Source organism: Megalops cyprinoides, chromosome 16, assembly GCF_013368585.1.
Source record: "Megalops cyprinoides isolate fMegCyp1 chromosome 16, fMegCyp1.pri, whole genome shotgun sequence".
Classification (NCBI taxonomy): domain Eukaryota; kingdom Metazoa; phylum Chordata; class Actinopteri; order Elopiformes; family Megalopidae; genus Megalops; species Megalops cyprinoides.
Genome location: NC_050598.1, coordinates 898,972 through 959,919, shown reverse-complemented (window position 1 = coordinate 959,919; position 60,948 = coordinate 898,972). Strand labels below are relative to the sequence as shown.

The window sequence follows — 60,948 nt, the reverse complement described above, 5'->3', positions numbered from 1 at the left end:
GTAGGCTATAACAATTTTAACCCCCTGCTCTCCGAAGTGCTCCTAAGCCTCCCAAGTGTTGGTTATCCTAATATGAATGCAAATTAAAAGGTTAATAAAGTTAGCATCATGATAATAGTCCTACATTCGTGTCTCAGCACCAACTGTCAAAGCACCTGTCAAAAGTTAGCGCAGGCTACTGAGGGGGGAGAGGACACGGGAACGAGGTTTTGCAACAAAGTTTTGCGTTATTAACATTATTAACAGGGGGCATGGAAGAATTATACTTTCCACATAGGAATTATAAATGTATTTGTGTATTTGTTCAGTACAAATGATTGCACAGTCAGTTGTAACCGGATAGCTATGATCCCTCCGGTCATTGAGTGGTATCATCCTGATGTTCGGCTAAAAGGACACTGTCCACCAATACCGCGAAGTTTATCTAAATACCGGCACCTGTCATCAGCCGCCAAAGTACTAATGTAACTCTCCTGATATGCCATTGCAACTATACTTTTACCGTTTTTTAAATTTTCATGTAGCCTATTTCCTTGTCAAACACCTGCGAACTCCATTAGCCGCCATTCAAATTCAAAGGCTTGTTTTCCCCCCAAGAAGGGGCGGTAACCACATCGCGGAATGAAAGTTCCCGGATGATTGCTCTGGTCCATTGTGCTATTAACCGTTTCGTACGTAACTTGTTACGTTACGTGGTTCGTTGTGTTTTCATTAGCGTTATTAGGCTTCTCATAGTTTTCAGTCAGTATTTGCTATGCTATATTTTTAGCGTTAAATTGCTGTTTCCGCAGAGCTAAAATTAGCTAGAATTTTTCCAATCGAGTGTTCTAATCGCAACAGTTTTAGCATAAGCGCTAAACGGCAAATACGTGCGAAAGGATTAATGGAGTAATGTTTTGTTTTATTTTAGGCCTGTTTATTTTATTTCAGTATGTTACTGTTTATGATGCCGCACTATGTCGAACAAATTCTTGCTCCGATGCAATTCAATGCATTTTTAATAAATTATATGAATGCATGTCTCATTTAACTATCTGTTTGATAATTATTTGGCAGTCTGCTGTACTGCAATATGGGTCAAATTTCGCTAATGACATTATAGCCTATCATAATGTGTGTGACATTCGTCATAATCGATAACCAACTTTAAGTTGGTGTGCCTTGATGTTCTGATTTGATTTTTGATGTGCCTTAACCCTAAAAATGTTGAAAACCTCTGCTCTAAAGCACCCTGCTGGCAGATGACCTCACCACAACACTTTCTTTAGTTCCCTTCAAAAACTGTCAGAACAGAAAAGTCAGTTGACATGATCCTCAAACCACACATCCTTTACCGCAAGTTATGTCAGCATGTAGTGGGAGAGGTCTGGGAGTACCCCATGGTCTTACTCCCAGGTCACATGGTCACCTGTTAGTGGTGAAATGAGAGCGGTCAAGCAGGTCAGGGGTCATAGCAAGGCGGGCTTTGCTATACATCTAAGAAGATAGTCTTGAGAGTGGGCGGGATTCACAGTTACCCCTGCCCCTGACTGTACCACTGTAATTCACTGTGAATCGATGGTCACTGTCTCAGGCTACAACCGTGACTGTGCCAATGACTTACCCACACATAGATTTAACACAATGCGGTCTCGCACTAGGGGAACATCATTTTACGGAGTCTGTGGATTTGGCTGGTTTACTGACAACCTGGGACAGATTATGGTGAGTATGGTGTAGGGATCTACAGAGATCTATCCCCCCCATCCCCCTTAGTATCTACTGTAGTCTTACACACTGCCTCACAGGCCATTCTTGAATGGTTTAGATAGAGCACATAGTCCTCATGGTAGTCAGTTGACATTATCATCTCAAATGAGCCAATGCTACAATAGCTCTGTCTTCAGTCTACACACACATTGTGTTTGTCAAAAGAGTGTCTGCAACACATTTATATTCAATTATGCACAGTTCGAATTCAATGTGAATGAAACTTGTGTTGAAATGAATCATAAATGAATGACAGATACAGAAACAGAAGACAGAAACTAGTTGCACTTGTGCAGAAATCATTTGAGATTTAAACTGAACAGAAAGATGGTTCATTGTAATGGCAAAAAGAGCAATGTTTGGGTTGGTGTTTTTCTCTCAGTGTTGCCTCTGACTGGCACACAGCTGCAGGCACTGTGCCCCTTGGCACCTTTGACATACTTTGGACCCCCCCACCACCACCACTCTCCAACAGAGCACCTTCCCTAATATCTGGGTGGATTCTATTTAGTCTGAACATGTGAGTCTTTCCAGTTCATTTTGGCTGGGATTTTTAAATGAAAGTCCCTGTGAGTATGTGCGTGTGTGTGTGTGTGTGTGTGTGCATGAGTGTTTGTATGTAGATGTGTTCTGAGAACAGGAAATTGGTGACACAAGAATTAAATGTCCTTCCTTTTTTCATTTTGCTTCCATTCTAAAATTAAATGCTTTTCTGGTTGCAGCCTCACTCTCACCAATCCATACAATCACATTCCAGCACTCTTCCTCTAGCTCATACAATCATGTTCCAGGGTCCTTCATCTAATTCACACAATCATGTTTCATGTCTCTTTGTGTGATATATACATTCATATTGCAGGAATTTTGTCCTCATGTGAACCTTGTGTGGTTAAATATGGACACTAGTCAGGACAACATGGAACCTAAGTTTCATGATGCTACACCGGCTTCCATAATTAGGTCAAAATTATGTCAATTTCAATATTTCCATTTTTCAGCTAGACCCATGGGTTTGGTCTTAGGTTAGGTTTGGTTAGAAATGGTGATCTACTCTTTGAGTATATATTCACAACAAACTGACAGACAGGATTGTGGGATAGAAGATGAATCAGTGAGTGTACAAAGTGGCAGAAGCACAGAAAAACAGGTCAGAGGTTTTGAGAAGTGTAGTTTTGGTATTGAAAATCAGCTACCAGCAGCTACAAATTCAAAAAGCTAAAAGCACAATCAAAGATTTACATTCTAATTTGAAGCCTTTTCTTTAAAAGGGAGAGGGATTAGTACCCCATAATTTCCTTTCTCCACAACCATTCCATTTTGCCTCTGTTGCCGGCACACTCAAATGATCACTTTCTTTCTCACACACACAAGCACACAAACAAGTATACACACACACACACCCAGATTATATTTCCCACCGAATCTCCTTCACCCTATTTCTTGTCCAAGGTGACAATTGCACACAAAATAAAGGTGAAACATTAAATCAACAATGACAAAAAATACAGAAAATATAAAAGAATGCAACTCTTAAATGAATATGGACACAAGAACAAACAGTATTGAGTACTGTTAGGAGGTGGGCAGGTTCCTTTGGTCCCACCCCCCAGACCCCCCTGCACTTTCCAAAACGAATAATATTGCTAAAATAACTTTTTTCTGTCTTTTCTTCCAAGAATATGAATAGACTAGAATAAGTCATTCTCACATCAATATTTTAGCCTAGCAGCATACATCTGCTTCGATAATGGACTACACTAAGATAACCCCCAACAACATTAGAGTCATATATATATATATATATATATATATATATCAGTACTAAGAGAATAAGTAGAAGTAGGAATGGTCATAGCATTAATTTCATTCATTTCAATATTATAATCCTAATTCCTCTTCTTATGGAACAGTAAAATCCTCTTGGTCGATCTGGGTGGAGACTTATGTTGAACCCAGGAGAACAGAGCAAGTTCTTAAGGGCATCGGTGATGTTTGGGTGTGTGTTTGTGAATGCAAGTGTGTATATAAATGCAGGTTTGAGTGTGCGGTTTCTACAAAAGTGTGTACATATGAGTACGTGTTTGTATGTGAGAGAGTATACATATATATGAATGTATGTGTATTGTAGGGGTGTGTGTATTTGACTTTATGTATGTGTATTGTTCTGGTATGGGCTGTGTATCCGGGCTCTGGATGTAGTGTATGAGGACATGTTTCCAGGTGGAGCCCTGTGTTATCTAGGTGGCGTTGGTGCTGCTGGTTTCTAGGTCAGGCTGAGGCAGGCTGAGGCAGTGGTTCCGCTGGTTCCGAATGGCCTCCTCCAGCATCTGCAGCCTCCTCTCCTGCAGCTCCTCCAACCCCCTCCACAGTTCCACTCGCTCACGCTCCCTCTTCAGCTCTCTGCAGGAGAGAAAGTGTTCATACTCACAGTCATACTCACATAGACACACTCATACTCACATATACACACACTCATACTCATACAGACACACTTATACTCACACTCATACTCACAAACACACACATGCTCACATACACACACATGCTCACACGCACGCTCACACACACACTCACTTCTGCTTCTCCACTTTGTAAGAGGTGGTGAGGTCATCAAAGAGCTTGCTGTTCATCTCCATGAAAGTTTTCAGCACGTTGTAGATGAGAGATACGATGGTCCTGATGGCAGGGAGAGCAGATTCTCAATGAAATGGCACATTTTCAGAACTAAACCACAAGACATGCCAGAATAACCACCGTAACATGGAGTACAGACATAAGGAACACTAAAGGGCAGTGTCCACACTTCCAGTGGCAGCCTTTTGGGTACGTTCACTCCGCTGGAGAGAGGAGCAGGCCTTAAATGTACTATAGGGTACGTTCACTCTGCTGGAATGAGGAGCAGGCCTAAATGTAGTATAGGGTGGGTTCATACTGCTGGAGTGAGGAGAACGAACAAATATAGTTTAGGGTGTGTTCATTCTGCTGGAGAGAAGAGCAGGCCTAAATGTAGTATAGGGTATGTTCGCTCTGCTGGAGAGAGGAGCAGGCCTAAATGCAGTATAGGGTATGTTCGCTCTGCTGGAGAGAGGAGCAGGCCTAAATGTAGTATAGGGTATGTTCACTCTGCTGGAGAGAGGAGCAGGCCTAAATGTAGTATAGGGTATGTTCGCTCTGCTGGAGAGAGGAGCAGGCCTAAATATAGTATAGGGTGGCTTCATACTGCTGGAGTGAGGAGCAGGCTTAAATGTAGTATAGGGTGGGTTCACACTGCTGGAGTGAGGAGCAGGCCTAAATGTAGTATAGGGTGGGTTCACACTGCTGGAGTGAGGAGAACGAACAAATATAGTTTAGGGTGTGTTCACACTGCTGGAGTTAGGGGCAGCACTGAATGTAGTTTAGTGTTCACACTGCTGGAATGAGTATAATGACTAACTGGTTCCAGTGCTCTTTGGACACTCTGTAGAGCGTGGCAAAGACCAGGGGCAGGATGACCTGGCAGTTCTCCTCAATCAGACTTAGGATGTACTCATTGTTCCAGAAGTACAGAGCCCGCTCTGCAACCTGGGGGAGAGAAACAGAGAGAGGGGATCAAAATTATAAGTATAATCACCATGGCTTGCTATGAATATTACTTGGCAATACAAACATTGATTTTGTCATAACAATAAAGCAAAGCAAATGAAACAGAGGCACACAGGGAAAGAGAGAGTTCTGTTCATTTTTTATACTACTTATTTATGTGTGTATGTTGGTTTTGCTATGCTAACAAAGCTCACTAAATTGAACTGAATTGAGAGTGAGTAAGGAAGAAGGAAAGAAGAGGCAAGAGGGCAAGAGAGAGACTTTGTGTGTGTGAGGGGAGTAAGTGAGTGTGTCATGGAGCTGACTGAGTCTTGCCTGGAAGTGTGGGCTGGAGATGCAGGCAGTGATTTGTTTGAAGAGCGCCTCCTGGATCCGGATGAACTGTGAGGGTTCGATCACATCCAGGATTTCCTCCATCTCCCCCAGAAACATCACCTGAGCAGGGAAAGAGCTGCTCAGATCTGCACACACATCTGACCAGGAGAAGGGCTGTTCAGATCTGTTTAGTAGTTCAGGAACTGGGTTCAGCATCAAAGATCTAACATTCTGACAGCTCTGTTCCAGGTGAGTCACAGCATCGTAGCTTTCAGCAATATAATTATCATCTGCTTCAGTAAACACATCTGCCAACACAAATGTAGGTTACCCTGGAAACAGGCACCTGTGGAGCAAATAAAGATGTCATTTCTATCCAGATACACCTGAATTCAGGTGTGGCCCTATATCTAAATGTCATTCTGATGTTAGAGAAATGTAAGAATAAATCCTCAAGGCAAACTGACAAATGCTGACAAGTCCAGCAAATGGACCTTTCAGAAAAAGCCCTATACAGCTGTGCCCAGCTCACCAGTGGATGTCATGTCAAGTCTTATATCACAGCATTGCCACCTCAAGCCACTTTATACAGACATATGCTGATAAAGTATCACACAACTACATGGCTCTATCCAAACTGTATCTGTCAAATTACAAGGGAAACTATGATTGTCTGATGACCATCATCAGTATGTTCCTTTACTGTTATTATTAACTGTGCTGCTTGGAGACTGAAATCTATGAGCAATTGTCTTTGGAAAAAGCTGGTACAGCGGCATGCAAAAGTTTGGGCACCCCTGGTCAAAATTCCTGTTACTGTGAATAGTTAAGTGAGTAGAAGATGAACTGATCTCCAAAAGACATAAAGTTAATGATGAAACATTCTTTTCAACATTTTAAGCAAGATTAGTGTATTATTTTTGTTTTGTATAATTTAAGAGTGTAAAAAAGGAAAGGAGCACCATGCAAATGTTTGCGCACCCCAAGAGATTTGAGCTCTCAGATAACTTTTACCAAGGTCTCAGACCTTAATTAGCTTGTTAGGGCTATGGCTTGTTCACAATCATCGCTAAGAAAGGTCAGGTGATGCAAATTTCAAAGCTTTATAAATACTCTGACTCCTCAAACCTTGTCCCAACAATCAGCAGCCATGGGCCCCTCTAAGCAGCTCCCTAGCACTCTGAAAATTAAAATAATTGATACCCACAAAGCAGGAGAAGGCTATGAGAAAATAGCAGAGCATATTTGCTAGAAAGGCAAATCAAACGTTTGACTGCAAAAGACCTTCAGGAAGATTTAGTAGACTCTGGAGTGGTTGTGCACTGTTCTACTGTGCAGTGACATCTGCACAAAAATGACCTTCATGGAAGAGTCATCAGAAGAAAACCTTTCCTGTGACCTCACCACAAAATTCATTGACAGAAGTTTGCAAAGGAACATCTTAACAAGCCTGATGCATTTTGGAAACAAGTCCTGTGAACTGACGAAGTTAAAATAGAACTTTTTGGCCGCAATGAGCTAAGGTATGTTTGGAGAAAAAAGGGTGCAGAATTTCATGAAAAGAACACCTCTCCAGCTGTTAAGCACGGGGGTGGATTGATCATGCTTTGGGCTTGTGTTGCAGCCAGTGGCACAGGGAACATTTCACTGGTAGAGGGAAGAATGGATTCAGCTAAATACCAGCAAATTCTGGAAGCAAACATCACACCATCTGTAAAAAAGCTGAAGATGAAAAGAGGATGGCTTCTGCAACAGGATCCTAAACACACCTTAAAATCTGCAATGGACTACCTCAAGATGTGCAAGCTGAAGGTTTTGCCATGGCTCTCACAGTCCCCCGACCTAAACATCATCAAAAATCTGTGGATAGACCTCAAAAGAGCAGTGCATGGAAGACAGAATCTCACAGAACTAGAGGCCCTTTGCAAGGAAGAATGGGCAAAAATCCCCCAAACAAGAAGCTACAAAAAGCGTTTACAAGCTGTGATACTTGCCAAAGGGGGTGTTACTAAGTACTGACCATGCAGGGTGCCCAAACTTTTGCTTCGGGCCCTTTTCCTTTTTTGTTATTTTGAGACTGTAAAAGATGGAAATAAAAAGTAATCTTGCTTAAAATATTAAAGAAATGTGTCATCTTTAACTTTATGTCTTTTGGAAATCTGGTCATCTTTTACTCGCTTAGCTATTCACAGTAACAGAAATTTTGACCAGGGGTGCCCAAACTTTTGCATGCCACTGTAACTCCCAGTCGTCGAGCATCTTGGTGATTAAGGTGCTTGTTCTGAGTGCAAACTGAGCTCTGTGGCCTGGGTCTAATCCCAGCCGTGTCATTGATCTGATTGGCTTTGGTCCACTGGGTGCAAGGGGGCAGAGGTTGGCTGTGGTCCACTCATCATTCAGCACCCTGGGCATCTATGAGTTACCCAGATAGCAGGAAGATGAGCCTACCCTCTGACAGTATTTGCCTTCTGGTGCACTGTGGGACTTGTATTGTGGAAAATAGTCCCAGCTGGCTTGCATGTGTATGTAGGTTAAATGCATAATCAGCTACTACAAACTGAGTGTGAGACAGAGGAAAGCATGAAGAAAAGCTTGTAACTCCTGCAGTCAGAACAGACCCAGTGGAAATGCATGTACAGCACTCAGAGCCACCTGCTCTCACAGGAGTATACCTGGCTCACCTGCATGCAGGTAACCACACCAGGCTCACCTCTTTTTGGGTACAAGTCTTGGGCCAGTACTTCAACAAGCCTCGAATGATCTGTGGGAGAAAGAAGAGGCCCATAGTCAGTACTAATTGTTCCCATCATTCAGTTCAGTTCATGTCAGTTCAGTTAAATTTGAATCAATTAAATTCATTCCAAGACATTTCAAGTGTATCCAGGGGCAGAGCCGATGGCTCATTGCAGAGGGGGCGAGGACTTGTAGTGGGCCCTTATACAGCCAATTATAGGCTAGATGCAAGACAGATCCAAGGGGAAACTTATGGAGACGGAAGGGTGGAACGGAGAGAAATGCAGATTACAATTCTCTCATTGCGTGAGACCATTTTTAAATACCGCGGCTCCGTCAACAGTGACGGTGATGAGAAATAAAACAAAACAGCCAGAGATCACCTAGTTGCTACTTTGAGACTCGAACAGAGGGCATAATTTTTCTGTTTGTACACTTACACAAGGATACTGGACAGCGAATAAAGTTTTCTGTAACTCTATTGTGTCTCTGCTCATTCAAAATAAATATCGCGGCGAGAAATTTAGTTAATCTATTTTATCAGTAGTCTAATCTATTTTATCAGTAGTAACATAGTTAGATCTAGACATATATGCATAATTTATATTTTCATTTTCAATTGCCTCAGCCTCCTACTATAGGAGACAATGGTCAGAATACAGCTGTTATTATTGGACCTCTAGGCCTTCAAACCAGCCAAACAACACTCTTTTATAATGAAGATAGATTTTAGGATTAAGAAGTTACAGTGTATTTTAAGAAAATCTCCAAAGATAATGGGAGAGAATTCAAGTTCAAGTGCACTTTCTCTCTAAGAGTAAACAAATGGTGCTTGTTTAAATTATGAAAAGCAGAGCAATGAGGAGGTTCATTGAATAAACCTCACAAATCAATAGTCCCTGTTTCTTTTCTGTGATCAACAGTGACCATGAAGGCGAAAAGATAAAGCAGTTGCCTCATCATTTTCATTAGATTTCCATGTACATCATGAGGAGGTCAGACGTCATGTCAAATGACACAGAGACGCAGCAGCACAATAGTGAAATTGAGAGCTGGAACTAGGGCAATGATAATTACAGAACTAAAGAATCTGACTTAATGTTAATTCAATATACTTTTAGTAAATAATATGTATTGCATGCTTAAGGGGCATATTATGTCACTTCATCTGCAGTTAAGGATATTTTGCCAACCCACTGCATTTTTTGAAATCCTGAAACGCATCCCTATGTATGAAATGCTATTCTTGCTTCTACTTAGAGCAAGATGTTAGATGAGGATGTGGTCTTTTTGAGTTCGTCTGCACAGTTAATCGAGTGTCAGGCTTCATGGGCATCAGATTGGAGGCCAGAGTGAGGACTTACATATTCCGTAACAGTGGCATCCTTCTCCATAAACTGCACCACACAATACGCCAGCTGAGGACAAAAACAAAAGACAGGAGTTTCAGGGAGAGCATGCTCACAAGATCATCTTTCTGCTTGCTCTTTCTGTTTCAACTAGCTGTCCCATTTGAGGATCTCAGCCCCTTAGCTTGACTCACACACTGGAGAGCTTTTGGAGATAAGGGAGATGTATACTGTAGCCAGGCCAGCTAAGACACCCAGACATTTCATACTCTTATCCTTCTGACAGCAAGAATCAGGGGGTTTCACTGTTGCTTAGGGCTTTAATGATGATAATGATGGATTCTGTTTCTATACAGGATTTCATAGTGCTTTACAGTAAATGAGGAGAATTGGGGGACAGCTCACTTGCTGTCAACTGGGCTTAGTTATTGTTTCTACTGTTATACCCTCTGTCCATGTGCTTGAGCCTGTCAGATCGTTTTGGATTTGGAGTAGGAAACATCGCCAGAGGCTGCTTTCTTTTCTTGTGAAGGAACAAACCCAGGGAAAAGCCTTGGTTGGGCATATCAAGCACTGCAAGGATCTCTATGACACTTGTTGTGTTACATTGTGGTTTTTAACAGCTCACTAGTGTGTTTGATCCAAAAAGGCACTAATCTCTATGGCAATATAACGTGTCAAAGCTGATACTGAACTCTTCAGTTAAATCTGTACTTCAAAAATGCAAAGAATCAATTAAATCAAGACATAATCCATGAGAACTCAAATCTAAAAACATTTCAAAAACAGGCAGAAATGCCTAAGTCAAAGTATTCTTGGATGGAAAGCGTGTGTGTGTGTGTGGGAGATAGCTGTCAGGGTTTTTCTTCTCTTTGGAATTGTTTCTGAACACCAGTCACAGAGAACTCCTGAGCCATTGATCCAGTGGGATTATGGGATTGGAAAAAAGGAAGTTTTGAGGGAGGTTACTGCGTGTTGTGCTCGGCAGTTGGCCCCCCGCACCTGTTGCCATGGCAAGCAGGCACCGTGGCGACACTGTGTGTTTGTTTACATCGGAAGGGCTGATGTCACCTCTTCTCATTCTCCCCTACGGGAACTTTGGAATGCTGCGCACCTCTTAATTCCCTCTCGCCTCTTTCCACTCCTCCATGTGATTGGATAAGGGGGCCAGGGGGAGAGGGCAAGGCGTGACATGTGGAGGGTTGCAAGTGTTTTCATAAAAGAAGAGCAAACGTCACATGCTAAAAATAAAAGATTTAAGTCTAAAAGCTTAGGGCATTGCAGCAAGATGAAAGTCGGGCTTCAAAAGTTCAGCATCAAAACATGGTCCAAATGCCTGCTCATGAAACCAATGGCTCATTGGCTATACAGCAAAAGAGAATGGACTTTCACTAAAACTCATTCACACACACACACACATGAACACAGACATGCGCAGACACACACACGCAGACCCATGAAAAAACACATACATACACACACACCTGTACTCAGAAGGCTGTATTAGCAAACTGCCTGGGATTATGAAATACATGTCACTGCACTACAGAAGGGAACCATTAATCCCTCCTGACCCTGAGGAGTCTGATGAAGAGGGCATTATGTACTGGGCCCTGATATAGTCATACAAAATGCACTGGCCTCTGATACAGTTATGTAAAATGTACTGGACTCTCATATAGGTATATAAAATGTGCTGGTCTCTGAGATATACACTATATGGACAAAAGTATTTGGATGCCTGACCATTACATTGTAATGACATTGTATTAAAATACATATACTTTAATATGGAGTTGGTCCCCCTTTTGCAGCTATAACAGCTTCCACTCTTCTTGGAAGGCTTTGGAGATTTGGAGATTTTGGAGTGTTTTGGAGTGTTTCTCCAAATATAAATATTAATATTAATATAAAAATATATACATTCCTATACAAATCAGCTACCTATCACCTGGTAGCGTGATTCATAAGTCCCGTAACACCCCTCTCCCCTCGCTTTTTTCCCCTTCAGATCTACACTTATCTCATACATGGCCTCTCTGGAATCCAACTGATGGAAATCCGTCGTAGTGACGGAGAACTTTCATCTCTGAGTCAGTTTTTATTTTCATTTTGTGCAGCTTGATTTTATGTAACCTATTTCATGAAAAAATGTTTTTCAGAGATGGAAGTTACCTGAGAAAAGGTTTTGTATTTTTTTCTATTTATTATTGCAGTTTTTCACAATAAATGTTCTTAAAATACCTCTGTACTATGTGAAATATGTAAACACATGCACACACACACACACACACACACACACACACACACACAAAGAGGCACATATGCACAAACACACAAACAGGTGCAAACACACACACACACAGGTGCAAATACACAAATTAAAACATACGTCCACACATACATAGGGACAAACACACATAAACACACAAATGCATGCACACACACATCAGTATTGGGAAGGCTGTGGTAGCCAGGGGCCTGAAATGTACTGGGATTACAGTATATGGCACAGAGGAAAAACATAAATCCTATATTATTACTGCAGTGCATCAATCACAGTGCAGTCTGAGCAGCCCTTTGGAGCAAGAGCAGAGCAAGGGTAGGGAGGACACCCTTATAAGCAGAGCACTTTCAGGAGGGAGGCCACAGGTCAGAACTCACTCCCTTTCTGAATGCTAGCTGACATCATTTCAGGCACTCAGACAAGCTTAAACATGGGTTGTCCTTATAAACAGTGAAATTTGCCCAGAAAAATCCCTGACAAAAGATTCAATCACTTATAATCAAACCCTCTGAGCCAAACTGGGACACATATACTCTTATGCTGCTTATAGGAGAGGACTGTATATAAGAATTACATTCAACAAGGTAATATCTGAGAGAGGTGCAATGCATTAAACATACAGTAGCTTTCCTCATTAATAAATCACAAATGGCTTTTTAAAAATCAAATGAAACCCACCTTTGTTAGTATGACTGTTTTTCAAGAGAGGGATAAGCCTCTGTTCACTACCACCAATCTGGTACCTTATTGGCATCCTTATTGGCTGATTCTGTTTAAATGCCTGCCCACTCTCCAACCCTCCCACTCACAATTACCCAAAGCAGGGATGCATGTTAAAATGTTGCTGAGCAGTGTTCAATACTTTCTTAAACCAGCGCTGTCCTTCTGCCATACCACAACAGCCTGTTTGATACTGGAATTCAAGCTGTTCTTTGAAAATATGGCATCAGTGCCCCAATGCTGTGGATTCACCCTCTATAATGAAGGTGTAAAATCCACCTTTTTCTGACCTCTGACATAGCCCCAATCCTCATCCAGGCATTGACGCTCTCTCCAATATTACCCATAATGCCGTACTCTACAACATACCAAAATATTCACATTTCACCTCCATTTCAATCCTGCCATTGGCTGCTAGTCACAGCTTGCATTGTGTTAATAACTAAAGCTACTACTACTACTATTTCCTCTATGTTGGTTGTCACTTTTAATAAAATGTGTAAATTAATACAATAATAAATAAAATAAAATGCCAGTCAAAGCACATGTAGCAATGGTATAAAATCAGTGGCATTAAAAACACATATTCAGAAAGACATGACTCATACATGCCCTCTAGCGGTCATATATATGCATGGCAGCCATGCTGAATCTATGTAACATGAATAATTTTACACATTAACTCAAAATACCAAATATTGACTGATTGAATTATGAATGCTTAAAACAAATTACATATGATCACTGGTAATGTGCCATGAAACCTGTAATGATAAATACATTCAGATATTCAGATTAGGATGTGATTTTTATTCACAGTATGAAGCACCAGGTGAAGTTTCTGAGTGGGTTACAAGGAAAATTTGAAAATCAAAATGATAGAAAGGAGGAATTGCTATAGTTGCCATGTTCCTTTCAGTGATCAGATTCTGTTGATGAGAGACCAACGGCTTTGATTTTGGGCGCAGACTCTCTGGTTGGTTCCCAGAAACTTATGACCATAGTTGCCTCACTTCTTTTGTGACTGCCCTCTTTCTAAGCCCCCATTAGCTCCACTGCAGTCCCCAGCTGACGGGACACAGCATTATCTTGGTGACCACGTGACCACGTAGTTGTGTCTGTGTCGTTGTGTGTCTGTTCCTAATATTAAAAATCATTTTCACAGATCCTATCAGGCTAGTTGGATCATTATGCAGTCCTGACCCTAGGCATCAACACCAGGCACTGACATTTGTGCTGTATCTATCCCCTGTATCCATACTGTGATTGGACTTGGCTTTCCCTCACTATGTCCTGCAGGATGCTGAGCACAAGAGCAAGGAAGATGCTAATTTATGGTACTTCTCTTAATATATTGCATTATATACAGAATCATGAGGTTGGCAGCAGTGACTATAGTAGCTGCAGCTCATGTTGTGCAGTGTACCTATGTGGGCCGAGGATAACAGCCAGGAGTGGTGGGAGAACACTGCCTTGTCAAATAATCAAGATGAGTTTGACAATTCTCATTCAAGAGACACACCTTTGAGCCTGTTTGCCAGCAACTGTGACCTTACCTCCTGCAGAAACACACACATTTGTAACCCTACAAGGCTACAACACAGACCAAATGTGTCCTTGTACCCCTCTGGATAAATATAGGGTGTAAGTTACTGTAGAAATTCATGTCTTGATTCCTGTGAGTTTGTGTCCCTGTGTCTTCATTCCTCTATGTCTCTGTGCTTCAGTGTGTCAATATATTTGTGTCCCTGTGCTTTCGTTCCTCTTTGTCTGTGTGCTTCAGTGTGTCTGTGTCCTTGTGTCTTCGTTCCTCTATGTTTCTGTGCTTCAGCATGTCTGTGCCCCTCTGTGTGTGCGCCTGAGTGTGTCTGTGTTCCTGTGTGTCTGTGTCTAAGCGTGTCCGTCTTCCTGTGTCTCTGTCTGTATGTGTCTAAGAGTGTCTTTGTCCCTGTGTTTCTGTGTGTCTGTTTCTAAGAGTGTCTTTGTCCCTGTGTCTCTGTATGCGTGTGCCTAAGCATGTCTGTCTCTCTGTGTGAGGCACCAACCTGTGCATGGAAGATGGACAGGGACTTGGCAGTGTGGAGGGGGATCAGCACTCGCACCAGGAACTGCTTGTGCTCTGACTTCAAAGGCAGGGCGAAGCCGTTGATGATGCTGCAAGAGAGGAGGAGTTATAGAGGAGGAGGAGGACCCTGTGAGCATTTCCATATTTCCACTCATCAGTCCAGCCCCTGCTATCCCAATCAATCATCTTTCACTTCCTCCCTTTTATTTCTACATCTTAACTCTCACTCCTCCATAAAGAGATTGAAAGGCTGTATCAACACTGTTCTGGTGGGTCCCATCTCCATGCATTGACCACTTGTCACTTTTCCTCTCCTCCTCCCCTCCTTTGTCTCAGCTTCTTTTTTTTCAATCTTGCACTCTCCTCCCCAGATCCTCCTCCCTGCATCTCACCCTATCTTCTCCCACTTCTCGCCACTGTCCCTAAACCCACCCACTCTTCCTCTTTCTCCCCATCCCTAAACCCGCCCCCTCTCTCCCTTCTCTTCTGAGCGGATGTGCACCTCTCCCTGAAGGAGCATGTGGGTGGCTCTATAAATACCTCCACTGGAATGAGACCCCAGTCTAAGCCCTCTCACACAGTGACTCACTCCATCCCTCTGAAATGAAAGTGCAGAGCACACAGTGCATTGGTTTCCTCTTTTTCAGGATGCTCTCTCTGCTCTGGACTCAATGAGACTCACAGCAGAATCCATGTGGAAAGGGGTGGAATGGCTTTGTGTTCATGTACCAGGTGTGGGACTGTGAATAGTGCAGCCCTGGGCTTCACTTTGGGACCTTCTCATAATGGCTTAGACTTCCTAAGCTTCATGGCTCTGTGGGAAGGCATCCCTCAGCTCATTTGAGGCATTGTTGGTTCATAGTTGGCATTTATGTTTCTACAGGGGCACCTCGAATGGTGAGAGGTAAATGCAGTCCACAATCATTCAAAATTTTACATATAATTGGCATGATATGCTGTGGAATTGAAAATTATTAGCATTAGCTAACACGTTGTCCACTTACAGAAGTGAACTACTGTGACGTTCAGTGGAGGGATGGCCTTGCTTGTCTGCTGTAGTGCTCTGGGTATGGCTGGGTTCAGGGTTCAGGGTTCAAGGTCACGTCATGCCTGTGTATCTGTATGTCTGCCTCTCTGTGTTAGTCACAGCTCCATGCCTACCTGCCCAAGATCTCCAGCAGCTCTGCTATGCCATTGAAGTGCTCAGTTTCATAGATGAACCTGCAACAGCAGAGAGACACTTTCTGAAGAACAGACAGGCAAGCGGGAGAGGAGGGCAATGCAGCTCAAAAAGCCCATGTGAAATCATAAAAAATTATTATTAGTAGTAATAGTAGTAGTAGTAATAGTAGTAGTAGCCATAATAATAATAAAAATATGTGAAGCATAAAATGCAGCAGTATGGCATAGTGGTAAGGAGCAGTATTTGAAACTGCAAGGTTGCTGGTCCAATTCCCCACTGGGGCACTGCTGCTGTACGTTTGGGTAAGGTTCTAAACCCAGAATTGCCTCAGTAAAAATCCACCTGTATAAATGCATAAAATTGTAACCTCTATAAGTTGCTTTAGATAAAAGCATCTGCTAAAATGACAATAATAATAAGCATCATCAGCGTTTATCAGAGATATGCAGGCCCTGAAAACACTGCAGGTCAGAGCTCCAAACTGGGAGAGGAGCCAGTGTAACTGCATAGCCCTTGCTGGTGATAAGCCAACGCTGCAGCTTCATTAAGCGCCATTCCCAATGCAGACGGTGTCCCCTAAGGCCGCTCACAGAGTCTCTCATATCAACTCCCATATGAACACTGCAAAAGCCTTCTGACTCTCTGTTTCTCAGTGCAACAGTGGAAGAGGCTGCAAGCCTGAGGCATAATCTGGGCCAAAGAGGAGAGAGTAGGGGAGTATTCTGCATCCTGGAATCCTGACGGATCAAGACACTTTTGGAACTGAGGCAGGTGAGTGTCTTTACAAACTGATGCAGGTTAGCATCTTTAGGCACTGATGCAAATGTGTGTCTTAAGGGATTGATTCAAAGAACATCTTTGCGGATTCATCCAGGTGAGCATCTTAAGGCATTCATGCAGGTGAGCGTCTTTAGGACCGACTGAACCAACTACTTGACAGCTGGAGTCACATCACACCACTGCTTCTTCATTTTGATGTACTTTTTTATATTAGCTGATCATTCCACTCCCAAAATCAAGTGTGCAAATAGTCAACACAGATTTACTGCTTGTACAGATGGTGAGACATATTTTACGGGCCTGCAGGGTCTAGGGCATGATATGGAAACATCTCAATCGAGATCCGTAGATGATCTAAAAGGATGCTGTGTTCCTCTACACTCAGAACATTTTGTAAGCATGGACAAATATGACACTGAAGAGGTTGCTGTATACAGTGGACGTACAAATTCTACATATTGCATTGAGGCCTGAAATAAAAACCTATTAATTATGTGACCGGCAGAGTTGCCCTTTTGCCTCTCAGCCATCGTAGCTCCTTCCCTTGGCCACGCCCCCTAGTAGCACTCGGGTGGCTAACCACTAATTAGCCAAGGTTCCCGTTTGTGTATATATATGGTATATATGGTATGGTATATATATGGTATATATATATGTATATCTGTATATCTGTTGCACCCGTACCTTTGTTAAAATCCATGTTGCAAACAATCGATCATGTATTTTAAATATGCGTGTGTGTAACGGCAATGTTTTAATTTAGGTCTGTGCTGGAGACGCCGAGTAGGGACCAGTCTCGCTCACGCTAACCGGAAGGCACGTAGAGGTAAAATTTAAACTAGGGGCTGCCTCTTCCCGTGTGTGCAGCTCGCGGCAATTGGGGACAATGTATGTTGTGTACTCGGTACTGCTATGCAAATGCTAAACCATGACGAATATTGTTTTGTTACCTTTTTAGGAAGATTTGCCACTGCTGCTTTGCCTCCTGTAATTTTAGTTAGCTTTTGCCTTGCAAGGTTTTTAGACAAGTGGCCTGAGTTGGTGTGTTTGGCCACTTGTTTGTGCGTGATTTGTATCGGCAGACGGATTTTAGGCGTACTGGCTGCCCCAGTGTTTTCTATTTTATTGCTTTTTAACTATTTGTGTTCAACATTTTTATATTAACTTTGTATTTAGCCCTTAACCAACTGGTTGGGGCTCTAATCGTCCCCCTTTTTTCCCCTTCCCCTTCTATAGTTATCAGGGAGTGTAACTGCTGGTCTGCAGGGTGGGTCGCTGGACCTGGGCCCCCTCCTTCATGCACTGCATGCAGTGTTGTAGTGGTAAAGTGCACTTCACTATTTGCTGTGCGTGTGTATATGTACGTGTGTGTGTGTTAGCAGGCACCAGGAACAAGGGCACGCGTGGTGTGTCGGTCTCTCCCCTTCCCAGAAAAGGTAACCTCCTCGGCGATCAGCCTACTCATCCCCACATTTTTTAATAGTTGGTCTCTGGTGGCAGCCATTACCCTGTCCTCTGGCAGCATTGTTTGCCCTTGTTACTCTCCCACCTGTTTAAGAGGTTGTAGCAATAAGGGCAGGTTTGTTTTTTTTCATTTACTTGTTCAATAAACTTTTGTATTTAACTGAAATACCACATCTCTGTCTTCTCTGCTAGCTTACCTGCATGTGAGAACCCTCTAGTCTCTGTACTACATCTTAGGAATCTAAGTCGTAAGCATTTCTTGGGGTGAAAGTCCCCAGGTGGCGTAGTCGCGTACCCTCGAGCCAAGACCTTTGACTGTTACCACCACCTGGTCACAATTAATTATATGAATTATATTTTTGTTTTCCACTTTCATTTAGACATGGTAACACAACAACATTAAATGATCTGTAGGATGTCATAGCAAGAACTGGCCTCCATATGCACATAGCAACAATTTCATTTGTTTTCACAAAGCAGAAGACCCAGTCACTTCTGAATAAGGCAAAAAGATTCTGGATCTCCTGATGCCATGTGGAAAAAGGTCTTGTGGTCTTAAGAGACTAAGGTATAACCTTTTGGCCTGAACTCCAAACGTATGTTTGGCACAAAGGCAATACAGTCCATCAGCCTAATTACACAGTCCTTACTGGCAAATATAGTGTCGACAGTATAATGATGTTGGGCTATTTCTCTTCAGCAGGGACAGGAGCTCTGGTGAGGACAGAGGGGAAAATGAATATCGCAAAATACCAAAAGGTTTTAGAGGAAAAAAAACTTCTACCCTCTACCCTGATACCCTGCAAAACAGCTGAAAATGGGGGAGAATTTCACCTTTCAGCATGACAATAACCCAAACCACCTAAGGAATATCAATGTTCAGTAATGGTCAGGGCCAGTTAGGGCCCTGACCTCAGTCCCATTGAAAATCTGAATAGATTTGTTCATAACCAGCCCCCTTGCAATGTAAGTGAACTCAAACTCTACTGCAAGGAAGAATGGGAGAAAGTTGCAAAACCTCAATGTGAGAAATTGGTAGAGACTTACCCAAACACACTCACTGCAGTTATCAAAGCAAAAGGTTCTTCCACCAAGAATTTACAAGTGTGCAAACTTATGCAACCAATAATTTCAAATTTTTCACTTTCAACACCTTTTTAATGAACTGAGGCTGTCTGCCTGACTCTCAATTAACTCAGTTTGATTGAGCTGCTGATCACATTATGACCTTTATCTGACATCTTCACAGTTTGTCTGCCAAGAAATTCTTTGCAAAAGAGACATGTCATTTATGCTGATAAAAAGATAAAAGGAAAGGTGTGTATGCAACATATTTTTGTTCCTCTCTGGCCCTTGACCAAATTTTAGGTGGCTGCCACTATAAAGTTTAATCAGTAATCCATTTAATTGTACTAGGTCCTAGGTCAAACAACTAATTACTCTTAATCTATTGATCTGAGCGCCTGTACATATTATTTACTTGTTTAAGGAGCAAAAATGAATAGAATTAAGAAACACCTTTCTGTTTGCTCAAATACATACACCAATCCATTTCTTAACCAAGGACAGTGCTATTAAGCACATACTGCAAATCCAGAAACATCTCTTTTGGGCTGAAAAAATTAATCTGGGTGGCCCACAGACTGAACAATGAGAAACTATAGTTCTGCATTTAAAAGCAGGCAGAAATGTACAAAGACGCCAAACATGCAATGCCCTGATATGGCTCTGTAGCTGTTAAGAGGTACTCCTCAAGGGCAGAGAAGGGTCACAGTCCAGCTGGGTTTCTAATTATTTCCCTTTCCCCACCTACTTAAGACAATGTTGAACAGAAACTCCAGATTAAGGTTCAGCACCAGATTAAGAATCAAAGTTAGTTTAGCTAGACCTGGATCAGCACCTGGGGAATTGCCTTCGGCACTCTGATTAATGTTCATCAAATCCCGCTACCAAAGGCTTCTGTAAAGTAATTACAAACTCACAAGGACTCAAAAGGCAAAAACAAAAGCATGCAAACACACACATACTCATATACTCTCACTCATACACTCACACATACACGCACACTCACTTGAGGAAGATGTTGTTGATCTGCTTGCGGATGTAGGCCCGGAGTCCCAGCAGTTTGCCATAGACGCGGTGCAGGATAGTCTTCAGATACTCTCTTTCCCGAGGGTCCTCACTGTCAAACAGCTCCAGAAGCTATTTAGACACAATCAAGCACAACCAGACATAGACAGACACAGTCAATCACAGGCAAACACACTCAGACACAGGTAAATGCCATCAGGCATAGGCAAACACAATCAGACGCAGGCAATCAGACAAGAGCAAGCACAGTTAAGACACCGATGAATGCAGTCAGTCATAAGCAAACACAAATCCAACACAGAAATTCCATCAGACACATGGCAACACAATTAGACAGGAGCAAGCACAATTACAAACAGCCAAATCCAGTCATCCACGGGCTAATACAGTCAAAGGCAAGAAAATGATACAGACACAGACAAGCAGACAAACACAGCGAGATGCACGGATATGCAAAAATACACAGATATACAGACAGAGAGAAATGCAAACGTAGGGAAGCTTGGACAAACACATACGGACACAGACACAAACATGTAGAGGCAGCTACAAGAGAATTATTCAGACTGAAACTGCCAAAATTGCTGGGAATGGGATGAATTATTTGTTCTTCTAATTATCATTTCATCTGAGATTAAGATAAAATATAATGTAATAACAATTATAGTAATAATAATTATAATAATACCAATAGTTAAATTAAGTGCCCCTGCCGTCAATTAAGTTTTCTGAGCAATTTTTTTGAGGCTCCCAGCTCAGAACATGCACATGCCCCCCCAACCACAACCCCCCCCCCCCCCCCCCAAAAAAAAAACCCACAAATGCACACACGCAAACACACACACACACAAACCTGCAGAACAAATTTCTGGTCTACATAGCGCTTGGCCATAGACGGCTGGAAGTCTGGGCTCTCCAAGAAGCGCAGGAAGAATTCGTAAACCAGCTGAGGAGAGAGACACACACACAGGTGAAGATGACACACACACTCAAACAAACACACACAGAAACATTTACATGCATGCACATGGAGTAGAGGGAGGGAGACAGATGAAGGTGACATGCATTCAAAGACACACACACATACAAGGGAGAGCAACATATCCATACAGGTGACAGTGATGCACACACACCCAAGTGAGACAAACAGGTGAGACAGACAAGCACACTGAAATTGAGCATGTTCTATGTCTGTTCCTGATTTGTAAAAATTTACATTAAAAAGGCATTATACATGAGGACAATGAGGGCCTTGGATGCTATTCTGTCTTTATCACATACTGCAGTCTTACAGAAACTGCCACCAAGAATCACCTTTAATAGCAACTACTGGACACATGATCACACACCAGGAGCAGGCCACGTTACTTAGAGGAGCCAAGGCCAGGTCAGAAAAGCTTGGACTGAGGAAATGCATTAACTGAGGGCTAGATCCTCTCAGCCAGATCCAGGAGGCTTTTCCTCACAATGTCAATGGCACCCACTGCCTACTCAAAGAGTTGGAACTCTTCAGGGAACTGAAAAGACCTCTAAAACACAGTGAGCAAGCTTTACTCCAGGGAGATAATTCAATATGATGCAGACAGAAGATGATCTTCTCTAGACAAAGGATTACTGGATATCTGAGACCTTTTTGTTGAATATCATCACTGATCATTTATTCCTCTGAACTAAGCGTTATGTCCTTACATTTCTGTGAGGTAAATACTGTCATTTTCTTTTGGACTGAGCTTTGGAACATGCGTAACAGATTTCTGAATCTGAACATTAGCACAATAATCTTTCTACTTTGGCCCATACAGGGAGCACCAAGAGTAGACTTACCATTTATACCAGCCAGCACACTCTGATCTAATACAAGTATTTGAATAGGACTGAAAGGCAATGCTTGTGAAATACAGGTGACAGGTGTGCTTAGTGTGATTCACAGGTGTCAGATGTAGTCACCTTTAAAGTGAAAACCAGTCACGTCAGGCATGTGTATCAGAGGACATAATGAGACATAACTATAACATTTCCATAATAAAGGGTGTCAGGGCTCCCGCCCCCTAGCTGTTGTGTTTTTGTTTTTTCCCCATCCCATGTGCTTTTGTTTTTCCCTTGTGTTTCAGCCCTGCCCTGCTCCCCGCCCGGTTCTCCACCAGCCTGATTGCTTATCGCATTCACCTGCCCACCTGCACACCTGCTTCCCATCCCCTTGTCAGCCCTGCCCTATATCTGCCCTGCATGCCTCTGTATTGTTGCTAGTTCGTAGCAGTGTCTTCTGACTGTTTCGTCCCCGCTGGTTTTCCGTCTGTTTGCTGTTTCCCGTTTTCAACCTGCCTGTTTTTTGATCTGTTTATTGCCTTCCGCTCTGTATTGTTCGCCCGATCTCTCTGCCTGCCCGTTGTTCGACCCTGCCTGTTCCGACTTTCCCGTACCTGGATTTTCCCTTGGACTGCCTCTCTGGTTTAGACCCTGCCTGTGAACTGTTTAACGATCTGCTTTGCAATTTCATTAAATCTGCCCGAAAACCGACGCACTTGCGGTCTGCGATTGAGTCCTTGCCTGAGCCCCTGACAAAGGGACAAACATAAAAAAATGTAAAATTAAAAGGCACTATATTAGCAACATGTCAGCATCTAGTGAGTGATAGGGACAGGTGTCAGGTATTATGCGTTTGAGTGACAGCTGTCATTACCTGGAGGTGTGGCCAGGAGGCCTCCAGTGTGGGCTCATCCTCCTCAGGGTCAAACTCGGGGTTCTCACTTGGTGGGAGCGTGCGGAAGATGTTCACTGAGATCTGTGGAGGGGGGAGGTGGCTCAGCAGAGCACCCTGAACACACACTCATAGGTGGAGCTGGTCTTTTCAAGCAGCAATGTCCAGACACCCTCCTTTTCCTCTCTGTTGATCCATGTCTCTGCCTCTCCCTTTCTGCTTCCCTCTCTTGCCCCCCCCCCCCGCTCCCCTCAAATTCAAAGCATGACCACAGACAAACAGTCATTTTCACTGAATTAGGACAAAACTATTCTTAATCTCCTAAAAACGCCTGCTTTCTAAAATAGGAAAAATGGATATAGAAGATAGATATAGATGTAAAATTTAAATACAAAAGTGAAATGTTTAAAGTTGCTGGGCAGATGCTTCCTGCACACTGTCTCCACTTCCCTTTCTCTCCCTCCCTTTTTCTCTCTGGTTTTTTGCCCTCCCTCATCTTCTCTCCTTATGTTTCCCTGCTTCTTTTGCCCTCGCTCTCTTCCTCTGTCCTCTTCCCCTCTATCCTGTTTTTCTCTTCCTGGGTCCCTTTCTCTATCCCTCCCTATTTACACTATTCCTACATCCCTTCTTCCTGCTATTTCCATCCTTCCCTCCTCTCTCTTTCTGCCCCTCTACCTCTCCCTCCCTCTTCCCTTTCTCACCATTTTGATGGCCTCGGGGTATAGTGGTTCAATGAGGACGCCCCGGCTGGCGGCCATGCCCTCCACCAGCTCGGTGAGCGCCGCCCTCTTGATCTCCTTGCCCTTAAGGTCGGCAACACAGTCTAGGAAGTCGAAGACCACGCAGCACTGCTGAAGCTTCTTGCAGAAGAGGTCGTGCAGCTCCGCCACGGGTGCATCTGTGAGGAGGCAGACAAGGTCAGACATGGGACATGTGTAACCCAGGGTTTGGCTCAGATTCGGTCGAATACCTCATCTTTTATACTTGGGTCCCACGTTCATGTGCTAGATAAATCTGCCTGACGTTGACCTGGGCCTCTACTTTCCCAAAGCCAGTGGAATTGCATGTTAACCACTGTCCATCCTAGTGAATTGTGTTATGGAAAAGAAACATTAAAAAAGTCTAGTGTGGTCACATTTCACAATTAACATTAGATAACTGCACCTGTTAACAATATGTGCCTGAAACAACTAGCTAGCTAGCAGACACAAATTCTGTCAGTGGCTTCATGTCAGTAAAGTCACCTGTTTACCCCCCACTCACTGGGGCAGACAGGCCGGGTAGATCAGGCAGTGACACCGACTCTAAGTAAAAACCAAATGGAACCAGTGCAGGCTCTCCTGTTTAAAGCCAGACACTCCCTCACTTATGTCTCAGCAAAAGCCACACCATCCATCTCATCGGGGTGACAATTGTACAGCCACTTTTTAAATTAAACAATTCAATAACATTGACATTAATTATTAATTCAATATCAATTAACATTTTGAGTAGGGCTGGCAAGTACTATGAAATAAATAAATAAATAAATAGGTAAATAAATAAATAAATAAATATACTATGTTATGTTTTCCCCTGAGTTGGTGGTGGTTTGGGTCTGTGAAAAAATTTCTGTTGGCTAAGTGGTCTACTACCCAAAAAAGTCTGAGAACCACTGATTTAGGCAGTGACAGGCCCATTACAATTAGCAATAACAGCCGCCATGCAGTGTTTTCCCTAGCACTTTACAGGCGTGGCGCACCGCTGTCCCTGGACCATTCACAGCTACCTATTGCATTCGAGTGCTAGGAAAGAAAGATTCCTTTCACAATGTGAAACACAACACAGACATTGGAACTCCTGTGAAATCAGAAGTATTCGCTTGATACCCCTCTGCTGGAGAAGCGGATTAACAAACAAATCTAAAACAAAACCTATCATGATAAATCCAATAAATCCACCAAAAAAGACATGGCTACTGGAGGAACCCACTTCCACAGTGCCAGTTTACCCAATAGTGATGTCCTCTAAGCCTTTAAAGAAAGACTAAAGTTCAACTTCATTATATAATCTTATAATGACTCAATGTAATGTCAGTCAGGTTAGACAGGATAGACAAGGGCTGAGAATCATAGAGAGGGACATATCCCCCCTCACATTTTCATTTTAACTGGCTATATAGGTCAGAGAATAAACTAATGGTAAAAGGTTTTGGTTCTCTTATTTCTGTTCCTGTTTTATTACTGTTTCTATAAATAATATTGAACTTTAATTACTCTGAAGAGGAATGCATTGCCATTCTTAATATGCTCATTGTTGTTAGTGTGAAATGTAAGTTCCAATTCTTATGCATTCTTACCTTGACTACATTAACTCATTTCATCTGATCATTTCTCCTGGCTGTGGTATGTGTGATCTGTATTTAAGGCCAAAATGAGAATCAGTTGACCAATGACCATTGCTAGCATTCCCCTGTTACAACCGAGGAAACAAGTGCATTGCACAGACTAACATAAGCGTAACGTCAAGCAAAGCAAAAATGTGATGTTATGTAATGATTGGCCATTTCATTGTGGTACTTTTTAAATGTGTCTCCATGACTCACCTCAATGAGGTCTCTGGCTCCAGGAGCAAGTTTCCCACTGACCTGTAACAATAGTCTGGGCCAATCACTGTGCCCCTCACTACCACAGACAACCAAGGAGTGCCCTCCTCTACCATTTTCCTTGCAGTTCATGCAGAATGACAACCAAGGAGTGCCCTCCTCTACCATTTTCCTTGCAGTTCATGCAGAATGTCACCAATGGTTAGATTTGACAGTTTAGACCCCACATACTGGAGGCAGCAATGTCCAGGCACTCACCCCACAGTGCCCTCACCCTCCTTTTCCTCTGTTGATCCATGTCTCTGCCTCTCCACTTGCCCCCACCCCCCCCCCCCCCCCCCCCACTGCCCCGCTCCCCTCAAATTCAAAGCATGACCACAGACATACAGTCAATACAGTGATACAGTCAAAATGGAAATGTTTCTGTGAAGAACTTCTGTGCTTCTGAGCACAACAGCAGTGCCACACTGAAGATCTAAACTTCAAACTTCAGACAGAAATTGAGAAAGTACTTGGGCAGCTAGCTAACATGTCATTGCTGAATAGACAACTAGCAATTTTATTAGATGATAAGTGACATAACCAACACTGTACAAACAAATACTAAATATAGACACCAGCATATCACATCTTAGCTTTAGCATCTTAGCTCTGACTGAATGTGTTCTTATTCATGACAGAGGGGATGGCAGAGTAATGCCCAGGGGATGGGTAGAGCCAATGGCTGTAGGTTTTATTTAGGAGAAATACTCACTAGCACACCCCCAGCAGAGGGGGCGGGGACTTTTTTATCACCATGACAACAGCATCTGGCACAACAATGGAAATTTACTATCCTGTTGGCGAGCCAGCCAGGAGGAGCTGGTACGAGAGAAACTCACCGACACATCTACGAAGTGGGACAATTCAGCAGAAGAATCGTGGAGATTTTTCCGGTTGAACTTTCAAGTCGAAGATCGGCAAGACTGCGGGTCCGCAAACATGGCAAAGACCTTAACTCGGTAAGAAACGTACAACTCCTCTTGAAGAACCTAGCTATTTTATAAGTAAACAAACCAGTAAATATACGTATATGTAACTGACAGTGAAATTTTGGTTAACACTGTTGATAAGAGCTCTAAAAAGATAGGCCGAGGTACCGAAGTCTAGGCTAGGGAAAGCCTAAGTTTATAGTCAGCTCACGTCGTGCTATCTAGCCGGTAAATGTTTAGTTATGTTTTCCGATTAGATCAGAGGTTGACGGAGTGTGAACTATAGTAACGTAGTCATCTCACATCGTGCCGGTTATCAGACTTCTAATCGGAGGTTGATGGAGAGACTAGTGTAAGCAAGGGGGTTGCTAACTAAGTTTATAGTCAGCTCACGTCGTGCTATCTAGCCGGTAGATATTTAGTTATATTTTCCGATTAGATCAGAAGTTGACGGAGTTTGTACTATATTAACGTGGTCATCTCACATCGTGCCGGTTATCAGACATAATCGGAGGTTGATGGAGAGACTCGTGTAAGCAACTGCGGGTTGCTGGGCACCTTCCTATGGTTAGAAAAGGTTTTTGGTGTATGCTCTGGAACAGAATTCAGTTGTGTATACTTATTCTTCGCTGTGAGAGAGTTGGAGAATTCACTTTTTAAGTGTGAGAGAATTAAAAACTGGTACTTTTCTTGATTGTGAGAGAGTTAAGAAGTAGTGCATTATACTGGTATTGTAAGTTGTTAATTGAGATTCGGATAGTCAGCTCACGTCGTGCTATCTAGCCGGTAAATATTTAGTTATATTTTCCGATTAGATCAGAGGTTGACGGAGTGTGCACTATAGTAACGTGGTCATCTCACATCGTGCCGGTTATCAGACTTCTAATCGGAGGTTGATGGAGAGACCAGTGTAAGCAAGGGGGTTGCTAACTAAGTTTATAGTCAGCTCACGTCGTGCTATCTAGCCGGTAGATATTTAGTTATATTTTCCGATTAGATCAGAAGTTGACGGAGTTTGTACTATATTAACGTGGTCATCTCACATCGTGCCGGTTATCAGACATAATCGGAGGTTGATGGAGAGACTCGTGTAAGCAACTGCGGGTTGCTGGGCACCTTCCTATGGTTAGAAAAGGTTTTTGGTGTATGCTCTGGAACAGAATTCAGTTGTGTATACTTATTCTTCGCTGTGAGAGAGTTGGAGAATTCACTTTTTAAGTGTGAGAGAATTAAAAACTGGTACTTTTCTTGATTGTGAGAGAGTTAAGAAGTAGTGCATTATACTGGTATTGTAAGTTGTTAATTGAGATTCGGATAGTCAGCTCACGTCGTGCTATCTAGCCGGTAAATATTTAGTTATATTTTCCGATTAGATCAGAGGTTGACGGAGTGTGCACTATAGTAACGTGGTCATCTCACATCGTGCAGGTTATTAGACATAATCGGAGGTTGATGGAGAGACTCGTGTAAGCAACTGCGGGTTGCTGGGCACCTTCCTATGGTTAAGAAAGGTTTTTGGTATAGTCAGCTCACGTCGTGCTATCTAGCCGGTAAATATTTAGTTATATTTTCCGATTAGATCAGAGGTTGACGGAGTTTGTACCATAGTAATATAGTCATCTCACATCGTGCCGGTTATCAGACATAATCGGAGGTTGATGGAGAGACTCGTGTAAGCAACTGCAGGTTGCTGGGCACCTTCCTATGGTTAGAAAAGGTTTTTGGTGTATGCTCTGGAACAGAATTCAGTTGTGTATACTTATTCTTCGCTGTGAGAGAGTTGGAGAATTCACTTTTTAAGTGTGAGAGAATTAAAAACTGGTACTTTTCTTGATTGTGAGAGAGTTAAGAAGTAGTGCATTATACTGGTATTGTAAGTTGTTAATTGAGATTCGGATAGTCAGCTCACGTCGTGCTATCTAGCCGGTAAATGTTTAGTTATATTTTCCGATTAGATCAGAGGTTGACGGAGTGTGTACTATACAAACGTCGTCATCTCACATCGTGCCGGTTATCAGACTTGTGATCGGAGGTTGATGGAGAGACTATGAGCAAATATATAGTCAGCTCACGTCGTGCTATCTAGTCGTTAAAACATTTAGTTGTGACAGGCTACTGACACGCTTATATTTTTCGATTAGATCAGAGGTTGACGGAGTGTGTACTAGTAATATAGTCATCTCACATCGTGCCGGTTATCAGACTAATCGGAGGTTGATGGAGAGACTAGTATAAGCAACTGGGTTGCTGGACACCTTCCTATGGTTAGGAAAGGCTGTTGGTTAATTATTATATATAATTATTAAGTATAATTATTCTTCGCTGCGCGGGTTGAAGAATTAAATTTTTAAGTAAGAGAACTAAAATTGGTACTTTTCTTGATTGTGAGAAAGTTAAGAATTAGTGCATCATACTAGTATTGTAAGTTGTTAAGCGAGCTTTGTTTTTCCGACTGTAAGTCTGGAAATAAGTAAATAAGTAACGTTAGAAAAATTGGTTTTGAGGTTAATGCCCGAAGTAGTGTGGTTGTGTTGCGAGGTGACATTCCAACTGTGAAAGATCCGGAAAACGGAGTTATTTTTTTAACAGTAAAAGCATACTTAAGAATTTGTACTTTTCTTAAAAGCTATATGCTTAAAGAATTTGTATTTTGTTTTAAGTCGCTGGAATTGTAAGCACTTTAGCCTTCCAACTTTGGTTTGGAATGATATCAAGTAGCCTATTTGTTTTCGTTTTTTTGTTTCTTTAATACCGTAAAACTGTAAGCGTAGCCTTCCGACCGAGGTTCGGAAAGAATTAGCATTTTAAACGGTAAAGTGATAAGCCTTCCGACTAAGATCCGGAAAGAGTCAATTTTTCTAACTGGCAAGCCAAGGTTTAATTTTCTGTTTTGTGCAGCTAAGCAGAAAAAACACGTGATTTCTTTTCTTTAACTAAAGTGTTAAGATAAACGCAGTACCTTATTAAGAGGAAATCAAGAGTAGACAAAGGAAATAGTCTATATCACGGAATGATTTTGTATTTTTAAAGTGTATTCATATCCACTTATCTCAAAGTATTTCTGGTTGTGGGTGTACTCTGTATTTTGAAAAATAGCCTACATTTTTGACTAGGCTGCGCATTTGACGATAAAAATTGTCTGTAGTCTTTTCCTCGTTAAGACAAAAGTATAATAATTCCAGTTTCCTGTTGCTAACTCTGTTCTGTAGAGTGCACAACATTTGCATTGAAGTAAAGATAGTCGTGAGTATTCACACCTAGAATAAACAGTCTTAACAGCTCCATTAACACCTGCTCTGTCTGCTTTGTATCTGAGGGAATCTATTGTTATGGCTGCTGAGTTGCCGTCGGCTGCGCAGATCCGTGTTCATGGGGCTGGGCCATTGAAACCTACGACAGAACGTCACGGAACAGCTCCTCCAAGCACAACCATCGATCAGATGATGGACAGCCTAAATTCATACTTGGAAAAACGGCTTGGATTAAGGAAATGCAATGACGACATCCAACAGAAATACAACATTAAACCCTCCGAGGACACACTCTGGACCTTGCCGGACATCAAAAAGGCCTGGGGAAAGACACAGCGCATGTTCGCAAGCAGCAGATGAGACGGATGGTCTGTTATTTTGTGCAAGCAAATTCAACAACATCTAGAAAAGTGTGAGATTGATAGACTGAAACGTGAAATCACTGCAGAAAATGCAAAAGTTAAAGCATTAGCTTCTCAATTACAGGAAGAGAAAAAGGAAAAAGAGAGACTATTAGCTGAAAATCAAAAATGGCTAGACTTAATCTCCAAACAGCTACAACCAAAAGACTGTGAGGAAGCAGCAGTCTCTCCCAATACACATGAAGGAGACACTAAAGACTGTAAGAAAGCCAGTGTGTCCAGTCCCTCCACAATGATGATGCCTGCAGAGGTTGATGAAGATTACCACAGGTGTGAAGAGATTGTCAGTACTCTGGAAATTGATCAGCATATCAAAGAAACCCCACTGCACAACCCTGACCTGGTCCTCTTCACAGATGGGTCATCAACTGTGGAAAAAGGAATAAGGAATGCTGGATGGGCTGTGACATCAGACACAGAAGTTTTGGCAAAAGGATCAATGCCTCCAGGTACATCGGCAGTAAAGAATGAACAACTGGTGAAAGAACTACTAGAAGCTCTTCAGCTACCAAAAGAAGTCACTGTAAAGGTAAAAGCGCACACAAAAGATGCAACAAATGAAGCCAAAGGCAATGCCCTAGCAGACGCTGCTGCTAAACAAGCCGCAAAGGAGGGGGGGAGCACACACAGTGGCACTGAGACCACTGGAAAAAGATCAATCAATCTCTGACATCAAACAGATGCAAAGTGAAGAGTCCAGAGAAGAAATATGGGCTTGATTGCTCTTGCGTCTTGCTCGATTGTTCTTGCTCGATTGCTTTAGCTTGGACGAGTTCCTGCTGTGTTTGTGCTGTGTTTGTTGGTGTTGTGTTTGTGGAGTGGTTTCTGTGCTATTACATTCAATCGGATAAAAATAAAAATTGGTGCTATTTACCTAGCTATTACATAAGGTAGGTCTGATCTGCTCTTAAAGTTGAATCTTTTGTTGCCATTAGGGGACAGAGAGGGAATTTTCCACTTTTTTTCCTCCGTCACAGCTAATTTGGCTCTAGCCGACAAGAGGTTTTTTGTGGTTTTTCACCCTCTCAGGAGCAAATCTCTAAATAATTAAGCAGCACACTTTAGCTAGCTATTCGGGTAGTTTAGCTAACTAGCCGGTTCACTTTTTTTACCTTTTTCTACTAGTTTTCAGCGTCAGATTTTAGGATATTCTGATTCTGGTTGTGTAAGCGCGTCTGCTGAACTGTAAACATAGTTTTATTGTATTAGGCTAAGTGGCATTTCTTGCGCTTGATTTCTGCCTTTTGACTGTTCTGAGCCACCTCGGTGCTTTTAGCACTTTTTTCTTGATCTCGAGGCCCAACTAGCTGGACTCCACAGTAATCCTGAATTGTTAGAGTTCCAGGAACTGATTAGTACGCCCTATAGAGAGATAGTGTGCTCACCCAAGCCGGGTAGGGGGGAAGATACAGACCAGATAGGGCGAGAGAGCTGGGTTACAGTAGGACGTAAGCGTAGAAAGGGGCACGAAATTCCAAGAGGGGCAGTATCTCCAGAGATCGCGGTGACCAACCGTTTCGCGCCACTGCAGGACGAGTTGACCCACGATCCTGAGAGTGGGAGGACTGAAGAGCCCCAGGGCACCCAGGTGGCCTCATCCTCCAAGAAAAGGGAGTTGGTGATAGTGGGGGATTCAGTCATTAGAGGGGTAGATAGCATAGTGTGTTCGCGCGACAAGGAGTCTCGCATGGTCTGTTGCCTGCCTGGTGCCCAGGTTGGAGACCTCCTGGAGAGCGCGGACAAGCTCCTGGCCAGAGTGGGGGAGGATCCGGTGGTCATGGTCCATGTTGGAACCAATGACATAGGAAAGGGTAGGTTCGGGGTTCTGCAAGAAAAATTTATTGAGCTAGCAGGGAAGATTAGGAGCAGAACCTCCACGGTAGTCTTCTCTGGAATTCTACCAGTACTACGTGCAAGCAAGGGGAAGCAAGCCTTTATATGGAGGTTTAACACGTGGTTACAAACCTGGTGTAGGAAAGAGGGGTACAGGTTTATGGGGCACTGGGACTCCTTTTGGAACAGGGGTGACCTGTACAAGCGGGACGGGTTGCACCTGAACCGGAGGGGTACAGCTGCACTGGGCCAGCGTATGCTTAGGGTAGCAGAGGGTTATTTAAACTAGGGTCTGGGGGGGCAGGGAGTCTATACAGTCAGATGGGTAGGGATAGACAGACTGCCGGAATAGAAAAGACCATGACTAAATATCTTATTAGTAGAGAGGAAACGATGCTTGTAAATCAGTCAGAGCAGTCTCTCTTTGATAACATTAAACTAGCATGTCAGGAGGGTGAGACAATAGTAATGGGGGACTTCAATTACCCTTCAATTAATTGGGAAGCTGTGTCAGGTCAAGGTAAATGTGAGGAAGAGTTTTTGGATGTTGTAAATGACTGTTTTTTGATACAGTCTGTTACTCAACCCACGAGAGAGAACACAATCCTAGATCTGATTCTGTGTAATAATCCTGATAGAATCGGCAGTATTGAGGTAGGGGAACCACTCAGTACAAGTGACCATAGTTCAATTACATTTGAAGTTTTTTGGCAAGTTAAGTCTGCATTCTCCAATGCTAGAGTATTCAACTTTAGGCAAGCTGACTTTCTTAAGATGCATGATTATACAAGGAATATAAACTGGGTACCTCTTCTAGGTGGTAAAACTGTCAAAGAAATGTGGTGCATATTTAAAACGATTATTCTGGATGTACAGCATAAATTCATTCCGCAAGTGAGAAAAGGAAAACTGAAAAAGAAGCATCCACAGTGGACAGAATAAGTCACTACGGAACAGTTTGAAACAAAAAAGGAAATTATTTAGAAAATACAAGTTGGAGAGCTCAGATAGTAATAAGATTGAATACAGTAATATGCGAGCTCAAGTTAAGAAAAAAATAAGGGAAGCCAAAAGGTGTTATGAAAGACAAATTGCACTAGATGCAAAGAGCAACTCTAAACGTTTTTTTCAATATTATGGTCAAAAAAGGATGGTTAAGGATGAAATAAGAGGTATAAAAAATAAGGATGGGGTTATGGTTTACGATAACAAAGCTATTGCTGATACACTAAACAGTTACTTTGTGGAGAGTGTCACTAGTGAAGTGTTTTTGCATATGCCTTCAGGTGCAGTCAGTTCTCAGAGACTTATAGAGGAAATTGATTTAAATGATGCAGAAGTACTAGATAAACTTCAAAAACTTAAAACAAATAAGGCAGCAGGCCCTGATGGAATATATCCAAGAGTTCTCAGAGAACTAGCAGAGGTGGTTTACAAGACTCTGACAGTTATTTTTAAGCAATCCCTTAAAACTGGAGAAATACCAGATGACTGGAAACATGGCAGTGTAGTACCTATCTACAAGAAAGGAGACCAGACTGAACCAGGAAATTATAGGCCTGTCATCTTAACTTGTATCGCATGCAAAATACTGGAATCCATCATTAGGGATAATTTGAAATTATTCCTGGAACGAAATGGTGTTCTAAATGATAGCCAACACGGTTTTCGCAGAGGGATGTCGTGCTTAACAAACCTCCTGGACTTCTTTGAGGAAGCTACAGCATGTCTGGACTCAAACCAGGCTTATGATATTATCTATTCAGACTTTCAAAAGGCATTTGACTAAGTTCCACACGAGAGACTCATACTGAAAATGACATCTGCGGGAATTACAGGAGCTATCACCGAGTGGGTTCGAAGTTGGCTGTCTAATAGAAAGCAGACTGTAACTGTGGGAGGAATTGTATCAGAGCAGGGTCCTGTACGAAGTGGAGTCCCGCAGGGATCGGTGTTGGGGCCTTTGCTATTTCTTATATACATAAATGATACTATAATACTATAATACTATAATAGATTCTTTAGGGTGAGTTCAGTCTGTAAAACAAGAGGACATAAATGGAAACTAGTTAAGAGTAAGTTCCGCACTGATGTAAGGAAATATTATTTTACACAAAGAGTTATCAATACATGGAATAGGTTGCCAGGTCATGTAGTTGAGGCAGAGACCCTTGCTGTGTTCAAGTCTAGACTTGATGCAGTTTTGGATACTCTTTAATTAAGAAATGGCAAGCTTAGTTGGGCTGAATGGCCTGTTCTCGTCATCATATGTTCTTATGTTCTTATGGACATGGATGGACAATGGAGCAAAACTGCACCATGACAACATCTGGCGATATGGTACAAGAACAGTGGCGCCTGAATGCCTTCTGCCCTATTTAGCAACACAAATTCACTCACTGGGTCATGTGGGTGAGGACAAAATGACCCACAGATTCAGTCAAGTGTGGTGGAACACCAAGTTCAGAACGCAAGCCCGACATGTGATCAGAAGCTGCGTCACATGTGAAAAGAACAATCCTGGAACCAGAATTAAGACCCCTGCTGGGGGAACACCAGCCCCACCGGGTCCATTCCGGCACCTTCAGATGGACTACATAACCTTGCCTAAGTGTGGGAGGTTTCAGGATGTACTTGTAGATAAATTCTCCAGATGGGTGGAAGCATTCCCAACTAAACATGGAACGGCAGCCCACACAGCCAAAACACTGGTGAAGGACATCATTCCTCGATGGGGCCTGCCAGAATGCATAGACTCAGACCAAGGAACACATTTCACAATGTGTCGCATGATAAATACAAGAAATTACATTGTCCTTACAGACCACAAGCTTCAGGTCGAACAGAGAGAATGAATCGTGTCATCACAGAACATCTGTCCAAGCTCCACGAGGAAGGAATCCCTTGGCCTAAAGCTCTACCCATTGTGCTCTGCAGCATCCAAGCAACACAACAAGGAAACTGGACTAAACCTTTTGAAGTCATCACAGGCCGGCCCATGCCCCAACCCGGAACAATGGATCTGCGCAAAGCCGACGTGCATTTAACATTAATCTGACAGCCTGATCCGGTACTGCGAAAAGTCTCGCACACAAACCTCAGAATGTAGCATTAGAACCCTAGTAGGAACGTCCGTACCAGGTTCTTTTAGTAACCAATGCAGCAGTTAAGATACCATGTCAGCCATTGCAAGTTAGCAAATCCACCTAGAGATGAGGGATAGAATGGCGGTAGTATTTATCAGAGTCCAGACATGGCGGGACTAGAGTTGTCTAGGCTCTAGCTTGTCGTCTGAGGATGAAGAGGTCATCATACCACCACTGATAAATACTGTAGCGTCCCGCCGAAACTACACAGGGACAGTTTAGGCATTTTTTAGGAATAACAATCAATTTTATTTTAGTGTTTATGTACTTTGGCAAGATGCGTTCCCACCTTCTCTCTGGTGTCATTGCAGGTGTTCCAGTGAAGAGCAGGATTTCAAACAGCTGAGAGAGAAGGGTGCCCTGGCTGTCATCTGACACCTGCACTGGACTGTACCTGACACATGGCTGTATCCGACACCTGCGCTGGATTGTACCTGACACCTGGCTGACATTTGCTGAAAAACCACGGGACACGGGACACATCTGCATCAACCAAGCCCACAATATCACAGACTGCTTCAGGAGACCTCATTCACCAGCACAATCCAGCAGCATGTGTGGAATGCGATCATCCACCATGCCAGCAATGTCATGTCTCTGTACATCTTTCAATGTATCCGTGTATCATCATAAAATGATATTCTTTTATTTTATACTGTAAGCAGAGGTGCCTGTGCTCAGTATTAGACTGTGTACATGATTAATATCAACATGTTACGCTTTCTTTTCTTTTTTTTTCTTCCCCTCCTTCCGTTCCTATATTTTCTTACAACTGTTTCTTTATTTTTGCGATCATATTTTTTTATGATCAAAGGGGGGAATGTAAGATTATAGTGCTTCTAACTTCTGACCAGACGTGGTTCAGAATCAGAGAACTGTTAACCTGATGGCCTTATTACCATAGTTACAAAGGAAGCTCCACACCTCTTGGTGCCACGTTACAGTTGGAGCCAAGCAGCATCAAGTCTAGCATACAACCGGGAGTGGGCAATTGGCAACCATCACCACACAAAGGGGCGGTCAGCATCAAAGGATCCCGCTTTGCATTGGGAACATAGGTTGATGTTGCAACAGTGTAAAACCTATTGTTTGTTGCCATTTGTTTCATGGTATAAAAGGCAGATCAGAGTTAAAGCTTCGCAGGCAGAGTTGCTGCCGGATTCACCGGATCACCAAATAAAGCTTTTTCTCCAAGCGCGCTTTTGGTTCGGTTTGTTTACTTTTAAAATTAGAACAAAATCCAACACCTGTAAAACAACATACTGATAATAAAAAGAGTTCAGCTCTGGATGTGATCTGTGTGAAGCCAGGAGAAGGTGCTGACCTGCTCCAAATGCATCATTCTCAAAGGGGGCACAAGGCCCTAATATCATTTACTTTCATTCTTTGACTGCAGCTGACACAGAGCGGCATACTGTAGCTGATCCTGTTGTGGTCCTGTTGAGGTCAAAATATGAACTATTAGGAACTGCTGCAAGAACTGTGGAATGCCACACTGTATAAAACAATAAGCAAAAGATATACTTTCCTGTTGCTACACAAATAAATCTTATCCTCCTTGTGCAACCTAGTTGGCTTTCACACACACACACACACACACACACACACACACACACATACATACATACATACACACACACACACACACAGCAGCAGAGGGACAGAAGGTTAAATATAACCTATTTTAATAGAGAGTAATTGTATGGAGAAGCAGTGCATTTGGATGAAGGAACAAAGCAAAAGAATGATGGCAACGCAAGAGAGGAGTGTAGAGATGGAGAGAGAGAGAGAGGGTGAGAGCAAAAGAGCATGACACAGCTATCAAGGACAGGAAAAAGAACTCCAGAGGGAAGGAGGAGAGATAAGGAGAAAGGGATGGAGGGATGTGGATGGGAGAGAGGTATTGCATACCTTTCTGAGCATAATGGCACAGAAGATAAATTGAGTTTCAGAGAAAAACAAAGACAGAGCAGGGAATGATGGTGTGTGGGTAGGGGTGTGATTGGGCAGGGGTCTGGTGGGTGGAAGCAGTGGGTCTTCTTCCATCTCAGAATTCGACATTTAATAGGGTGTCAACTGTAGCAAGGGCTTCTTAGATGCTTAAGTGTGGTCACTGAATTAAACACACTGCAACATCCTTGACTCACTGCTACTGCTAAATATAGGGCTGCCAGAGAGAGAGGGAGAGAGGGTGAGGGCAAGAGAGAGGGAGACAGTGCAAGAGAGAGAGGGAGAGAAAGAGGAGGCGAGCAACCGGGGAGAGGGGAGGGGAGGCCAAGAGATGTCATCATCTCCCTCTCTCTTGGTCTCCTCCTCTCTGTTTCCCTCTCTGCCTCCCTCTCTTATTCTCCCTTGATGGGTGAGTCCAGCACCATCCTTTAAATAACAGTCATTCTGTTTGGGTAGTAATCAGCTGCTCTGTTTGTGGCCTCACATCCATGCCCTTCTTGTGTAACGGCCCACAAAATGACAGAGTGGAACAAAACAGCAACACCGAACGGACTCTAAAATGAAAACTGAAACGATGCAGCTGCTTCACAGGTTAACAGACAGTAGGCAGTAGTGCTTCTCTCTGAAAGAAAAACAAGACCAATATTAACCCTTCCGCGCGTATGGTCATACTGGAGTGATTAGCTCTTTTGTGCGTACGGTCAAACCAGTGTGATTACAACACTAGATTGGAAAAATTCTAGCTAACGTTAGCTTTGAGGAAACAATGACTTAATGTTACAAAGTATAGCAAATGCGGCAGTGAAAACTGTGAGAAGCTTAATAAAGCTTATGAAAATGTAATGAACCATGTAATGTAACATGCATGCTACATAGCATAAAATAAGTCACGTCTGAAAGGGTTAAAGATCGATATGGAAGAAGCATATTGAAGATATTTTATCAGTGTGCAGGCTTTAGGTCCCCTTGGCAGCAAAAAAACGATTCCACTTTCCCTCACTGATTCAAAGGCATTAGTTTGAAGTCATTGATTTTTGGTGAATCATCAAGTATCATAATTGTCTCTCTCTTACTCTGTCTCTCATCGTGAGGCACTGCATGATGGAGCTTGTCATTTCCTCCTCTCTTTCCTTTCACTGTCTCCACCATACACTCCTCCCCTTTCCTCTCACTACCCTCTGCCATTTTCTCTCCCTGCTTTTTGTCCTCTCTCTCCCTCTTTTCTCGTTTTCTCTCTGCCTCTCTGTCTTTCTTTCTCTCCCTCTCTCTATTGATTTGGGAGAGGACAGTGGAGTCACAGGAAGACTAGGACCAGGTTCACCACTGTAACATTACACCCCACCTCTGCAACTGCTCCCCTCCTCACACATGCTAACACTAATGCACATGTTAATTAGACCTTAAACACACACAACCACATACACACACATGCACAAACATACAGATATGCACACACATTCACACATACATATACACACACAAACCCACATACACACACACACCCAAATATGCACACACACATACATATGCACACATGCACATGCATAAACATATGTGCACACATACATTACCACTGGTTTACATTCTAATCTGACCATACACATGCAAACTCCATGTTGTACACATGGAAGCGAGACTAGTAATGGCCATGTGCACTCAGCCACACACAGATTCACCACACAAAAAAACAGCCATATGTGTGACTGGTTAAAAAACATACAATAACCACAAAACACATGTGCATACAAACTCACATACATTCCCAGACACATACTGAGACACATGAGGAAACACCACTCAGATATCCAGCACAAAGTGTTCATTCATGTTTGTTCACACATACAAAACATGATCTGCATTCTATAAGACCTCAAGGCCCATTTCAATACAGAGACTACAGTTCTAAAGAATAGACTTGTGATTCCATGAAAGAAAGATATATCAAACAGTGAAATGCCAATGGAAGAGTGAGAGCTCTGTGGTTCTGTTAGTTTTGGTTGAAGAGTCTGGCTTTGGGCAAATGGTTATTTAGGGACAGTCATACAAGCACACTCACGAGGTGCTCTTAAAGGAGATCCCGTGTTACAGTTAGAATAGAGCACTACACACAGACTCTGTCACACCACCTCTCCACACTCACATACAATCACTCACACACTCTCTCACACCACCACAACACACTCACACACTCACTCATACTCTCAGATTAAAATTCAGACAAGCTTTATTGGCATGGCCACATGGATGTACAGTATTTCCTAAGCATTATTTACATAAAATAAAAAAAAAACACATACAGACAACCATACAAATACACCCCCCCCCCCCCCCCCCCCATACACACACACACACACACACTGTCATCTGCCAGACGGCCAGTAACTGGGCAGATGATTCCTGCCCATTGTCATTCAAGCTGTGGCACTCAGATATTTGGAATTTATTACAGCATAAGGGAAAGTGCATTTCTGTTCCTACCTCACCTGTCTCACAGTGACCACATAGCCTTTCTGTTTTTGGTAGCCATGACTGCTGCTAGGGTAGCTAGGGTATGATCGTGAACCAGGATCTGTCTCTGCTTTGTATCTATGACAGTGAAGAGATACTCTGCTAGTGTGTAATACCTGTTTAGGGTCCAACAGCAATTACGTTTATTTTGTGTTTTGGTTTCATTATCCCAATGTTCCAGATATCATATTTTTGCTTGTTTTATAATTTGGGTTACTCTAATTTGTGGTTGGTTTGCAGTGCTGTTCTGAAACTTGTGTGTATTAGTTGTTCCTGTGTTAGTTTGTTTCAGAGCCAGCTGACAAAATATCTCTTACACCAGCACATAATCACACACACACACACACACACACACACACACACACTCACATCACCAAAAAACACTCACACACAAGTACTTACACTCTCTCTCACACCAGCAAGTCCTCAGTCACACACACACTCTCTCCAAAAACATGGACACATGCACATGCATGCACATGGACAAATATGTATGTGTGAAGGCTCACTTTGTCCCTGCTGGTGCTGTGCATAGGCTGGTTTCTGTGTCTGGTTTGTATTTTACAATAAATTATTGGTTTCTTTTAACCTGTTGCTTTTAACCTATTTATGAAATAAGTGTTGGCCAGCTTCTCTACAGTATGCACACACACACACACACCCACTCACACTCACACACACACACACACACACACACACACATACTCTTTCCCACACATACACATGCAAACACCCAAATACTCTGGTTCATATTGCACGCACATAGATGAATACACACACAGATATGTATGTATACACAAACACACACTTATACATGCTCACAGTTTCTCTGGAGCCTCAGACGTGGGCTGTTATTCCATGAACTCTATTTCCCAGTAAATATTCAATCAAGCAAAACACTGAGGTCCAAACACCGATTCCAACAGATTATCAACTATGAGAAGCAGAGGAGCATGGGGCTGAGGGTGGCTTCTGCACATAGCCATCACCATGCCAAACAGAGAACCTGAACCTCAACACAGGTCAAAAACTGCCTTTCTCCATTTAAATGCTGTCTGTATTAATATGAAATCTTCCATTTTAACATGAACACTGCAAGCTGCTGAGGAGACAGGCATCTGCATAGCTAATGAAGCTAATACAGTAATCTAATTCAAAAGTGCTAGAACAGTAATCTAATTCTAACATGCTGATACAGTAATCTGATTCAAATGTGTCCACATCAAGTAGAAGTTGTTCTTAAGCCTGCATAACACTGATGTAGCCAGGAACTACAGATTCTAATGTGAACCAGGGCCAGAGTCTATTCTAATGTGAACCAGGGCCAGAGTCTATTCTAATGTGAACCAGGGCCAGAGTCTATTCTGATGTGAAACAGGGCCAGATTCTATTCTAATGTGAACCAAGGCCAGAGTCTATTCTAATGTGAAACAGTGTGAGTTTAGAGTAATGTGAATCAGGCAATATTTATTCTAGTAAGCAGGGCCAGATTTCAACACAACTCATTCCCTCAGGAAAAACAATACTGAACACAGACTCACCCTGCAGGTCAGATGAGCCTGGCACTCACACCAATGGGTGAGAAAGTAGAGCAGCTAAGGAAGAAAGAACCATACAAGAACAAACAACTCTGGTCCTCAAGGGTCAGAAAGGTTACACAAGGTTAGCACTACCCTTAGGCCTGGGGTGCATTCAAGCACCACGACCCATTGGGACCAGGATGGCACTAGCCACTCAGGAGCCAAAAAAGATGACACCATTGTGTACTCATGGGTAAAATCATGCAACAGAAGGCCCTGGGCCAAAATTAACTGAAATCATGGTAAAATCACTGTGTATAGCCTGCTACTGGACCACTGACCATAGTACTTTACCCCAAAACATCAGTAAAATTCCCAAGCCATAAACTAATCACCACAGCGGACACATGCAGAGCTGTTTGTAGCTCTGGATGTGTGTGTCTGCAAAACAAATGAATTATAGTCCTCAGCAACCACCCTCCTCACCTGGACATTAGTCAAACTAAAGCGCGTACTCTTGTCCAGCCTAGAAATGGCCAGCGCAGAGCAGTAGTGGCAGCCATCTTTGATACCTTTAGTACACCTTGTCTGTAGACTGAATACCCATCATCCTCAGGGCCCTCTTTCCCAAAACTAAAATGTGGCACTACCAAAGCATGTTGACACTAAATGCTGAAATTCAGACCTTGCGCTGACCAGCATCCATTTACATTTACATTTATTCATTTGGTAGACGCTTTTATCCAAAGCAACTTTGGATAAAAGCATCCAGGTGTGAACAAAACTTTTCACTTTTCTCTGTGGGTGCTTTTTCAGTTAAAGGCACAGACCAGAATCAGTATGTTTCGGTCACAATCATCAGCTCCTGACTGGGGCCTCCTGAGCCTGCTCCAGCTGATGTTCTGTTGCAGTCCTGATAGTGTATACATGGGCCGTGGATCCATTTCTCTGCTAAACACAAAGGTCAAGAACATGGATTCGCCAGTGTATGCAGAGGACCGCAGCACTGTGTGCAGACCATACTGCCATCCTTTTACAAACATCAGCACTACTGCTGTAGCATCAGATACAATCGCACAGGTACTCATGGCTAGATTACTTTACAACCAAGCATATAACAGGATACTTCCACTCAATCTATTTTCTGCTTAAAAACAAAGAATTGCAGAATTGGGTATGATAGAAAAGACGTTAAAATGTAGTAGCCACTCTAATATTAGCCTACTTGTAAAAAAAAATATATATATATATAGCCTACCAACAAACCAGCCGCTTCTAAACCAACACTCTTATGGCGTAATGCGGACAGTAATACTAACAAGATGCTCGGCAGCGTACATACCTTTGAGCGGAGGCAGCGCCGTCAACTCGACCTGAGAGCTCTGATAACGGAACTGTGAGGAGCTGTGTGAGCGGCGCTGCCGGGCTCGGCGCATCGACCGCCGGGGAAAACCGTCCACCTTTTCTGCACTAGGCACCGCGAAACTGGTGGTTGGTGACGAGGGGCTGGACGGTAGCTTCGTGGTCTCCATCGCTACAGTTGTGGTGGTATTTAGATGAGGGGTGTTCCGTGGAGGGTGGAAGCAAGAGCTGGATGAGATTGATTTTTATTTAGGTAATTTATTGTCGATTGGCCAAAATGGATAATCTCTGAATGGTTTGCTGTAATCAGTACGAATATTTGGATCAGAATTTAGAATGAAGAAACCGGTCGTTTGTGTGTGTGTAACAGAGAGAGAGAGAGAGGGAGGCAGAGACAGGTAGAGAAGGTTAAAGAACTAGAGAGCAATGAAGATAATGTCAACCGCGATTCGACCTGTGTGTACGTTTCAATAAGCCAGAAAGACTGGGCTTGTTTCAAAATGACAACATCCCACATGTATAGTCAAAAGTTTATAGATGTAAATCTCTGTATTTCGATGTCTTTGTGTGAAAACAATGATAAAGGATTTGCCGTATTGGCGTCATCAGTCAGTCACCCGGCCTAAATCGGTTTTAATTTATATATTTCTGACATAAATAAACAGATCCTTGCACGTGTTGATGGAGCAGTTAATTAATGGCGAACATCTATTACTCTGTGAAATTCCACGTTACAGAGTCAATGTAATCCCATAAAAAATCTTCACCTTTATCCTCTGCTCCTCAGTTCTCCTCTGTAGCGTTCCACACTTCCGTTTAATATTATAGTAGCCTATAATAACATCCGCTAACTAGGCTGTTTCAACGTGACCAGTAATCCACACAGGGCGGGGATGGCGGATTCAAACGTGCCGACATGTGCGAATCTTCAAAGCGGCACTGTCACCCTGCATGCCCGGTTTCTGGTTCCTCCCAGACAGAAACCTCGCAGTGACTTGGAACAGACTGATAGGAACGCTCCCGTCCTTTCTCTCGTTTTCCCCTTGCTTCTAGCTTACGATTCCGTCTCTGCCCGTTGCGCTCAGGTGGTGCAAGGAAATTCCCAATGGATAACGCTCGCTGCGTTTTTATTTCTTTCTTTTTATTTTCCGGTATGTTCGCTTATTTATTTTCATATGTTCCTTAACCTCATCTGGACGGGAACACTTGTCTTCCCCTCCGCGGTCCCCAGTTCTCCAGTTCACTGCTCGTATGATGATTCTGTCTTCCTTTCTTCCCGCCCCCTTCCCTTCTTCAGCCCTTTCCTCCTCCCGGAGTGACAGTCTCCCGTTAAGCGCTGTCTCAGGTTTCTCATTCGGTCGCAAACACCGACAACACCATTGCTCCCGTGACTCGCTTGTTGTTCCTCTGTTCTCGCGTTTATTCACTTTAACGACAGTTCTCCCTGCAGCGATTCTATATAATAATTGATTTTGACGCATCTGCGGGGGGCTGTAATGTAGGGAGGACAAAAAATGACATAAGCATAAATAAATGCAGAAATAAATACATTTTGTTAATGAGTCTATTTCTGTATTTTTACATTTATTTATTTCTGTTTTTGTACATTTCTACATTCATTTATTTCTGTTTTTCTACATTTATTTATTTCTGTATTTCTACATTTCCACATGTATTTATTTCTGTATTTCTGTGTCCGTATGTTAATTGAGTGGGTGGTCCTATACCTCAGTCTAAAGGCGGATTAGTTATGGCGGTGCGATTGGATCTACTGCTACTACCTTGATTTGACTGGTGTTATACACGTGATGTCACAGTACGCGGAGTCACTGCGGGTTCAACCGACTGAGTGGCAGACAGATTTACCGAGTGGCAGCGTTACCGTTCAGCTTGAATGGGAAAGAGCTGTTGTGCGATTGACTGTACAAATAGATTCAACAAGAAATCGGAACTATCTTTTTACAGACTGCCGAAAGCTTAAGAAAAGTGAAGCAAATGGATCGCTGCAATTCGCAGAAACAACTGGTATCCAGGCACCAAAACGTGTAGCTTACAGTTTTCCAAATAAATGTTGTAATAAAATAAAAATATTACACACCACATACAACCAGAATATCCATTGGTGTCCTAATCACTTTAATTTCGCCAACAAATCCTGCCTTGAAGTAGGCTAGCCTACGACCAAGCGTCAAGGCTTTACGGACATTCTAAAACGCTTACGTGAAACGGCTTAACGTGGCTTAATGTTCCAAAACAGCGATCAATGATCACCAAATTCTCTCGGACATCTCTTGTCATGAACACTTCCTCCTGTCAAAAATTCAAAACCAAAATCCTAGGAGTATGGTCGTTATCTCACGTTAAGCGTTTTCCTCTCCATTGAAGCCCATTATAAGGAAAAAGCTTAACGTGGCTTGATGTCCCAAAACAGCGATCAGTGATCACCAAATTTGGTCACCAAAGTCGGCCTAACGTTCATATTCCTTGGATTTTAGTTTTGCTTTTTGATAAGAGATGGTGTTTATGACATGTGAGATGTCACAAATTTGGTGATCATTGGACGCTATTTTGGAACATTATGGTATGGACGTTATCTTACATTAAGCGTTTTCGTCTCCATTGACGCCTATTATAAGGAAGGCTTAAACGTGGCTTAATATTTAAAATAGCGTCCAATGATCACCAAATTTGTCTGGTTCGCCCATCTGACCAATCCGGCTTTAGACTGAGGTATAGGACCACCCATTCAATTAACATACGGACACAAAAATACAGACATAAATAAATGTGGAAGTGTAGAAATACAGAAATAAATAAATAAATAAATAAATAAATAAATAAATACATGTAGAAATGCATAAATAAATAAAATGTAAAAATATAGAAATAGCCTTTTTCATTACCATTTATTTTTCATTTATTTATTTGTTTATTTATTTATCTATCTATCTATTTATTTATGCTTATGTCATTTTTTGTCCTCCATAGTAATAATGATTCCGTCTCCCCTCCCTTTTCTATGCCACGCTCTCCGAGGTCGGTTCGCGTAGATGGTATTATACGTTATACCATTAGTCTGGTAATCAGGAAGGGGTCTTTCGCCATGGACGGGCGAAAATGTATTATTGAGCCATTAATGACAGTTCCGTGCTCAAGATTATTCAAATTTACATGGATTTCTATGTGCAGGCGCGGATCAATATTAGGCTACTATACACCTGTGCGAATCTTACCAATTGAATGATTTTGCCTGTTGTTCTTCATGTTGATCATGAATAGTAGGCTAAAGGTATGCCCTGGTCGTTTGCGTTGTGTTGTACAAGTGCTATAGCCTTATTAGTCTGCAAAGAAGAGAGACGATGGAGATACAAAATTGAATATTCTTACTATTTCAAGAGACAAGTTTACAATTATTTTTGTTAATGGCACTGGCACACGCCAATCAGTAACGATTAACGCCAATTCCCATGTAGCCTTGTAACAGCCAGTGTCTGGTAAATGTGGTATTACCGCAATGCCAAATAGTGCCACAAGGTGGTGCCTCCCTTTCGTTGTGAGTTGAGAGTTGCGCACACAGTGCCGTCATACAAAGGCGACCGACGTCCCCAAGAGAGCTTTACTCGGTACCAAGGAGGTGTAGGTTGTGCTGTCTGCTTGTTCCACTGTTCATGTATGATTAGTGAACATAGCGCCGTGGAGACCTGGCATTTTATGGTCCACGTTAAGCACTGTAGAATAAAGTATCACCGTGGAAATCTCAGTTCGTTGTCTGTCGACTTTCTGAGCTAGTCGGCTATCCCGGGGTTCCTGCTGACTAGCCACATGCTGTTGGTTCTCTCTCTACCTACACCGCCACGTTACAGCCTGCGCCGGAACAAAACTTTCCCCTCACGGTCACTAACATTTTTTTCTGGTCAATTTCTGCAGAGTGCAGTGATCATTTTTACATTATTTCGACCACAGAGACGTCTTAGATATATGTAACCCAGTCACAAATGTGATCCAATTACACACTATGGCTGTTTACAATTTTATAGCCCATTTTCACATTTAGATTTATGACACGGATTTCTCGGCCAGCTCTTATACACTGAGAAGCTGCTGCACTATAGAGCAGAGCGAGTACCCAGGTGGCTACGTCACACTGGTGTGGGAAGTGAAATTCCCCATTCATTCATTCAGACATTTTTTAAAACGCACTTTTAAAGTACTTCTAGTGATTTATGGCTTACCATCGATTTCCGGATTATATATTGTGATCCCAACTCCGACTTATATTGTTTGTTTTAATTGTTTCGCGCTAAATTTTACGCAATTTAATTTTTTCTTATCTTATATGCTAGTAAAAAAAACTATAAGTCCAATGAAACCACGGAGCTTTCCCATTCCTCCTCTCCGGCCTTGCTAGCTAGAGTGTGGCCATCGCTATCGCAGCTAACTTGCAAGCTCGTCCTTAGCAGTCATCGCTATCAGCAAGCTCATCGTTAGCAGCAATGGTGTCGCTTAGCCATAGTCTCCTTTTATTTAAGGATGAGACCCGAAGTTTTAAGCGGGGCGAAAATTATAAATCAGGGCATGTGGAGGAATTTAGTTGTTTCGAGGGCCATATCATCGGTTTGGTCAAGGCGAGCATGAGGGATAAAACCTACAGGGTGTCGGTGAGAGCAGGCCAGTGTTAACCAGCTAGCTAGCTGGCTAGCAAAGTCAAGTTACCACATCATCACCCATCGAGCTTGCATTTTAAGTGGACTGATTGTTAGCCCACGATTTTGAATGATGAAAAACGCCCGAAGCCTTTAAGACAGAAACACCTTGATGTTTAAGCAAAAAGAGAATTCACATTCAATTAGCTAAATTTGATAGACGTCTCTCTGATGGTGAGATAACCTTCACGGTTTCAATAATGCAAAACTATGACGAGGGGCATTTTGGAAACCTGAAAAATTTGCAGTCGTTCACATGTCTACGGTGGCTGCAGTCCGGGACAAAGCACTGAACCATTTTATAACGATTACGGTTGTTTGTTAGCTAGCTAAGTACCAATTGTCGTCGTCTTTACTACTGTGTCTTCCACTAGTTAACCTAGGTGGGTTCAGCGCCAACGTTTTTCTAAACTGAAGATCCCAGAATGACGGGATGATTATGCTGGTATCTGATTTGTCAGGACGCCCCCCCGCCCCCGCATTGCTCTAATGGATATGTCGTTCGAACAGTGGACTACAAAACGAACTACAAGTCCTATTCGGCATACAGTAAGGTCGCTCTAGTTGAGCACAAAGGTGTTGCACCGCATAGGCATACAGTATTGCAAACGTTGCAGTATATGTATATAATTTTTTTTCAATTTTCATTAATGTTTTTGTGAATTGCCAATCATATCAGTAGGTTATATGTGATGGTTAAACATATTATTGATTGATTATTGAGTGATTTATACAGTCATACAGATTTACTGTATCTTTATTTCATTTAATTTTCTTTATGGTATGAATGTTAACACAGTTTGGGTAAATGTAGTCTGTTTTAAAGTGACTTTGTGACCATCTACGCAGAGAGAGAGAGAGAAAACAAAGTCGAAAGTGTTATATTAAATTCTCTCTTTATGTGAACATACTTACAAGAGCAGTTCTGGTTTATATTCATTTAACTAAAAAATTTCGTCCACAGAATCCTGAACCCAGGACGCATTTTAGTATAGTAGCGTAGTTGTAATCCTAGTCCTACACCCCCTAGGGTAAATTTCCAGCAGTACTGGGTTGCATACAGATTCCCTTTTAGTGGTCAAATGGATAGGCTACTTCTCGTTCCGTTTATTCTACATATTTTGCAACAGTCCACACAGTGGAACAATTAGAAACAATAAATTATTACAATTAAAAAGAGACATTGTGGGACAAATGCAGTGGTAATGTTATTTAACAAGGCAATATGCTGTGGCTTTACATACTGGCTGTGGCTCAGTATGATACGCCACGGCTAAAAAAAAATCATCTGTGTTTAGTACGCGTAGTGCGAAAACTAGCGACGACCACACTTGGCGGGGTTTTTCTTTCTTCACCGACAGCAAATGCCGATTGCTCCTGCGGTGAGTATATCTCTCTCTTTGATTATCTACCATGTAAAGTTCTTTTAATAAACCGTCCTACACATATAATATCGATGTATTGTTTTTTGATAAAGAAGCTAAAATCATGTGCAGATTGATCTGGCGCTAGATATGACCCTGGAGAATTACCGTAACTACCGTAGCCAATTTGCTAATTTGTACTCAGCCGTGTTATAACTTAGTGAATGTTTTAGCTAGCTAGCACAAATTGACCTAGTTGACATACTATTGCACTGGACTTCATACAGCCCCTCCCGAAATCAAAGGCAATATAAATAGTTATAGTTTAAACACAAAACGTGTGTGGAACTTTACAATATATCTTTATTTTTTGTTTTCCCAACAATGCAAGGTTTTTACAGTGAAATTGTAAATCCGATGCATCATTTTTCTTTCTTGCCGCGCCGTTTTTCTCTTTACGTGCAGTAGTTAGAAAGGCATTTTGGTGATATTCTACAAAAGCGATCGTGTTCTAATCACAACACTAGCACTTATTTTTTTGGAATAAGCTACACTGCTCCCGCCTGCTACTATCCGCCAGTTATGGGCGTGTCGGCTCGTCCGCCTCTTAGGTTTCTGATTAGGCCTACTGTTGTAGTTATAAATGATGGTGGGTGGATAACATAGCCTTGCTACATCAGATAGGTCAAATATTCATGCCATGTGGATAACCTTGTTACTGTACATACTGTACTGTACTGTAGGCTACATCATATTACTGTACGTTATATTTGCACATATTTATATTTACACACCACGATTAAACACCGACTATTTCTGCCACTTTCTTCAAACAAGGTTTCTTTTGCTACTATCTCTGTACAGTGGCAGAGCTATGGTCATAGTGATATAGCTCGGGAAAGCTGGACACTGCTATAGCTTCTCCTCCGAGTGCGTCCCAATAAAATAAAATTTTCTGAAATTATCATATGCATTAACTTGTTATCAATACAAAATGTAGCAGCTAGCTAGGTAGTTTCACTGGTTAACCAGCTAGGCAAGACTATATTGTATCTGCTACTGCTAGCTGCCTGGTTAGGTAGTTCACCTCTGCTCATTTGCCAGGTAAACTGCTGTTGATAGCTAGCTAGCTAATAATGAAGCATGATAACATTTACAACAATTATAGGCTAACAATGACTTTAATTCATAAACAGTGATGTATCAACCTGATCACATTTGCCAAAGGGTAATATTGGACATTGGAGGGAGGAGACGTTTTTCACCCAACATTTTATTTCAGGCAGTTGAATTTTCCCGTGGACTGAAAAATCAGATGTACTGAAAATGTCTATTAGGGTACATTCAAGGTTCACAGCAGCTTGCTTGAGGAGGGTGCTGTAAGATTCATTCATGGGCATTTTTTGCAGTTATGTTGTTACTTGTTTGTTAAAATAAATTCTTATAACAGATATTCATGGTGTCATTTTTAACTGAAAAAGTAGCACATGTATGGGTGTTATGGGGGTAGGCATGGGGTAATGCAGGGGTGGGGAGGGAATGCCACGAAAAAAAGATCAGCTATTGTTACTTCACTTTGATGTTTGAGCTTCACTGCTCAGAATGATTTTGTTTGACACTAGAAGGCTGTTTTCACATTCGTCTGCTTAGTGTGATGTGGAAACTTGAAGCCTCCAGGTCACATACACTGAGAATGGACTTTTCAGTGAAGTAGGAGACATATTGCATCCAGCAGTTAAATTTTTGAAATGAAAAATATTAGCTTATTCATAGATTCTGGATTTTTCAATGAGGGACAAGGAGTAGATGTAATTTTAAGAAATATGTGAGTAATTGAACTTTTTGTGGAAAAAATATATTAGACAAATTATTCAAAACAGTATTTTTATATATCATAAATCATGTCTCGAGGGGATCTTTAATGAATAAAACATACATTGTGCACTTGACAATTTTGGTACTAGTTTGAAATTTAAAAACAGTTTTTCATGTTCAATAAAACAAATAATTTGTGTTCACGCTAAATATCAGAAGCACATCATTACAACTAGAGTTTCAGTGTTATGCTGAACACAAAAAATGTTTTAAATTCTGTGTTACATTAAGTAAGTGTATACTCAATGTAACAAACAAGCTAATATTGCATTGGTAAAGTGAAAGGCCCTTCTTGTTTTTATTAAATATATGTGGTTTTGTATTACTAATCAAACATTTCCTAGTTCTGGCAATATACAAGGTCAGTCATAGGCAGATATTGGGGTAGCTCTGGCAGAATACTGAGTCAGTCATTACTTTTTACAGGCTGTCAACTGGCTTGCATATGGGCCAGTTCTGGCAAAGCCGGCCTCCGGAGTTGGGCAAATTTGTATGGGCCAGTTCTGGCAGTTTTGTTGGGGTGATTGCAGCCCAATGCTGGCAGTGTCGTTAGGTTTTGGCACCCAGACTCAGACCAGTATAGGCGAGGTCTGCCATTTTTGTTGGGGTGATTGCGGCCCCATGCTGGTAATGCTGGTTCAGTTTCGGCAGCCGGACCCTGATCAGTGTACTTGGGCCGATTCTGGAACATTTACATTTACATTTATTCATTTAGCAGACGCTTTTATCCAAAGCGACTTACATAGGTTACAGTTCTTTACAATGTTATCCATTTATACAGCTGGATGGAACGTCATTCAAACCGGATTTGGCAAGAGTCTGGCAACCGTACTTGGGCCCGAGTTATTTCTTCTGGCTTGCCGGATTTGGGCCTTTATTGGGCCAAACCACTTTGGCTACCTGGGAGGCGACCAAAAAAGATGATAAACGAGACCGCATCTTCATACGAAAGGCGAAACACGCGCTGAAGAAAACATGGCGGCAGTGCTTACAGAAATGCGCAACCTACGGTAGGAACACACGGAGGCCTCTCAAAACACGAAGGCTGCCTGGGCCAAATGGCAGGCATTTGGCCCAAACAGACTCCTCACAGAGTCTGTTTGTTGCATATTTACATTTATTCATTTAGCAGACGCTTTTATCCAAAGCAATTTACATAGGTTACAGTTCTTTACAATGTTATCCATTTATACAGCTGGATATTTACAGCAGCAGTGTCCCAGCGGGGATTGAACCGGCAACCTTTCGGTTATGAGTCCTGCTCCTTAACCACTATGCTACACTGCCACCCCTTTATATGGTGATCAATCACATACAGTAAACCGGGTTGGTCCGCGGAGCAACAGGTGTATATGCGGTGTGTATATATTCACAAACACTCCCCAATCACTCTAACCTCCCCTCAGCCTGCATCCCTCCTTTATGCCTTTTCTCACTCCTATCCCAGACCACAATTTCCAACTCCTCCCAGGCTCCTCCTTCAAGATCATCCCATTTTCCATTTAATACACCATTATTTAATTTTTAAGCTGTTACATTTACCCCGCCTGGAAAGTCCCATAAACTCCATAGTCATTAATTGTATATTATTTTTAAACATAACACTTCTGAAATTTCCCATTATTTCCACTCCACACCTATATGATTTTTAAACATAATTAAATAATACACAGCATATATGCCTGGAATATTACCATTATTTCCAGACCCACGTTTAAATAATAAAAAAGGTTAAGTAATTAGTTAGCCAGACAGCGGTGCTGCAGACTGTAAGAAGGTACACAGATATCTATGTGCCCCATCAGTCAGGTTTCAGAGCTGGACACTCAACAGAAACCGCATTCCTGGCCGTGACAGAGGCTCTCCACACTGTTAGAGCCTCCGGCTTGTCATCTGCCCTCATCCTCCTTGACCTCTCAGCTGCTTTCGACACAGTCAACCACCACACACTATTATCAAAGCTGTCTGAGATGGGCATCTCTGGAACCGCCCTCTCCTGGTTCACGTCCTACCTGACTGGTAGATCCTCCCAGATCTACTGGAAAGGCTCCACCTCTGCACCCACCCCCCCTCACTACAGGAGTTCCACAGGGTTCAGTACTGGGACCCCTACTCTTCTCAATTTATATCAACTCTCTTGGCTCAGTTATCAAATCACATGGCTTCTCCTATCACTGCTATGCTGATGACATCCAACTATTTTTCTCTTTCCCTCCCTCTACCTCCCAGGTCAACGAAAGAATCTCTGCATATGCCTGGCTGACATCTCCAAATGGATGACATCCCACCATCTGAAGCTGAACCTCAGTAAAACGGAACTTCTCTTCATCCCAGCCGGCCCTTCCCCCCTACATGACCTCTCCATCACCATCGATGGCACCACAATACCATCCTCTCAGTCAGCAAAGAGCTTGGGCGTCATCCTCGACAGTAACCTGGACTTCAAGGAGTACATTGCTTGCACGTCACGGGCCTGCCGATTCCTCCTCCACAACATCAGGAGGATTCGTCCGTTCCTGACAACATACGCGACGCAGCTCCTTATCCAGGCCATAGTTCTCCCTCGACTGGACTACTGCAACGCTCTCCTCGCAGGCCTCCCAGCCTGCACCACCCAGCCTCTCCAGCTCATCCAGAATGCAGCTGCCCGACTGATCTTCAACCTCCCCAAATTCTCCCATGTCACTCCCCTGCTGAAATCCCTCCACTGGCTTCCTGTTGCTGCCAGGATCAGATTCAAGACCCTGACCCTCGCCTTCTCTGCAGTCAACAGGACAGCCCCTGCCTACCTCCAAGAACTCATCCAGCCCTACACACCAGCCCGACCCCTGCGCTCAGCAGCAACTGGACGCCTCGCTCCTTGCATGGTCAAGGCAGGAGGTGTTCGTTCTGCCAGACATCAGCGTTTCACCTACACCGCTCCCCAGTGGTGGAACGAACTCCCTGTCTCGCTACGGACAGCTTCTTCACCCCATTCCTTCAGACGGGGCCTGAAGACGCACCTCTTCAGACTCTACCTGGACTGACCCAGCACACAATTGCCCCCCCCCCCAGCAGTGCTGTCGTAAATTGCTGTGCTTTCTATATTGTGCTTTTTAAATTGTTCCTTGTTGCCGCCTTTATCCTGATGCTCATTGCGCCGTTTGAAGTTGTTGAAGTCCGCCGTTTGAAAGTGTATCGTATTAGTTGCCCTATAGGCTGTAATTGTACAAATCTAATAGTACTGTGTCCTCAAACAGACCTTGCTCTCAGCTGAGAACTGTCTCATTGTGGAACTGTACACATCCTGTCCCCGTACTGTTGCTATACTTGCTGTATGCACTTCTGTAAGTCGCTTTGGATAAAAGCGTCTGCTAAATAAATAAATGTAAATGTAAACAAAGTAAGAACTAGGCCCCGTCTGGACACGGCCCAGAAGATGGGCCACAGGAACAAGACAAAGAAGAATTAAACCCCACGTAGGGGGGCTGTTGGCTCAGTACTACTATGATGGGCAACTATGACAGACTGCAGTAAATCCACATACAGTTCGCAAGCATTTGCCAGTAGATGTCAGCTAGGCCAAAGCAGGCAATCAGCTCTTATTTTCTAGCTGTATGACTCCTAAAAGAAATGCATCCCATTTTAGTTTTGTATTATGTTAAAAGTAGGCAAAAACATGCTGACACGCTGTAGGGGCATGTCAGGGGGAGAAGATACAATAATCGAAGGTGGCATGACTATGAGTCAGAGGAAGAAGATACAATAAGCGTGACTGTAAAATAATAGGAGAAAGTGGCATGACTATGAAACCAGAGAAAAAAGATACAATAAGCATAGACCATAAACCAATAGGAGAAGTGAAGGGAGAAAAGATACAATAAGTGTAGACTATGAACCAATAGGAGAAGTGAAGGGAGAGAAGATATAATAAGCGTAGACCATGAACCAATAGGAGAAGGTGGCATGACTGTGGAACAGCAACATAGTGCACGAAGGTTCTGGGGTGACTCCCAGGGAGGGCCAATGCTGAAGGCAGTGTTTCTTCTCCAAGGTCACCCACTGTCCTGTAATAGCCCCCAAGATTACCCCCCTAGCAGTGTCTTACAATGGCCTATATACAATGTTGATGACCTAGGGTAACCCCCAGCATTATTTAGGCATAGAATCACATCATATTACTTTTCAGTAGTAGTGCTTAATGCAAACAATATTTTCCACTATACAAAGTATAATAGAATACATATTTTTTAAGGCTAACATATTAGATTGTCTGGTTTCCTTATACACTTCCAGACCTCCACATGTACAGTAAAGATAAAGTAAATAGCTAATGTAATATATCAATAACTTCAGTTAATATGTCAATAACTGTGGCTAAAATCAAAAGCTAACATCTGGTGGCAATACTTATGATGTTTGCTGGCAATAACTTATTTCCACCATGTAACAAGCTTAATCGTGCTCCGCTTTTCTCTGGGGGGGGTGAAAGTGGCAATACTCATAATTTACATATGGGGTATACACTTTATCAAAAATTTTCCACCACAGTTTCGCTGGTGGTTCCGTCGTCGGGGAGCCAGGGCTGGTCTGGTTCGGTCTGGATCGGTCCAGGTGCTGGCAAGGGTTTCTTTCTGGGAGACACAATGAGGTGGATCTGGTCGCACCTTTGTCTCCAGCTAGTAACAAGTTCGCACTGCTCTGATTGCTATATAATGATGCTATATAATCGATATAATGAGATATCTCAAAATATTGAGATGGTATGTCTAAATATTGAGATAGTATCTCATTATTTTGACATATTATCTCTTTATTTTAAGATACTATCTCATCGTTTGGGGTATCTCATTATTTTGACATATTATCTCTTTATTTTAAGATACTATCACATTGTTTGGGGTTAGGCTACGTGCAACGAGTTTAGTGTGAATGCCAGGCCCTTACTGTGTCTGATCTCTGGTGCCGCTTACGGTAAACGGCAGAGAAGGGTGCGAGACACATAGCCATCCAGAGATTCCGTTTTTAATAAATGTAGCTGTCAATATCATTTATATTCTCTCCGAACACTTAAATACCGAGATGACATACAGTACATTGACTATTGTCACGACAATGTTAGTGTGACTACCATGTCAGTGGATCTTGTAGCATTCTTTCTAGGGTCAGAGGCTTATTTTCATACTATGTATGTCATCTAAAAGCCCTAGAATTTCACAATTTGTGAATCCACGTCTAAAATAGCTTTCAATGGTTGAATCCATTATTGTTCCAGGCCAGGGGTCTCCAACCTTATTTCATCTGAGAGCTACTTTAAAAAAAGTGAAAGAGGCCAAGAGCTACTCATGTCTTATATTACTCACACTTATTCACATAATGTATCAAAACACTCACATTAACCAGCTGAATTAAGCTCCTTTTTGTATATACATGTATCAAATGTTGATATCCAAAGCTCACATTTTGGATCAAAAACATCTTAAATTCACATCAATAGCATGTCAGATGTATGTTCTATATCCATGTTTCAAATTTCAATGTGTCAAGCTCACATAATATTTCAAAACATCTTAAATTCACATCAAAGTCATAGAAAACATTACTACGTGTTTATGGCGTGAGTTGTCAGACAAATTTGGTGATCATTGGACGCTATTTTGGAACATTAAGCCACGTTAAGCCTTTTCCTTATAATGGGTGTCAATGGAGAGGAAAATGCTTAATGTAAGATAACGTCCATCCTCATAGGATTTCGGTTTTGATTTTTTGACAGGTGGAAGTGCTTATGACAAGACGTGTCTGAGAGAAATTTGGTGATCATTGATCGCTGTTTTTAAAACATTAAGCCACGTTAAGCCTTTTCACGTTGAGAGTTTTAGAATGTCCCTGAAGTGGCCCTGAATGTTGCATCTTCTACCGACTGAAACGCTGGTACCGTATGAGGCACACACGCTTGTCCTACACATTCGTGAGAAAAAAAAAACTTGCATTCCCATTCCTCATGGAAATAGTATGTTTTCTGCTTTTTCTTGGCCTGCCCACTTTCTTTGTTCATCATAAATCTGGTTATGTTATAAGCTAAACTGGCTTGCTAACACCACCGAACTCCTTGCTTTAGCTCAGTAGCTACTCTACAGCGTAACTGACGTGTTGACAAATTTGACAGTAGCGTAACTTATTTGATTGAGAGCTGATATTATTTTGTGTTGGAGGGGGGTGGGACATCTGTGTATTTGATTTGATTGAAATCGGAAGAGGTTTCCAGGGTGCATTTATTTGTTGTTGGACTTTATTGTACATACTTTTTGAACCTTTTGGCGAGCTACTCAGGCAACGAGCTACCAGTGTTGGAGACCCCTGTTCTAGGCTAATTGTTCACTAGTATCCTCTGCTGTTGACTGACCGCCAGAGATCAGAAACATCTCAATTTCGAATTAGCCGACTATCTTGAAATAATTAGATCTCAAAATAATGAGATACTATCTCTAAATAACAACATACTATCTCAATATTTTGAGATAGTATCTCATTGTTTCGACAAATTATCTCAATATTTCGACATACTATCTCAAAATGAAGAGATACTATCTGTAAATAATGAGACGCTATCTCAAAATAACGAGATACTACCTCACAATAACGACATATTATCTCTAAATAATGAGATACTATCTGTAAATAATGAGATGATATCTCTAAATAACGAGTTGTCTGTTTTTATTTTCTTTTAAGTGGCGGAAACAGGCTTCCATAAGAATTGATGCTGACCAAGTGCAACAAGTCATTTGCATGTGAAAGTAGACACACATGCAATTTTGTAGAAACTTCTGGCTAAAAAGTGCACCTTACTTTCCTCATTAAATGTGTCTGTGGGTCCTACCTAGCCTCCCTGACGTCATTGCTCGTGGCCCGTGTACTCTTAAGCAGATATGAGCAGCAGGCTGTGTAATATGAGTAAACTTTTTTTTTTTTGCTATCACTCTTGCTATAACTCTTGTTTATTTATTTTTTATATGTAAGTTTTTGTGCACTAAAACTTTATTTTTTTGTCCAAAAGTTTATTTGACAAAGTCTAGATTTTTGATTACCTGTTTTGTGTATTTAGTATTTAACGTATACGTTATTTTTATTTAAAATATACAAGTGCACTGCAAAGCAGACAGAAAATGCAGATTGGAGAGGCAGACCATAAGTGTTGTTCAATAAATGTTTCATTTAAGCAATTTTCTGTATCACTTCTTATTACTTAACTGTTACATTTTTTTCCTTCATCTGATAAAATATATCAGCCAAAAAAATCGGCATCATATATCAGTCATCGGCTGCCATGATTTCTAAAGATCGGCGTCGGCATTGGCCAGAGAAAAACCCATATCAGTCAACCTCTAGCAGAAACAATATTAATGAACATATTGCCAAGGCTGCTCTTTATGTTGCAATCTCTACCTTTAGAGGTCCCCATTTCTTCATTTAAAACAATTTACAAATGGCTAAATTTCTAAAAAAAAAAAAAAAAATCTAAATTTATTTGGCAAAACAAAAGACCCAGAATTACATTTAAAAGAAGTCTACGCTCAAAATAAAATGGGGGCCTAGATTTACCTAACCTGAAAAAATATTATTGGGCAGCCCATGGGCAGCAATGGTTACATGGATATCTCAAGATAAAGATATGGGTCGGGATGGAACAGAGTGATTGTCCAAATGTGCCCTTAGACACAACCCAATTTATGAATCGGGATACCTGGAGAGTAAATAAAATTAACAATCAATGGGTAAAAACCACTTTAAAAATATTGTCAAATTTAAAAAAGAAGTTAAGACTCTCCATGTCAATATCTAGAGCAATGAAGATTGCACACAACATTGACTTTCTTCCATCCAAATTAAAAGCAGGGTTCAAAAAATGGGAAGAAAACAGTTTAATCATGTTGGATCAGTTATTTGAAGGAGGAGACCTGATGTCCTTTGAACAGCTTCAGCATAAACAACCTTCCAGCCCATGACTTCTTTTTAGATACCTACAGCTGAGACATTACTTACAGAAACACAAAGAATGAAACAAACTATGTACTTCACCATCCAATTTAGAACATTTTTTATGTTAACAATTAAAGGGACAATTAAAAAAAGATTATATCACACACATATACTGTAAGATATTACAAGAAGAACTCATGGATAACAGTCTGAATATCAAGGAAAAATGGGAATTGGAGATGAACATCATAATTTCAGATAAAAACTGGGAATTATCATGCAGAGAGGGACATAAAATAATAAATAGCGGAATTCGATCCGGAAATCCGGTGGCACCTCAGCTCAGTGCTGGAGGGGCTATGGCCTGGTAGGAGACCACACACACATATTTTGGGACTGTCCAAAATTATCAGAATATTGGCGAAACAAACAAAATTAAATTTAAAAATATTTACATATAGAACTGCCCTTAGAACCATCTTACCTTTTATTAGGAATATTGCCAGAAGATGTAGAAGGAAACAATCAGTCATTACTACTGAGAGTCCTTCTTTTAATTGCTAAGAAGATAATCAGGGCCTCCTGGATGAGGCTGGAGCCCGCCATGGTTACACAATGGAGGGAGAAGGTTAAGGATGTTTACTACATGGAAAACATAACCGCAAGGTTACAATTAAAAGCAGACATTCTTGACTAAATCGTCCCCAGTTATTTTATATTTTTTCAATATGAAAATATCCATCAGTGCTGTCGTAAATTGCTGTGCTTTTTAAATTGTGCTTTTAAATTTGTCTCTTGTTGCCGCCTTTACCCTGACGCTCATTGTGCCGTTTGAAGTTGTTGAAGTTTGCCGTTCGAAAGTGTATCGTACTAGTTGCCCTTTAGGCTGTAATTGTACAAATCTGATAGTACTGCGTCCTCAAACAGACCTTGCTCTCAGCTGAGAACTGTCTCATTGTGGAACTGTACACATCCTGTCCCCATACTGTCGCTGTACCTACTGTATGCACTTTTGTAAGTCGCTTTGGATAAAAGCGTCTGCTAAATAAATAAATGTAAAAATGTAAATGTAAATGATTTGATCTAAGAGATAGTGAAACAATTCCTGTGGATTTCTTTTCCCTTCATTTAAATGTGAGCACTACAAGACATTTTTGCCTGTGTTGTATCTCTGAACATGTGACTGTACTGTACAATTGCACTTGATGAAAGGAAATAAAAAGAAGTTCAAAAAAGAGACATTGTAATTAATCATTAATTCATGTAAATTAATGGTTTTGATTAAAAAAAAAAAACTGACTCAGCCGAAGAAGTGTACCTGTAGAATTCAACACAAAAGGATGGGGAAACTAATCAGTAAATATGCTATAAAAATGCCTTTTTGTTTCAAACCTTTTCCAGCTCTTGTGTGCATTACGTATTATTGCTGTAGCAAAGAAGTGAGGCAGTGGATTATAAAATGTGTCTGCTAGGTAGAGCCATTTTTGAAAATTCTCAGAAACAGAGAAGTGGAGCACAGAGATGTACCAAGGGGTTTTTATACCCATGTGTTCTCTGGCATTGTAGAGCATTGTAAATGTAGCAAAAAACAAACGTATGAAATGGAAGTCATATAGATATATATACAGCTTATATATAGAGATATTTCATGGACTTTTCACAGAATTAAACACTTACCATAGTATGGAAGATTAAAAATGTCATAAAAGTTAATAAATTTGCTTACAATGATCACAGCAACATTATTTATCTTGCAATATTTTTAAATTGTAGCTACATGTGGCTGAAATTTTTTAAAAATTACAAGAATTTACAATAAAAAAATGTAGCTACATTTTGTAGCAACATACAATCTTTGTGGCTGATGTACTCTAAGAGAACAGAATTTGTATCAAAGTGTGTGTGTCCACAAAGCTGGAGGAAACACAAAGTTCAGCTGATTTCAATAGACTCCAGGTGCAGCCATTGGAGGCCAGTGCCCAATAGGGCTGTGACGATAACCGCAATAACACGGTCATGAGACACCTACCGCGGGGTTGAGCTCATTACCGCATCACCGCAATTTATTTATTTATTTATTTTAGGGCTGTCAACGTTAACGCCTTAACGCTCATTCGCGATTAAACTGGAAACTTTAACGCAAATTAATCATATTATCAAGTTTGACCGCAACTTCCTTCCGCAATTCCAGCGCGATATTAACCTGGCTGAATTACTGAAAGGCGTGGAAAACGCAGATGTGCTGAACGGCAAATTTCATTTTAACCCTTTCGTATGTAACTTATTTGTTATGGTATGTAGGGCATGTGTTGCCTTATATGGTTCGTTATGTTTTCATTTGCGTTATTAAGTTTCTTATAGATTTCAGTTAGCATTTGCTATATTTTTTGAGTTAAAAAATCACTGTTTCCTCATAGCTAAAATTAGCTAGAATTTCTCCAATCTAGTGTTCTAATTGCACCAGTTTTAGCATATGCGCTACAC

At 41.9% G+C, this 60,948-nt stretch overlaps 1 protein-coding gene across 1 annotated transcript; it reads right to left on the bottom strand.

Annotated features, from left to right (window-relative positions):
* Window positions 1-3,684: 3,684 nt before the first annotated feature.
* Window positions 3,685-43,911, bottom strand: ppp2r5b (protein phosphatase 2, regulatory subunit B', beta). Its single transcript, XM_036548202.1, has 13 exons — window positions 42,544-43,911; window positions 23,718-23,914; window positions 22,999-23,100; window positions 21,172-21,264; window positions 20,299-20,429; window positions 15,962-16,021; window positions 14,781-14,889; window positions 9,744-9,797; window positions 8,357-8,407; window positions 5,647-5,766; window positions 5,183-5,310; window positions 4,324-4,425; window positions 3,685-4,149 (listed from the first exon to the last, which is right to left on the bottom strand). The coding sequence occupies exons 1-13, from the start codon at window positions 42,731-42,733 to the stop codon at window positions 3,987-3,989; spliced, it is 1,500 nt and encodes a 499-aa protein (XP_036404095.1). The 5' UTR covers window positions 42,734-43,911; the 3' UTR covers window positions 3,685-3,986.
* Between the last annotated feature and the right edge of the window lie 17,037 nt (window positions 43,912-60,948).

Excerpts from the sequence above, each read along its gene's own strand:
- ppp2r5b (XM_036548202.1), bottom strand. The coding sequence starts at position 42,733 with ATGGAGACCACGAAGCTACCGTCCAGCCCCTCGTCACCAACCACCAGT. Across the intron at positions 21,265-22,998 it reads CCTCCTGGCCACACCTCCAG|CTGGTTTACGAATTCTTCCT; the intron begins GTAATGACAGCT and ends CTCTCTCCTCAG. Across the intron at positions 5,767-8,356 it reads AGACTTGTACCCAAAAAGAG|GTGATGTTTCTGGGGGAGAT; the intron begins GTGAGCCTGGTG and ends TTCCCTGCTCAG.